We start from the raw sequence: 72,089 nt of genomic DNA, 5'->3' as shown, positions 1-72,089 counted from the left end.
CAGTTCGGAGTCGCGGACCTTCAGTAACAGTAATAAATCACACAGCAATAGTACATTCACGTTGTTGTAAAAAGCATGATAATATATTAAGTAATCCAAAGTATTCAGTCATTGAGTAACGTAACGGAATACGTTACAGAATACATTTTGGGGCATGTATTCTGTATTCTGTAATGGAATACATTTTAAAAGTAACCTTCCCAACACTGCATACCAGTAAGCCTTGGTGAGTTAAAAGCGACACAGTCCAATGGAAGAAGTTCGGTAAAAGGGATAAACTGCCCAGGACAAATCCAGGTTTCAGTCAGGAATAAAGCATCAAGCCCATTATTGGAGAGGAAGTCATTTAAGAGAAAAGTCTTATTGACCAGCGACCTGACATTAAGCAATGCCATCCGTATCCTAGGGGCTAAATCGCCACGTGTGGTGCGTCGTAGGACACTTAGGTTGCTTCGGCAAACGCCGCGTCGGAGCGATGTTATCCAAACCCGAGCAGGAAAACATGCCACAGGAAGGGCAGGGTAGACTTCGTGGTCAGCCGAGCAGATCCAACGGTGGGTGAGCAACTTAGCATCAGAGCACTCCTGGGAAGGAGGGAAAAAAGATAAAATATCCAGGCTGGCATGTGGGTAGCCTGTGGCTCTGGCTTTAAAGTAGACCCTGAGGCGAATGCAACGGCCACTCCTTCTACCGCGTTTCCTGTAGCGTTTCTTGTGTAGATTAGGAATAGGGTAGGTGGAAGAAGCCGGTCGGAGGGTCCAGTTGGGGCGGGGTGGCGTCGCCCAGGTTCCAGCAAGGATCAGCCTGAGAGGAATGGGAGAGTCTTAGATTTAAAAGTGTTTGCCTATCGTATGTAATCAGTGCACAGCCATTAGATGAGCATACAACTAAAAGGATAAAAAGATACAATGCCAAGGTCCATAAAAGAGCGTAGAGGGGGTAAAAAGCAGCAAAACAGATACAGCCGAGGACGGCAAGCCACATACACCGTTTGGTACAGTGAGGGAAACCTCACTGTACCAAACTGTAGGTAAAATCCACTGCACAGCACTCTTTTTGCGGAACTGTAAACACAACTCACTGCTTTACACTCAATTTCCAAATGATCAACACACTCCTAGCAAGACTATACACATTTATGGCTATTATTTACACTATTTTGCCAACTGTCTGGCACACTGTCACATGTGAAAACTGTTTTAGATAATTAGTTCAATTTGCAATCAGCCTAAGCACTATAAATAAGCTACAGGTAAGCTGTCCGTGTGGAGTACAATGGAGGGAGCAGGAAGAGTGAGAATTAGAGGAGGCCGAGGAAGAGGACGTGGAGGTGAAGAAGTAGGACGAAGAGGACAACACGGACAAGGAGGTGACGTTAGAGGAAGAGGACAAGGAGGAGCAAGAGGAGGACGAGGAGAGGGAGGAGGAAGGGTGTCATGGTCCTGGGTCGGTGACCCAGCGCTTTTAGTTATCATTTTCTAGTTTATGATGATGATGATTATTATTATTGTTTGAGTTCTGTGTGTTATATTTGGTCTGCCTTTGAGTCTGTCTCTGTCTATGGTGTCACCCCATCTGTTTGTGAATCTGTCTGTTTAGTTCAATGTCTTGTCTGGTTCCATGTGTCTGAGTTTCCTGTTTTATTGTGAAGGTTTGTGTCATATGTGAGTGTGCTCAGTCTCGTCAGCTGTGATTTCTCCCAGGTGTGTTCCCCTCCTGTCTCTCATCCCTTGATTACTGCCGTCTGTGTATTTAAGCCCTGTGTTTCTCTGTGTCAGTGTCGCGTCGTACCCTCAACTAGCTGTGTGTTCTGCTTCTATGTCCCTAGTGTTTGGTCTCCTGCTCCAGTTTAGTGTTTCTCTCCAGTGTTTCAGTCCTTGGTTCCTCTGTTCTGACTTTTGGTTTTCTTTTGGTGAGTTTAGTTTGTACGAGGTTTTTCCCAGCAATAAAGCTGCGCCTTAAGTTTCACTTCCGTGTCTGAGTTCTGCATTTTGGGTCCACCACTCCTGCTTGCCTGCCACACAGCGATTCATGACAAAGGGTAAGAAGAGTAAGAAATAGAATTACTGATGACATCAGAGCTACAATAGTGGATCATGTAATCAACCATGGAATGACCCTGAGGGAAGCTGGCCAACGGGTTCAGCCTAACTTGAGCCGCTACACTGTAGCAAGCATCATAAGGACATTTCGAAATCAGAGTCGGTTAGTACAGTCACTTTGCACTAAGATTTGTAGCACTGCCATATGCTACTGAAAAACACAACAATACCATAGATGTAAAAATACTGAAATTGTTACCAGATGCTGGGGGCAGAGGAAGAATGCTCACTGCAGACCAAGGAACCCATATAGTCAATATAGTGATTGCAAATAATTCCATAAGGCTACACGAAATTCATCAGCGCATAATTGTGGATGACACCACCTTCCAAAACACAAAATGTGAGCATTTCTGTATTAGGTCATGTACTTGCCCACAACAGAATCCGAATGAAACAAATCTACAGAGTACCTTTGGAAAGAAATAGTGAACGTGTACAACAGCTGCGATATGACTATGTGCAGGTAAGCTATAGTAGCATTGGTACTGAATCTGGAAGTGCATACTGTAGTGCTGTGCATGTGCCTGCTGTGCTGAATTTGTTTTGTCTTGTCTAGAGAGTGATGGAGCTAGAGGCAGATGCCATGGGTCATGAGCAGATTTTTGTGGATGAGGCTGGTTTCCACCTCACTAAGAAAAGGAGACGTGGCAGGAACATCATTGGACACCGTGCCATAATCAATGTCCCAGGACAACGTGATGGTAACATAACTATGTGTGCAGCTATAAGTCAAAATGGTGTTGTTCGCCATCATGCAACCCTGGGCCCATATAACACTGCACACATTATTACATTCCTGGACGCCTTACATGACATGCTCACTAATGTTCAGAGACCAGAGCAGACCAGATACGTCATCATATGGGACAATGTTAGTTTCCATAGGGCTGCTTGGGTCTGCAACTGGTTTACAGATCACCTACTCTTCACTGTACTCAACCTCCCCCCATACTCTCCATTCTTGAATCCAATTGAAGAGTTATTCTCTGCCTTGCGCTGGAAGGTCTATGACTGTCATCCCCATCAACGCATAGCCCTTTTACAGGCAATGGAGGAGGCATATGGGGATATTGACCAGCCATCATGTCAGGCCTGGATGCGCCATTCCAGAAGATATTTTCCCCGGTGCCTTGGACTAGAGGACTTTGCATGTGATGTAGACGAAATTTTGTGGCCGGAGAGATGACGCGATGTAGACTGATTGCTCTTTTTTCCTCAGGGAAAATACTATTTTGTTTTGACTTGGAAATAAGCACTTGTGTTTGTTTTGATGTGTGTGAATAAACACCAGTACTTGAAGTTTGGATCCCTCTATGTTTATGGACCTATGACCTCAAACTGACATAGCCTACCTTGTGCACAGAGAAAGCAAAAGCCAGATGTGTTTTTTTTATTCATACTATCAGTGTGTAGTTGGTGCATTGTGTGCTTATTAATGTGATGGCTTGTGTTAACTGTTTGATATGAAAATACTATTTTTACAAAGGTTTGGAGAGTTAAGCAAGAGTTATTAGCTTTTGCAAGAAAACTACAATGTTTTGCTGATTTGGTGAAGGGTTTTATTATTTGTGTGTAGAGTTTTGCAAAAATAGGCAATAGTTACAAAAAAATTGCTTAAGCCATCAGAAACAACTGTAACACACTACCACTCAAAATTGAAAACACATGTTGCAACCTCTTCTTCTGCGTTTTGCTAGATTGAATCCAGCTTCATCCACAAAGATATATTCATGAGGCCTAACCATTGAGTCAAGCTCAAAGATTCTAATTTTAGTTTTGTAAATGAAATAGTATAATGTATACATGTGCTGTATATACAAGTATACTTATAACTAAATGGTATTTTGTTTAGAATTGAAAGACGGCCACATGAGGGTGGAAGAACACACATGTGCTCACGTCACCAGGAGACACTTATTGTGGATATGGTCCATCAGAATAATGCAATTTGACTGCATGAACTGCAGCAAGGGAATATAGAAGACAAAATTTATTTTGAATCTCGGAAGAAGGAAAGGTTACAATGTCATAGCTCAACATGCCATTATTGAACTGCCTGGCCAGCGTGGTGGAAATGTAACTGTGCTGCCATCAGCAGCTATGGGGTTCTCCGCTGTCATGTTACTGTTGGGCCATACAACACCGAACTTCTAGCAACATTCCTGGATGGTCTACAGGATGCTTTGCTTGAGCAGAGACATCGCGAGCAAGCAGAGCATCCCATATCATTTGGGACAATGTGACCTTATTTTATGCAGTTAAGTGTTATATGTGCCTTGACTGCATAAAATAAGGTCCTGGATAAATTATGGTGCTTTAAGTGGATTCCATACCTATGGCCAATTTAGAATTAAGTTAACCTAATAAACATGACCTTGGACTGTAGAAGGAAACTGGAGCCAAGCAAAATCAAGCAGGTGTGGTCAACCATGCAGGGTTACGGCTTGTAAGCAGGGGTGGGGGGGGGGGGGTGGGGGTTCTGTATAATTATGAGCTGGGACTAGGATTTTGGCTGTGAATCCTTTAAAGCATGTGGATTGCAGGTAAATTGAGATAACTCAAATGGAGATCTGTGGAGTTTGAACACTATGATGACAGACAGACGAGGGATTACACTGCAATGGTAATCTCTCATTTTAATATGTTTTGCTGAATCTATCCAATGTAAGTTCTGTTGATTCAAGGTCATAATGCTGTGTGTCCAGGAAAAAAAACTGTCTAAATTATTTATTATAAATTATTATATATATATATATATACCAGACAAGTTAAAGTCTGCACCTCCTTGAAGACCTCACACCGATGGGCCTCTTTTCTTTTCTTCTACCCTCTATTCTTCATTATCTAATTCAAGTGTCAATTTTCAGCTGGCGCCTGCATTTACCCTTTCTTCTGCTATTGTCTCTGCTCAGCGGGGTGGGATGCCTCCCACTTAATCGTTGATCCAATTAATCTGAAAAACCTTTCTCTGCTTCTTTACAAGAATGATGGCCGATGAATAAAAATGTGCAACAAAAGAAGCAAGTTAAAACCGAGCAGTGTTAGTGATTGACACCGGAGCCAAAATGCCTGTTCATTGCCATTATGCCAGATCGAGTTATGGAACCTTAGTAGAGAAAGGTGGCCTTGATGAAAGAGATGAACATATCTAATTAACTTGGGTTAAATAAAAGTTTCCAGCTCCACACAAGTGAGTCAACCACCCCACAGCTTTTCATCATTTTGCCTCCTGGTAGGGCTTTGGAAATTGTGGGAGCTTATTAAACTGATGTCATTTTATCTTCATTCTGCAAAACACACCTGGCATTTCTATTTGCCATTTTCTCTTGGGTACACAAAGGGAACACTGGCTGCACTGCAGTACATTTCAGCAATCCAAGCAGGCCAGATGGGTTTGGGGTGCAGAAGTCTGCAGTTACATACTTGTCTACATGTACAAGCCCAGTCCCCAAAACACTGGGAGTTTGTGTAATGTGTTTTTTTTTTAAAAAAACAAACCCAAATGCAGTGCAGTGATTTCCAACTCATATTTTATTAACAGCAGAAGAACACAGAAAATGAAAAAAACAAAAAACAAAAAATCGAATTTTTAAACTAACAATATGTACTGTTTAAAGTGGGACTTTTGGTCATTTTGAATTTGATGGCACCAACTTGTCTCAAACATATCTGGGTACGTGAATGAATACCACTGTGTATCATCCCCTCTTCTTTGCAATATGTAAACATCTGGGAATTGAACAAGTGCTGCTGGGCTTTTGAGAACTGAATGTTGTCCAAATGTCCAATATTTGAACCAGCCCGAATCCACCATAGCACAATGTGTACCCCTTTGGCACTTTACCGACACGCTGTGCATCCCTCTCCGACCAAGGCAAGGCAAGCCACATGGATCACTTGTCCCAGTTCCAATTCAATTCAGTTTATTCCATTTTATTTAAACATGGACATATATAATAACATGGACTGAACCACCACTCACAACCACTAGCACTTGATATAGCCTCTGTAGAAATTATCCACATATCTCACTTATCTTAACTGCACTACTGTATAGTTCTGTGTAAATAATCATTGTGTACATACGATAATTTTTAATCCTACAACTGTTTATAACTTGAATAGTTCACATTTCTGTATAACTGTATATGAAGGAAACTGTTTCCAGGGCCTACTCCGTGGATCGGCTTCCTCCGAGGCGTGGACGTCTATCAGCAGAGAATGTACCTTCACCTATCAGCAGAGAATGTCCCTTAGTCTGTAACACAGTCAAATATATTCTCAAGTAATATTCAAGCATGCCATTCAGCGTGTTAGTACGAGCTCGGGAGCAGCTTGGGAGAACAAGAAAACAGAGACTGCTTTAGATTGTCTTCCCAAAGTGACTCAACTTTATTCACAAGTACAACAGTTTATATAGAGGGTAAAATTCATGAGACAGCAGATTATCAGTTTAAACCAGTACAGACCAAGATAAGGCAGCGTCTTCCTGCCCTTGGGTGAAGAAGCATCCTTTGTGTAGTTTATTAGTTCAGCTACAATTGTGATTATCTCAGCGACATATTTTCAAGGCACAAAACGAAGAGTTCTTACATTAGTGAAATCTGAAACAAACCATTTGGCCTTCAACAGGCGTCTAAAAGATTAAGAAACTAATGTAGCTGAGGGAGTGATCTCTGTGGTATTTCAACCTTGTACCAGCCTGTGATTCTCACACATCAATTCTTGGGTCAAAGAGAAAAACACTGAAACAAAGGGGCCTTATTGAATGACAGAGTTTTCCTGCATGATGTCACTATAAAACAATATCCAGTAAATGCTACCATGGTACTAAAATACCTAACAGTATATCTCAGATTTCTGTAGTTTTTTATTTCATATTTATATCCTGTTCATAGCCTGTACATAGCTTGTACTCACTACAGCCTGTACATACTTATAGTTATAGAATATTCATAACATACTTCATACCATGTACATTATAACATACCATAATAGACCCATTTCTGTAATATACTTACTAGGGGTGCAACGATATTCGTATCGATATTGAACCGTTCGATACAGTGCTTTCGGTTCGGTACGCATATGTATCGAACAATACAACATTTGTAATTTATTTTATCAACTTTCCTTCTGACGATGCTGTCTGTGTTGAGCGCTCAGTGAATCTGCGTTCGACTACTCCGCCTAGGCTGCACTGTCGAGCGCAGATCCACTGAGCGCTCCACACAGACAGCATAGTCAGAAAGAAGAGCGCAGGGCAAGCTAGCGAGACAGAAGTTAAGCTCTCCTTGCAACATGGACCTCCCCCACCCTCATTCAGATCTGGCGTTTGGAATTATTTTGGTTTTCATGTGACGTATGACCCTGAAGGTAAGCGAGTCATGGACTAAAGTAAAACAGTATGTTGGATGTGCCATGCAATGCTCAATTACATTGGTGGGAACTAGTGTGTTCGCGCAGTTAGCTCGTTAACGTGTTGGCCGTCTAGCCCCATGCACGGAGCGATCGGCGGTAGCTCGTTAACGGAGATTTGCCGTGTTGTGGCATTAAGGTCATTTCAACGAGATTAACCTGAAAGCACTAGTGGGAACACAACAAATATGACTGCACATTTACGCCGACATCATCCTAGTGCAAAGACAAAAACAACAAGCATGCTACTAACTTTAGCCGAGTCATTTAGACAGCTGTTAGCACAGGATTCTCCTTATGCTGCTGAGAATATAGCAGAGAAGAAGCGGATAGTATAGCTTTTATTTTGGAAAGAGACATTTCTCTGTAATAAACTCTCTTTTCCAAAGATGAGTGATTCCTCAATCAGATACAGGGCTTGCAATATCGCTGGCCCGACGTCCTGGGGCTAGCGATTTTTCCATTCGGGCTACCAAAATCTCTCTTCCCTGCCCGTCGGGCTATTGTAGGAAGGAGAAATATATGTCAATGCTTTTGCATTCTTTCAGAAATGTAGCTGGCTAATTATGTCATTGGCATCGGTGAGCCACTGTCAATGTGACATATTGAAATCGCGTTTGAATTTGCACTTGTTTTTTTTGCTTTCACTTTGCAATCGTGCGAACTGTGTATAGAGAGCGACAGTACTGATTGGTGAGTGATGATAATTTGTGCACCAATTCCTCTGACATCGTCTTATTAATCGTTAGCTTACTATGCAAACATGACAAGTGAAATCTCCCGCAGCAAGCTTAAACATGTGAGAGGTTGATCGCGCAGAGAATCGCTGAGCTTATGTGAGTGCGTGTGTAAAAGCAGCAGGATTTATATTTTATTTCTGCTAAGCCAAATAAGACAGGTCAGGGTGAAGAAGTGACAGCCAAAGAAAAGCTTACCACAAAACGGAGAAGTTATGACAAATCAGACTATAAGGCAAAAAGAAAGTGCAGCTTTATGGTTTCATGGACAAAATAATTTCTGTGGCTGCAATATGACGAGCTAAATAACCAGGGCTGCACATAAGTGGTCCGCAGGTGCGCATTCGCTGTCAAAATAAAAAACACGCACAAGGGTTAGGGTTAAATTTAAAAACTGTACTTTTGAGTTAAAATATATATTTATAATTTTAATAAATGACAAATTAAAAATGCATGAACATTTTTTTGTATCAAAAAAATATCGAACCGTGACACCAAAGTATCGAACCGAACCGAACCGTGGATTTTGTGTATCGTTGCACCCCTAATACTTACATATCTATATTATTGCTAATATATATTGTAATATATCTATATCATGGCTAAAGCACTTCTGGATGGATGCAAACTGCATTTCGTTGCCCTGTACCTGTGCATGTGCAATGAAAAAGTTGAATTCTATTGAATTCTATTCTATTTATTTATATACAGCCAATTCACAACAGTTGCTGTAAGCCACTTTATATTGTAAGATACAACAGAAAACAAAAACTAAAAGAGAGAAAACCTCAACAATTATTCCATTTGAACAAGCACTTTGGTGACAGTAGGAAGGAAAAACTCCCTTTTAACAAGAAGAAACTGCCTGTAAAACAAGGTTCAGGGAGGGGCGGCCACTTGACTCAAAAGGGTGGGGGTGAGGGGAGGAAGACAGGATAAAAGACATGCTGTGGAAGAGAGCCAGAGATTAATAATAACTAATGATTAAATGCAGAGAGGTCTATTAACACATGGTGAGCGAGAAAGGTGGCTGGAGAAGAAATAATACGTACAGCTAGGTCCATACAGGGAGTGCAGAATTATTAGGCAAATGAGTATTTTGTCCGCATCAACCTCTTCATGCATGTTGTCTTACTCCAAGCTGTATAGGCTCGAAAGCCTACTACCGATTAAGCATATTAGGTGATGTGCATCTCTGTAATGAGAAGGGGTGTGGTCTCAACACATCAACACCCTATATCAGGTGTGCATAATTATTAGGCAACTTCCTTTCCTTTGGCAAAATGGGTCAAAAGAAGGACTTGACATGCTCAGAAAAGTCAAAAATAGTGAGATATCTTGCAGAGGGATGCAGCAGTCTCAAAATTGCAAAGCTTCTGAAGCGTGATCATCGAACAATCAAGCGTTTCATTCAAAATAGTCAACAGGGTCGCAAGAAGCGTGTGGAAAAACCAAGGCGCAAAATAACTGCCCATGAACTGAGAAAAGTCAAGCGTGCAGCTGCCAAGATGCCACTTGCCACCAGTTTGGCCATATTTCAGAGCTGCAACATCACTGGAGTGCCCAAGAGCACAAGGTGTGCAATACTCAGAGACATGGCCAAGGTAAGAAAGGCTGAAAGACGACCACCACTGAACAAGACACACAAGCTGAAACGTCAAGACTGGGCCAAGAAATATCTCAAGACTGGTTTTTCTAAGGTTTTATGGACTGATGAAATGAGAGTGAGTCTTGATGGGCCAGATGGATGGGCCCGTGGCTGGATTGGTAAAGGGCAGAGAGCTCCAGTCCGACTCAGACGCCAGCAAGGTGAAGATGGTTTGGGCTGGTACCATCAAAGATGAGCTTGTGGGGCCTTTTTGGGTTGAGGATGGAGTCAAGCTCAACTCCCAGTCCTACTGCCAGTTTCTGGAAGACACCTTCTTCAAGCAGTGGTACAGGAAGAAGTCTGCATCCTTCAAGAAAAACATGATTTTCATGCAGGACAATGCTCCATCACACGCGTCCAAGTACTCCACAGCGTGGCTGGCAAGAAAGGGTATAAAAGAAGAAAAACTAATGACATGGCCACCTTGTTCACCTGATCTGAACCCCATTGAGAACCTGTGGTCCATCATCAAATGTGAGATTTACAAGGAGGGAAAACAGTACACCTCTCTGAACAGTGTCTGGGAGGCTGTGGTTGCTGCTGCACGCAATGTTGATGGTGAACAGATCAAAACACTGACAGAATCCATGGATGGCAGGCTTTTGAGTGTCCTTGCAAAGAAAGGTGGCTATATTGGTCGCTGATTTGTTTTTGTTTTGTTTTTGAATGTCAGAAATGTATATTTGTGAATGTGCAGATGTTATATTTTGGGGTTTTTTGGGTTCATTGAGAACATGGTTGTTGTTCAATAATAAAATTATTCCTCAAAAATACAACTTGCCTAATAATTCTGCACTCCCTATATATATTTAGACGCTGACACAAATTTTGTTTTTACATGTTTACTGAAACATATTCCAATTATAGTTATATTATGAACATGGTCATAATTTGTGGACTCTCAGCTTTCAAATGACGGCACCCATATTTAAATTGAACAAAGAGTTTAGGAGCTTCAACTCCTTAACATGTGCCACGCCCTTTTCGAAGGGACTAAGAGTAATTGGACAATTGGAAATCAAAGGCTCTTCGTGGACCTGTGTGCAGGGGCGGATCTAGAAGGGTGGCATGGGGTGGCAAGTGCAACCCTAAAATGATCCCTTGCCACCCAAGTGCCACCCCAGTTTTCATATGACAGTGTTGTTTATTAAAATAAGATAGCATGAACAGTTTGAGTGTAGTTACAGTCAACAGTGAATATAAATGCTAAAACTGAATATATTGCATAGTGTCCCCCCCACCATGTACAAATGGTTCAGCCCATAGCAGGACCAGCTTTTTTCTTGTTTTCAGTAGCAAGCATGCTTATGATTGTGCCAGAGCACATTTTGAACAACACCATGGGAATTTCGCTTTTACACAGGTGGTTGGATGTTACACTCTGGAAATGGAAGAAGGTGAGTGTTATTAACCCTCCACAGACACGCTGCACCCTGGTCCACAGACACGCTGCACCTCCAAATCACATGACTGATCTAAGCTGACATAGCAACAAGCTGCAGCCACTCTGACTCTGTAAATCCAAAGTTATGATAATATATATAAGCCACACTTTTTTCTAAATACTGTCATCACGTTTGTGTGTGTTTTAAGCGTTTTCTAAGGGTAGCGCAAAAACAGTAAAGGAAAAAAAAGGGGAAAAAAAACACCTCTTTCCTATCAGTGGAAAAATGTACCATGTCGACCAATTTTAAAAAAAGTCAACACGTAGGATTTGGTTTTTTAATTATGTGGGCTACAGACAATTATTAAGTTATAGACTGTATTTATATGAAAAACGTGTATACTTACTGCATTTGAATTATTTTAACCATATATAACCACCTGCATATGTGTTTGAAAAAAAAGGCTTTGATTTTGCCACCCCATTTGATTTCTTTGCCACCCTCATGCCACCCTAAGAACATTTCTCTAGATCCGCCCCTGCCTTTGTGGGCAATTTCTTTGTTATGCCATTATCAATTAACCAGATAAAAAGGTGTGGTGTGCTTGCATTTGAGAGATTTTGCTATGAACACACAACATGCGGTCCATGCAGGTGAAACAAGCCATCCTTAGGCTACGAAAACAGAAAAAAAACATCCAAGACATTGCTACAATATTAGGAGTGGCAAAATCTACAGTTTGGTACATCCTGAGAAAAAGACAAAACACTGGTGAACTGGTCCAAAAACACCTGGATGTCCACGGAAGAGAACAGTGGTGGATGATTGCAGAATCATTTCCATGCAGATTAAAAACCCCTTCACAACAATCAGCTAAGTGAATGAAGCTCCAGGAGGTAGGCATATCGATATCTTATATGTACCTTAAGGAGAAGACTGCATGAAAGTAAATACAGAGGGTTCACTGCAAGGTGCAAGTCACTCATAAGCCTCAAGAACGGAAAAGATAGATTGCCTCAAAATATCTAAAAAAGCCAGCACAGTTCTGGAAAAAAGCATTCAAAAAAGCACACAGCAAAGGCAGTGTGATGGCTTGGACAATGTACCAAAAAAATACAGCCAAAGCAACCCAGGAGTTTATTAAAGCAAAGCAGTGGAATTTTCTTGAATATCCAAGTCAGTCACCTGATCTTAACTCAACTGAGCGTGTATTTCACTTGCTGAAGACAACACATCGGACAGACAGGCTCACAAACAAACATCAACTGCAAAGCGCTGCGGTAAAGGCCTGGCAGAGCATTCAAAAGGAGGGAGCTTAGCAGCACTTTCAGAGACTCCCTTGCTCAGGCAAAAATTGGGCCTAGTGTCCTCATCATTGAAAAACCTGTTCAGGACTAGGATACTCAGGTTAATCCTGCAGTACAGGGGTCTGGTCTGGTGAAGGGAAATATGGAAAATGACAGGAATTGTTTTATTGTTGGCATCATTATGGATGTTCCTGTTGTTGTAGTTTAAAATATGACTTTACTTGTTTTCATTATTATACTTGAGGGAAATGTACTAAAATGTACTGGTTCACTGTAAAGGATGATGGCCCAAATACTCCTATGAGAAAATCATGTCTACAGTAGTAAATATTGGAGTTTTAAGCTAGTGAACCGTTTTCAAATACACGCTTCAAATGTCAGTATCAGTATGTATTTTTCACTGTACCTGAACGTGGTTTTGTTTTAGTCGCTCTTCAAGTAGCAGACAGACGAGAGTAGTGAGTACGTTTTCCTCATCCATTTCTCTGATCAGGAGAAGTGGTAAGGGCGTGTACAGCTGGTGACACAAATTTGAAGGCTAGACCATCCCATTTCACAAGCCTACAAGGCTTGCACTTCTGGCCTTTTCAGCTCATGAAGACCACATTCTCCAAGGCTCCAGACCCTGAATTGGGATACAGCCTGTATGTGTTGTACCTTATGTTCTAAAGGGGAACTCAATACCATTCCAGCAGAACTGTTCAAATGTTTCAGTGTTTTACAAAGCCTTGCTTTGCCCATCACAAGTGAAATGCAGACAAGACAATGACACTGATTAAAGGAGAAAACTATCAAGCATTTTACAAATAACAGAGCCTGATTACCACCAAAATAGTGAGGACAATCTGGCAGAGATATGCTGCTCACCCAGCCTTCAAATACTTCTGGGTTTGATTGTTCAAGATTCAGAGCAGGTGTGAGAAGGACAGACAAAGCAATACTCCCCAATGGTAGAGTTACAGCTTCATGTGAAAGATAGAGACTTATTAAAAAAAAAGGGAAACAAAGGCAAAATAACCCAGCCTGCCCCAATCATTAAAGCTATTTAAACTTGAGTGTAAAAATCTAATCCTTTGTTAGGATAAGATGACCTTTATTAGTCCCACATGTGGGAAATTTGTGTCACAGCAGAAAAGTGGACAGTGCAAAGTTACAGCAGCAAAAATTTAGAAAAACACAGGAATAGGATAAGATAATAAGAACAAGATACTATATACACAATACAATAAAACACCATATGCAATAGAATAAAATACAATGTTGTCAGAAAAAGAGAATTACACTAAGTGTTATTGCACATGTGTGGATGTGTGTGTTTGGTCAGCTGTGAAGTCCATATTGTAGAGTCTGACAGCAGTGGGGAGGAAAGAACTGTGAAATCTCTCCGTCCCACATCGTGGGTGCCGCAGCCTGCCACTGAAGGAGCTGCACTGAGTCTCCTGCATGGGGTGGGAGATGTTGTCCAACAGGGATGACAGCTTAGCCGTCATTCTCCTGTCACTCACCACCTCCACTGGGTCCAGACGGCATCCTAATACAGAGCTGGCCCTTCTGATCAGCCTGTTCAGTCTCTTCCTGTCTCCAGCAGAGATGCTGCAGCCCAAGCAGACCACACCGTAAAAGATGGCTGAGGCCACCAAAGAGTCATAGAAGACCTGAGCTGTCATGGTCCCTGTGTCTCTCTGGTTGACTCTCTGTTAGGCAACATGTTTGTTTTTGTTTTCGCTCTCTCCCTCCTCCCTCTCGCTTTCGCCGCAGTGATCCTCATTGCGGGCTCCCGCTGCTGGCCTACACACCTGCGCTCATCACCACACTGGTCGCCGATCCCAGCTGATTGCCGCACTATTTAAGATGGCGGATCTACACTAGTCTTCGCTGGATCATTGAGCTATCAGCATCAGTCAACCCGTGAACCTACAAATCAGAATCTGTGTGTGACTCTTTCTTTAATCGGACCTTTTTGTGTGTGTAGATTTTCCCTGGACGTGATTACCAGACTACTTGAGGTGCGGCAGTGGAGAGTTGGATTTGGACAGAAAGTGTGGAGCACTTCTTCCCGACCCCTGTTTCCCGACGGACCCTTCTGACTAAGGAAAACCCGGCTTGTGCCTGAGTCCCTTTAAGAAATCTTATCATGAGCTTCCACAGCAGGTACAGCCTGCTCTGCCCTTTCCTGTAGAGGACTGGAATTATGAGTCCAGTCCAGTTTATTGTTCAGATGAACACCAAGGTACCTGTAGCTGTCCACGGCCTCAATGTCCATACCTTGGATATTTAGTAGTTGCAGAGGGTGTCTGTGCCTGTGGAAGTCTATCATCAGCTCCTTGGTTTTCCTAGTGCTGATCTGGCAGTAGTTCTGCTGGTACCAGTCCACAAAGCCTTGGGTCAGTTCTCTGTCCTCCCTGTACAGACATTTCATATTCTATTCTTTACAAACTTCTTCCCCCAAGGCAATCCGACTGTTTTTCTTAGTAAGGTTAACTAATTAAAATTTTCAGTATGGCAGCAGACTCTGCAGTCCCTTATCCTTTGCATTCATTGTTATGTGGCGTTTTCCAATACATTTGTGTCACGGTCTGAGGGGACAGACCGTGCAGGGGTGTGTGTGGTGGACCCAGATGCAAACACAAGAGAGTGGAGCGGAGTAAACTTCAACTGAAAGCGAGCCTTTATTGTGGCTGATGACAGGTCTCAACACAAAGCAGAAACATCGTGACTAAAACTGAACCTAAACTAAACTGGGAAACAGGTACTGATAAACTAAGGAGACTCAGAAAACCATGACAATGTTGTACAGACTGACCGGGAGGACATGGAGGGTAGGAACACAGACGACGTGACGCAGACTACATGAAACACAGAGACTAAATACACATGAGGGATGATCAGGGGAAGTGGCCACACATGGGATCACAGCTGACACACATGAACCTAACGACAGGACAGGAGGGTGCAACTGAATACACTGACATGAATACAGATTTACAAAGTAAAACAGGAAACATGGAAATTAGACATGACAAGAACTAAACATAACCACGCAGACAGGACTCATGACCCAGGGAAACTTAGTACAGGGGAGATGACATAACTGACAGCATGAACTTGACGTGCGGTGCTCTGAACGGATAATTGGAGGTGAGCTTCCCTCCCTCCAAGACATCTACAGGAAGCGGTGCCTGAGGAAAGCGGGGAGGATCATCAAGGACTCCAGTCACCCCAGCCATAAACTGTTCAGACTGCTTCCATCAGGAAGGAGGTTCTACAGCATCCGGTCCCGTACCAGCAGACTGAGAGACAGCTTTTTCCATCAGGCCATCAGACTGCTGAACACGTCATAGACACCTCAGCTTCACTACTGGAACTTCAACATTATGCACTCCACACTGTATATAAATGCCACTTGTTTTGCACATATTCAACTCTGTATATTTTATATATTTTATTATTATTATTATTATTTTATTTTATTTTTTTACTATTTAATTTGTAAAAATGTGTATACACACACACACACGTAGGAAAATATTTAGTATACACATCCAGAAATGCATACACTATTATATATTGTACATATATTTATTAGTTTCAGGTTGGCCATTCTTGTATTTTGCTCGTTTGTGTTGTTGTGTTTGCACATCTCTGTTGCTTGTGGGGCTCGCACACAAGAATTTCACTCGCATGTGCTGTGCCAGTGTGCCTGCACATGTGATGTGACAATAAAAAGTGATTTGTGATTTAAACACACGAAGGGCAAGGGAGGCTTGATACGAGGGTAACACATACAACTGGCTGGACTACCTAGTGAACCTAAACAAACAATAAACGATAATCATCAAAATAAGTTAAACACAAAACACTGGGTCGCACGACCCAGGACCATGACAATTTGACCTGATAACAGCTTTGCAAATGACCTAACAGCATTGTAGGTCTTCATGCATATCCTCATAAATTGCATTTTTAAATAGCCTGAATAATGGATAAAATTTAAAACCACCCTGAGAGAAAAAGGTTATATGAAATGCATGGTCAAATATGTGGTTAAAGTTAAACAGTCTTCCAAGTTAGCTGAAAAGTATATTAAATGTTGTCTTTTTAAAAATTAGTATTTTAGAAATAATACCATAGTTACCATTGACTACTTAGAAATTCAAATACCACACTTTTCAGATTGTCTGATGCACCTTGGTATTGATTCTCCTTTTGATGGTTTTTAGGGTACACCTATGTTGAGGGATTTCATTTTTAAGTATATGAAGTATATTTTAAGTATAATCACAGGAACATTCGGAAAGGTGGTTTTTTCCCCACTCTCAGTAAGATTAGGAGACAGTGTGTTGATTGCCAAAAACAATGCTTGCTTGGCTCAAGATTTTTGATGCCTGTCTGACTTTATATGCATTTATAGAAAGAGCAAACAAATAACAAGACTGCAGTGCCCGACAGCTAATTACCATACAGTACATAAGCTTCAATCACAGTTGATTAGTCCCAGAACTTGAAACATACAGTGAATATTCCCCTTTCACCAGCATTAAAAGATTTTCATGACAAATAAAAGCTCAATTAAAAAAATGAGAGTATCCAAGGCTGATTTAAAGAGTGGGTTTCTTTGATGGGGATTTCTAGTGGCAGCAGCATCAATTTCATGTGCCAGTCTTTAAAATACCATTTCACGATCAAAGCAGCCAAACGTGAGTACAGGGACAGGGTGGAGCAACAGTTTGACAACCCTCGGAGTATGTGGCAGGGACTAAACACGATCACAGACTTTAGAGGGAAAACCAGCACACCGCAGACCACGGCCTCTCTGTGTGAGGATCTAAACGTATTCTACGCTAGATTCGACGCAGCGAACACCATGAGACCGGACAGTGTGCGCACCGCGGATGACATCAGTGCGCATACTGTGTCTGAGGAGGATGTGCGGAAGTGCTTCAGGAAGGTGAACATGCGCAAAGCTACTGGTCCGGATGGGATTCCCGGCCGCGTCCTCAAGTCATGCGCAGCTCAGCTGGCTGGAGTGTTCACACACATCTTCAACCTTTCCCTCTCTCTGTCTGTAGTCCCAGCCTGCTTCAAAATGGCCACCATCGTCCCTGTACCCAAATCCTCCACCATCTCCTCATTGAACGACTGGCGACCTGTAGCCCTGACCCCCATCGTAAGCAAATGCTTCGAGAAGCTGGTCAGGGACTTCATCTGCTCTGCACTACCCGACTCACTGGACCCTCTACAGTTTGCATACCGCCACAACAGGTCCACTGATGATGCCATAGCCCTGACACTACACACTGCCCTGTCACACCTGGAGAAGAGAGACACGTATGTGAGAATGCTGTTTGTAGATTACAGCTCAGCATTCAATACCATCGTTCCCTCGAAGCTGGACAGGAAACTGCAGGATCTAGGACTGAGCAGCTCCCTCTGCAGCTGGATCCTTAGCTTCCTGTCTGACAGACGCCAGGTGGTCAGACTGGGCAGCATCACCTCATCCCCCATCACACTGAACACTGGTGCTCCACAGGGGTGTGTACTGAGCCCTCTCCTGTACTCACTCTACACCTACGACTGCACAGCCACTAACAGCTCCAACATCATTGTGAAGTTTGCAGACGACACTACAGTGGTGGGTCTTATCACCAACGGTGATGAGACGGCTTACAGGGAGGAGGTCAGCGCCCTGACCCACTGGTGTCAAGACAACCATCTCACCCTCAACGTCGCAAAGACAAAGGAGTTGATAGTGGACTTCCGGAGGTGCAGAGAAGTACACACCCCCATCACCATCAACGGCGCTGCTGTGGAGATAGTGAGCAGCTTCCGGTTCCTTGGAGTACATCTGGCTGAGGATCTTACGTGGTCAGTACACACAAACAAAACAGTGAAGAAGGCCCAGCAGCGCCTCTTCTTTCTCAGGAGACTGAAAAGATTCGGCATGAGCCCCCGCATCCTCAGGACCTTCTATCACTGTGCCATTGAGAGCATCCTCACTGGATGCATCACCACCTGGTATGGCAACAGCACCGCCTACAACTGCAAAGCTCTCCAGCGAGTAGTGCGGTGCTCTGAACGGATAATTGGAGGTGAGCTTCCCTCCCTCCAAGACATCTACAGGAAGCGCTGCCTGAGGAAAGCGGGGAGGATCATCAAGGACTCCAGTCACCCCAGCCATAAACTGTTCAGACTGCTTCCATCAGGAAGGAGGTTCTGCAGCATCCGGTCCCGTACCAGCAGACTGAGAGACAGCTTTTTCCACCAGGCCATCAGACTGCTGAACACGTCATAGACACCTCAGCTTCACTACTGGAACTTCAACATTATGCACTCCACACTGTATATAAATGCCACTTGTTTTGCACATATTCAACTCTGTATATTTTATATATTTTATTATTATTATTATTATTATTATTGTTATTATTATTATTTTTTTTTTTTACTATTTAATTTGTAAAAATGTGTACACACACACACACACACACACACACACACACACACACACACACACACACACACGTAGGAAAATATTTAGTATACACATCCAGAAATGCATACACTATTATATATTGTACATATATTTATTAGTTTCAGGTTGGCCATTCTCGTATTTTGCTCGTTTGTGTTGTTGTGTTTGCACATCTCTGTTGCTTGTGGGGCTCGCACACAAGAATTTCACTCGCATGTGCTGTGCCAGTGTGCCTGCACATGTGATGTGACAATAAAAGTGATTTGATTTGATTTGATTTCTTAGATATCTCATTATCATTTTGTATCTCAGAAATTAGTCTCGGATTTAAAGAACCTGAAAAAGGTATTTATGATTCTGTAACACACACACACACACACACACAAAGATTCTAGGTCCGACCAACCGTCTCCGCCGTGGGCAAAATGATGACGGGTCATAAGGTAATTACAAGGTAATTTATTAATACAATGCTCCAAAAACAAAAAATAAAACAGTCCAGTGTCCCATTTGCGTACAAAGTAAAAACACACAGTCCAAGGCCAGAGCCACCTATGCCAGAAAGCCAGATGCATTCCACATCACTTTAACAGGGGTAGCAGTTGTCCTCTGAGACCCACCACCCTGTAAGTAGATAGCCAGTGATCACTCCGGCCTCTGCAACTCAACTGCCTGAAGCTGCGGCGTGTAATAGGTCCTGGCCTGCACAGAGAGACAAAGTAACACAGCAGTGTTTGTAGTGTGGGCTGTAAGTAGACCAGTGTATCAGTGCAATTAATTACACCTGCCTCTAATTAGTCCAACCCCATTACAGCCATTAGCTCACCACAAATGTGACACACACACACACACACACACACACACAACCACTCCCAAACCAGAGCAACGTCACACAAAAATATGGACATGAATTAATACAGGCACATTAGTCTACCATGTTACAATTCCATAAGATACATTTTAAATTCTACACAGAGCCTTTTAGCTTATTTATAAACACTGCAAACCCTTTTCATGTGTCTATACTGAGCATATATAATCCCAACATTGTTCAAGTTCTTTGTTATGTTAACATGACGTCTGTGTGCATCATGTTGTGTTTGCCCTTTTCCCCGTCTCATTATTATTATTAGTAGTATTAGCTGTGTTCCCGGTGTGCTCCTACGTCCCTCGTTAGCCTTCTGTGTATTCATGTCGTTCTTATTTTACACTGTGTGTTCCGTGTGCTAGCTCGCCTGCCTGTTTAATTCATTTTGCATTCTCAGTTTAGTTTTCTGTTCCGTTGCAATCCAGCAATAGGTGTTTACACATACCTTTAAGGGATAGAATTAGTTCCACTCTGGAGTCCCCACTTACCTGTTTGATCAAAGGATCAATGATCTTGAGTTACTAGACTTTACGACACTGACGCATTGGGCTACGATTTTAGGTTTAGTTTGTGGATGATACAGCCATCATGGGGTGTATTTGGGATGTTCAGGAAGAGGAGTACAGGAGTCTAGTCGTCACGGGTTTGAAACTGACTCAGGCGCAGACCCAAAATCCTTGGCAAGGAAGACAGTGTGTTTATTTACACTGGAAACACCAGGTGACGATACATACACAGTGTGGCATGGGACAAGGGTCCGAGGCTCCAGGGTCCAGGAAAAAGGGAAATTAGTCCAACACAAGCTCCTCTCCTCAGGAGTTTCTTTACACACACGCTCGCTTGGTTGGTTTCGCAGGAAACAGATCCAGGGTGGATCTACAGACACGCACAGAAAAGTCTAATTAGAAAACGATCTCAAGAAACTCACAGACTCTGACTTGCAGATTACAGAGGGACTGACACTGATGGCACAATGATCCAGCGAAGAATAACACAGGTCCATCTTCAATCTGCTGGAATCAGCCGCAGGTGTGACGGTGAGCACAGGTGCGTTGGCTAGTGGCGGGAGCCCATAATGAGCACCGCCCCGGCAGAGAGGAAAGAGAGAGAGGGAGAGAGAGCAAAAACAAAACATGTCGCCTACACAGAGTCAGCCAACAAGGCACGGGGACCATGACAGCAGTGAGGAATTTTGTTACATGGAGTCACACCTACCACCTGCAACTCAACACCTCAAAGACCAAGGAACTGGTTGTGGACTTCGGGAGGTTCAGACCAGGTCCACTATCAGTTAAGATAAAGGATGAGGAGGTGGAGGTGGTCAACACCTCGGGCTGTGGGTGGACGACAAACTGAACTGGTCATACAACACACAGCACCTGTATAAGAAAAAGGCCAAAGCAGACTGTGTTTCCTCAGGAGGCTGAGGTCTTTCAACATCTGCAGGAACCTTCTGAGGATATTTTACTAGTCGGTGGTTGCTGGAGTACTGTTCTATGCTGTTTTGTGCTGGGGGAGCAGCACAGCAAAAAATGACTCACACAGGCTGGAAAAAACTAATCAGGAAGGGTGGCTCTGTGGTCGGCATGAAGCTGGACACTCTGGTTATTCATGATCATATGCAGAGCATATCGAACATTGTCCATAATGTATGGCAGGTTTTTTTGTGTGTCCTCCTCTGCCACTGTCACCAGGCGAGTTCACTCAGCAACAGCTTGCTTCTGCCCAAGACTAGGACCAATAGATTTAAAAACTAACTTGTCCCACATGCCATCAAACTGTTTAACTCCTCGCTGTAGGGGAGGGGGAGGGGGAGGACAAAGGAGGGCAGGGACTAAGCAGTAGCATTTTGGCTGCTGCACTGTGTATTCATAGATGTTTAGATATGCTATATTTATGCTTATATTCATATTTTCCCCTTTATTCTTTATTTCAACTTTTATTACTATGCAAATTTTTGTTGGTGTTCTGCTACTGGAAACTGAATTTCCCAGAGGAACCTACCTGAGGGATTAATGAAGTTCAGTCTAGCTATCTATAATGTGAGGTGGTATAACTTGGAGCAACAGCCTGCCATTGGGCTCTTTTCTTGGTCACTCACTCAGCTCAACAACTTAAAAATGCCCATTAAGTTGTTCACTGCTCCCCTGTCTGTGTCAGCATTCAATAGTGAGATGTTAAACTCACCATTGAGGGTTAGGAGACTGTTGAACCAGTTCAACTCATCAAAGATGGACTACAGCAGTGATCTGAAAAACTCACTACTAGTTATCACAAATGCTTGTGTAGCGGGTTGTGGTCTGTGGTTTGGCTACAGGTGGTTCAGTGGGTTCAGAGGGCAGTGCCAGGGGGAGGCACTGAGAGCAGACAGCTGTGCAGCATTCATTGGTGACAGAGGAACATTTAACATTTAAACATTTAACAGCTGTGTCTGTTTCTTCCTGGGCAAATTAACACTAACACATGTTACACTGATATTCTACCATTACACATTACATGATTGTTATCAGCGGACAAAATTTGATTGACAGATAAGACTGGTACAGATAAGTGGATGGGTCAAAAAAAAACCCCAAGAAGTACAAACTTTCACTGTTCACACTGACTGGGTTAATCCACACAGCAGGGAAGATACAACAGGATAATACCTTGCAATTTCTGGACAGTGCTGTGCACATTGAAGAGAATGGAAACCTCAACATTGCAGTTTACCTGAAGCCCACACATACAGTCCTACCTACTCTTTGACTCCCACCACCCTCTGAAACACAAACTTGGAGAAATCAGGACCATAAAACATTCCCTCTAATGCAGAAGGCAAAGAAAAGGAACACACACATATAAAGGAACGTCTTGATACATGCTCAGTCATCCAGGTAAGCAAATCCCCAAAAGTTTTCAGTGGGGGAAACGTTTCTCCCACTAAGATTTCTAAGCTTCCCTTTATCTCAAAGATCCTGGAAAAAGTGGTCTGTAAACAACTTCAGACCTGCTTAGATACCAATGGTATTACTGAAAAATTCCAGTCAGGCTTCAAGCCTCGACATGAGAGAGCTTTGTTAAGAGTTTTTAATGATCTCCTTTTAACCACTGATTCAGATTGCTCTGTGGTTCTAGTCTTACGGGATCTGAATTCTGCGTTTGACACAGTAGATCATAACATTCTATTATCAAGGTTGGATCAAGTAGTTGGTCTTAAGGGCACAGCCTTATCATGGTTTAAATCTTATCTTTCAGAGAGGTCATTCTCTATCGCTATGGGGCAATATTCTGCCTCCTCTGCTCCCTTTTTCTGTTGTGTGCTCCCGGGGTCTGTTTTGGGCCCTACAGTGGGGCAAAAAAGTATTTAGTCAGCCACCGATTGTGCAAGTTCCCCCACTTAAAATGATGACAGAGGTCAGTAATTTGTACCAGAGGTACACTTCAACTGTGAGAGACAGAATGTGAAAAAAAAATCCATGAATCCACATGGTAGGATTTGTAAAGAATTTATTCGTAAATTAGGGTGGAAAATAAGTATTTGGTCACCTCAAACAAGGAAAATCTCTGGCTCTCACAAGACCTGTAACGTCTTCTGTAAGAAGCTTTTCTGTCCCCCACTCGTTACCTGTATGAATGGCACCTGTTTGAACTCATCATCTGTATAAAAGACACCTGTCCACAGCCTCAAACAGTCAGACTCCAAACTCCGCCATGGCCAAGACCAAAGAGCTTTCGAAGGACACCAGGAAAAGTATTGTAGACCTGCACCAGACTGGGAAGAGTGAATCTACAATAGGCAAGCAGCTTGGTGTGAAAAAATCAACTGTGGGAGCAATCATCAGAAAATGGAAGACATACAAGACCACTGATAATCTCCCTCCATCTGGGGCTCCACGCAAGATCTCATCCCGTGGGGTCAAAATGATCATGAGAACAGTGAGCAAAGATCCCAGAACCACACGGGGGGACCTGGTGAATGACCTGCAGAGAGCTGGGACCAAAGTAACAAAGGTCACCATCAGTAACACACTACAACGGCAGGGAATCAAATCCCGCAGTGCCAGACGTGTTCCGCTGCTGAAGCCAGTGCATGTCCAGGCCCGTCTGAAGTTTGCCAGAGAGCACATGGATGATACAGCAGAGGATTGGGAGAATGTCATGTGGTCAGATGAAACCAAAGTAGAACTTTTTGGTATAAACTCAACTCGTCGTAAATATTAAACATTATTGTAAAATCTTAAATAACACTGCCCCTAGCTATTTAACAGAACTTCTTCATTTGTATAATCCTAAAAATCCTAAGATCTTCTAACCAGATGCTCTTAATGCAACCTAAGTCTAGGTTGAAAACCAGAGGTGATCGTGCCTTTGCTATTGCAGCTCCTAGACTGTGGAAAAACCTCCCTATTGCCTTTCGCTCTTCTGAGACTGTTCAGTCTTTTAAATCTCGTTTAAAGACCCATCTTTTTACTCTGGCTCTGACTTTACTGACTTAGTTTGATTATCATTTGGTTGGCTTCTAAGTTAGTCTCGTCTTGTGTCGTTGTTTGTTAAACTTGTCTTATTTTATTTATTTCCTAACTTGTGAAGCACTTTGATCAAAACTGTTGTTTTTAAATGTGCTATATAAATAAATTTTGATTGATTTTATTGTCATTTCATCCATGTACAGTGGTACAGTACAGAGTGAAATGAGACAGCATTCCTCTGAGACCCTGATTAGGTAGAGGATCATTAAGGGGTCCATTGTCCCTCTTGGTGGGTTACTCCCACAGAGCTTAAATCTGGGACTCTCCACCATTGGACCCTAGAACTGAAGAAGCTTCTCAGATGAGAGGTGAAACATCTTCAAGCACTTAAGAAGTCCAGACGCTTTTTGTTCCAAGCTCCTTAGACTTTAAACTAAGTTGTTTCAGCTATTTTGACTATTAGTAGCTTCTCTGTTCTTCTGTTTATGCACATATGTTTTCAAACTAATTATACCACATTTAAAAGTAAGATTGTTTTGGCTTTTTATTATCAGAGTTGGTGCTGGAAAAACTCTGGACACGATTTTAATCACTTAAAAAATATGCAAAAATAAATTTTCAATTGCATATTTTGATATTATATAAGGTATTGACTTAAATATTTAGTGACGAGAACCATGATGTTTAATTTTACATTACTTAGAGCAAAATTGAGTATTTTGGTCTAAATAAACAAAAATGTGATGTCCACATATGTGGACGCCAGGTCCTAGGAGGTTAAATTAATACATATGTATTAAAAAAAATGCAAAATCATACTTTTTTTGTATAAACATTGCCCTGGATTGTCTTTTAGTCAGTTGGGTTAACACTTGTATTCATATTTTTAACCCCAAAATTGGGTTTTATCTGGCAGACATGTTTTGCCCCTTATCTCAAGAATCACTGATTATCATATATCATATGGTCCGCCATTCATCTCTGGTTGATTCTAATAAGTCCATTTTCTTTCTCTTGCTTCTTTGTTTTTTCTCACTCTTCTCTTTTCTATATCTGTGCTTGTTTATTTCTGTTTTTTGTGTGTGGGACTCTATCTCTGGTTCCCGCCACTGCCCGAACACACCTGTGACAATCAACCAGCTGTTCCTGCTGATCTCATCAGCGAACGTCATTCTTCACCTGATCATTAAGCTACCTAGTTAGTGAAACCCTCACTCTTCCTGCTTTTGTGTATTCCGATCATGTCTCTGCCCTGTGCAGGTTCCCAGACTTCCTTCCCAGTGAGAGAGAGTGTTGCCTGTAGTTGTATTTGGGTGTTTGAATGCCCTTTTCCCCTGTACCACTACACCCCTTTTTTGCATTGTGTCATTGTGTAAATATTTCCACTTTAAATAAACACATCAGAACCTGTGCTTGAGTCCACCCTGCCTGCTGGCCTTGCTAATGTCAAAAGACATGAAGAAACGCCTTAACCCCTTCATATTTATTTTACACATTCCCAACATGAATACAGCACACTATGTGATGTATGCATGTGAGGATTTCAGGAATGGTATCAAATTATTTTGAAGCTTATGCGTAAGTTCAATAAGGAAGATCCAAATAAGATCATAATCACTCATCTGCCTGCTTTCCTGGGTGTCCAGCTGTTTTTCTGTTCTTTAGATGACTGCCACTTTCCCACATTGTCAATCTCAATACTGAAATCATCATTTTAGTCCAATCATCTTCTTGGCCACCTTCTTTGAGCCAATCAGCCTCCACTTCATATGGTTTCAATCTGTGCTCTCCATCATTCCCCCTTTCAGACTCTCTTTTGTGCAACCCACCTCCTCATCATCCCCACCTGAGACACCTCAGCCAGAGCTCCATTCAAGGCTCAGTCTTCATCTTTACCACCATCAGCGGTGGGATTGTGTCCTAAATCCTATAATCACTGAGATTCTTTTCTACCATGATGGGTCATCGGGGTCTAATTGCCAAATACATCACCTTCTCTAATTCAATAAATCATGAACAATTCTTTCAGGTGATCTCTCCTCATTGAAGTTCTTTTAAATGCGTTTGGACATACATTAAACTGTCCCAGGTTAATAATACTGAAAGAAGGCTATAGAAAGAGCCTATAGTCAGAGTTTACTCTATATCTTTTCTTTCTCATATCTTTAATGCAATACTCATTATAATTTAAAAAAGGTTACAAAATATTAACAACATTAGCACTGCTGTGATTATGTTGCTAGCAGTGTAATGTGCTCTAATGTGACCCTGACCAACACAAAACATTGATGCATGATTGGCAGACCTAAGTAACAGAGTGCTTCTCTTGTAAGAATGTAAAACTTACTTTTATCAGTGCATGAATTTCAACATTCATTTCTTTATTTGATAGAGACAGTAAAGCATGGAGAGAGAGAGGAAGACATGCAGCAATAGGCCTTGGGTCAGACTCAAACCCAAACCTGCTACTCAAGAGACACTCGCTAGACTAGTTCCGCCAGCTCCAGCTCCCGCACCAGTGCCCTCTCGGTTTATCCCGCAGACTCTAGGTTGTGTTCTCTGCCGCCCTTCATGAGGGAATTGGGCTGCTGTGGGAGTTTTCTGGCAGGACTCAAATGCAGGACTCAGAGTTGTGCAAGCAGAACAGGGTTTCTTTTTACAGCACCAGGTGAGATATGTACGTATATACAGTCAATGAAGGTTGAGGGTTCCAGGGGTCCAGAGGGAAGGTCCAGGGCTGGGCGGGAAAGCACTTGCTCACACTCTTCTTCAACCAATCCGTGCTAACTACTACACTCAGTCCAGAAATCCATGCTGTGCCTCACTCACACACCTCATGCATCCAGGCAGGGTCCAGGGAAACAGGTGGGAGAACAACAATTAGTAAACCATCCAGATCATCACGGGAAAGAAGCACCAGAAAAGAGCCGGGGCTACACTAACTGAAGTGAGTACAACAATCAAGCAAGGACCAACACTCCACTGAGACCTTAAATACTGCCAGGAGTAATCAGCTGGGATGAACAGCAGGTGTGCATGGTGTGGGCGTTGAATCCAGGATGGCACAGAACCCCAGGTGTCGCCCTGGCGGAGAAGGCGAGCACAACCACCAGAGCAGCATATGGCAGACCGTGACAGTTTCCTGCTATTCCAACATTTTCCCCAGGATTTCTGACAATGCTGCAAAGATTTCTAAAGTAACTGGCTGCCTTTGTGACTGTGCCCTGTGCTGAGTCCATCCATCATCCACAACTCAGTATTCTTCTTCCTCCAAACACGACGAGTTGAGTTTATACCAAAAAGTTCTACTTTGGTTTCATCTGACCACATGACATTCTCCCAATCCTCTGCTGTATCATCCATGTGCTCTCTGGCAAACTTCAGACGGGCCTGGACATGCACTGGCTTCAGCAGCAGAACACGTCTGGCACTGCGGGATTTGATTCCCTGCCGTTGTAGTGTGTTACTGATGGTGACCTTTGTTACTTTGGTCCCAGCTCTCTGCAGGTCATTCACCAGGTCCCCCCGTGTGGTTCTGGGATCTTTGCTCACCGTTCTCATGATCATTTTGACCCCACGGGATGAGATCTTGCGTGGAGCCCCAGATGGAGGGAGATTATCAGTGGTCTTGTATGTCTTCCATTTTCTGATGATTGCTCCCACAGTTGATTTTTTCACACCAAGCTGCTTGCCTATTGTAGATTCACTCTTCCCAGTCTGGTGCAGGTCTACAATACTTTTCCTGGTGTCCTCCGAAAGCTCTTTGGTCTTGGCCATGGCGGAGTTTGGAGTCTGACTGTTTGAGGCTGTGGACAGGTGTCTTTTATACAGATGATGAGTTCAAACAGGTGCTATTCATACAGGTAACGAGTGGGGGACAGAAAAGCTTCTTACAGAAGACGTTACAGGTCTGTGAGAGCCAGAGATTTTCCTTGTTTGAGGTGACCAAATACTTATTTTCCACCCTAATTTACGAATAAATTCTTTACAAATCCTACCATGTGGATTCATGGATTTTTTTTTTTCACATTCTGTCTCTCACAGTTGAAGTGTACCTCTGGTGCAAATTACTGACCTCTGTCATCATTTTAAGTGGGGGAACTTGCACAATCGGTGGCTGACTAAATACTTTTTTGCCCCACTGTATACTGAGAAAAAGGTTTAAGGTTTCGCGGTTTATGAAATACTACAACCAGATTACATTCCCACTTACCAAACTCACTTCTCCCACTCGAATTTTCCCGTGCTCACCTGAGGCTGATCAGGTGTTTCCTAGATTAAAAGAGCTATTTAGCACCACACCCATCCCTACCCATCCCAACACCTCCAAGCAGTGTACTGTGCAGGTGGACTCTGCTGACACCAGTGCAGGAGCAGTCCCATGCTCTCAATGTGACATTGTTTACACTCCTTACCAGTTCCCAGTCATCCCTGGTCACACATAGCGTTAGATGTTGTCACTGGTGTGCCATGCTCCTCAAATTATTCATTCCAACCATAGTTGATAGGTTTTCTAAAGCGCCCACTTCATACCTCTTACTACGCTTCCTTCAGCCCCACAAACTGCCACTCTACTTGTCAATCATGTTTTCAGACTACATGGGGTCCCCCAGGATATTGTCTCTGACAGAGGGCCACAGTTTGTCTCTCATGTGTGGAAAGCATTCTGCACAGCCTTGGGAGTAGAGTTGAGTCCTCAGGCTATCACCCTGAGTCTAACAAACAAACAAAACGGGCAAACCAACAACTGGAAGCTACCCTTCGTTGTGTAGCCACCTCAAACCCAACTTCTTAGAGCTCACATCTAGCCTGCATTTGATATGCACATAATTTTCTCACCTCACAAATACTGGGTTTTCCTTTTTGAAATCTGTCTCGGTGACCAGCCACCACTGCTCCCTTCTTAGGAAACAAAGATCGCAGTATGTGCAGGAAGAACTACGCTGCAGTTGGAGGATTTGGCGACATGCCAGAGCGGTGCTCTGCATAACCGTCGACTCACAGATCGGAGGAAGACCCCAGCTCCTCACTACACCATTTGCTAAAAGGTTTGGTTATCATCAATGCACATTCCTCTTTAATGTATGTGTAAAAAGCTGGCCCAGTGCTTTCTAGGTCCTTTTGATATCCAGTGCATCATAAACCCGGTAAGGAGCAGCGCAGCTGATGTCTGGTGTCAGAGTACTGTCTCACACACAAGTGGTAATGTGTTAGTTGTGCTTAGTGTCCGATTCTATGATCGCCAAAGTATTTACAGGATCCCTTATACCTGTATTCCTTCCTCCAGCTTGCCTCATTTTTTTCCCAGCCACCAAACTACCTGCCTTTCTGAGTTCATCTCCCCCTGGATATACATCACCCCATCTGCCTGCACCACCATCAACCCACACTCACCTCACCTCAGCCACCAGTGTGTGTCAAGTAAGCTTGCCAACTCTCTTCTTCACATTACTCGTCTTCCGCTCACCATGCCCGTGCACTAACGACTTCTCTCTTTCGTTCCTCCGTAAAATGCTCGAGTATCTCCTCCAGCTGTACTTCCCAGTATTGAATTGTTACAATATTCTTTCACTGTAAATAAATCTGTTTCACTGCTGCTAAACTTGTCTGTGTGATCTGCTACCTGGGTCCACCCGAGTTACTCCTCACAACAGTTCTAAAATCAGTAACACACTTCCCCACCCACATCAGATATTCTCATTGTTTCTACACACTCTTTACTACTAAAGATATTTGCTCATATATATTTTCTCATTTCAGACCATCCATTTTCATCCGCTTTGTCCGGGGCCGGGTCGCGGGGGCAGCAGCCTAAGCAAAGAGGCCCAGACCTCCCTCTCCCCAGCCACCTCCTCCAGCTTATCCGGGGGAATACCAAGGCGTTCCCAGGCCAGCCGAGAGATATAATCTCTCGAGCGTGTCCTGGGTCTGCCCCGGGGCCTCCTCCTGGTGGGACATGCCTGGAACACCTCACCCAGGAGGCGCCCAGGGGGCATCCTTGTCAGATGCCCGAACCACCTCAGCTGGCTCCTTTCGATGTGGAGCAGCAGCTGCTCTACTCTGAGCCCCTCCCGGATGGCCGAACTTCTCACCCTATCTCTAAGGGAGAGGCCAGCCACCCTTCAGAGGAAGCTCATTTCTGCCGCTTGTGTCCGCGATCTCGTTCTTTCGGTCACTACCCACAGCTCGTGGCCATAGGTGAGGGTAGGGACATAGATCGACTGGTAAATTGAGAGCTTCGCTTTTACACTCAGCTCCCTCTTCACCATGACGGACCGGTGCAGCGTCCGCATTACTGCAGCCGCAGCCCCAATCCGTCTGTCGATCTCCGGCTCCCTTCTCCCATCACTCGCGAACAAGACCCCGAGATACTTGAACTCCTCCACTTGGGGCAGGAACTCATCCCCGACCCGGAGTGGGCACTCCACCCTTTTCCGGCTGAGAACCATGGCCTCAGATTTGGAGGTGCTGATCCTCATTCCCGCTGCTTCACACTCGGCTGCGAACCGCTCCAGTGCGAGCTGGAGGCCCTCACCCGATGAAGCCAACAGAACCACATCATCTGCAAAAATCAGAGATGAGATTCTGAGGCCACCAAAGCGAAAGCCCTCCGCCACTTGGCTGCGCCTAGAAATCCTGTCCATAAAAATTATGAACAGAACCGGAGACAAAGGGCAGCCCTGGCGGAGCCCATCACCCACCGGGAACGAGTCCGACTTATTGCCGGCAATGCGAACCAAGCTCTTGCAACGGTTGTATAGGGATCGAATGGCCCGTAGCAATGGACCAGACACCCCATATTCCCGCAACACCTCCCACAGGACACCCCGAGGGACACGGTCGAATGCCTTCTCCAAGTCCACAAAACACATGTAGACTGGTTGGGCAAACTCCCATGCACCCTCAAGTATCCTGGAGAGGATAAAGAGCTGGTCCAGTGTTCCGCGACCAGGACGAAAACCGCATTGTTCCTCCTGTATCCGAGGTTCGACTAACGGACGAACTCTCCTTTCCAGCACCCTGGCATAGACTTTCCCAGGGAGGCTGAGGAGTGTGATCCCCCTGTAGTTGGAACACACCCTCCGGTCCCCTTTCTTGAAGATGGGGACCACCACCCCGGTCTGCCAGTCCACAGGTACTGCCCCTGATCTCCACGCAACATTGCAGAGGCGTGTCAACCAGGACAGCCCTACAACGTCCAGAGCCTTCAGGAACTCGGGGCGGACCTCATCAACACCAGGGGCTCTGCCACCAAGGAGTTGTTTAACTGCCTCAGTGACCTCGCCCCCGGAAATTGGCGGGTCATTCCCCTCATCCCCAGACTCTGCTTCCTCCTCGGAAGACGTGTCAGTGGGATTAAGGAGGTCCTCGAAGTATTCCTTCCACCGCCTGACAATTTTCTCAGTCGACGTCAGCAGCGCTCCGCCAGCACTATACACAGTGCAGGTAGAGCACCGCTTTCCCCTCCTGAGACGGTTTGCCAGAATCTCTTCGAGGCAGCCCGAAAGTCTTTTTCCATGGCCTCTCCGAACTCCTCCCACACCCGAGTTTTTGCTTCAGCCACTGCCCGAGCCGCATTCCGCTTGGCCTGTCGATACCTGTCGGCTGCCTCCGGAGTCCCACAGGCTAACCAAGCCCGATAGGACTCCTTCTTCAGCCTGGTGGCTCCCTTCACCTCTGGTGTCCACCATTTGGTTCGGGGATTACCACCACGGCAGGCACCAACCACCTTGCGGCCGCAGCTCAATGCAGCAGCTTCGGCAATGGAGACGCTGAACATGGTCCATTCGGACTCAATGTCCCCAGTCTCCCTCGGAATGCTGTTGAAGCTCTGCCGGAGGTGTGCATTGAAGATCTCGCGGACTGGGGCCTCTGCTAGACGTTCCCAGCACACCCTCACTACGCATTTAGGTGCACCAGGTCTGTCCAGCGTCTTCCCCCGCCACCTGATCCAACTCACCACCAGGTGGGGATCAGTTGACAGCTCAGCCCCTCTCTTTACCCGAGTGTCCAGAACATATGGTCGCAGGTCTGCTGATACGATTACAAAATCGATCATCGACCTACGGCCTAGAGCATCCTGGTGCCACGTGCACTTATGGACACTCTTATGTTCGAACAGGGTGTTCGTTATGGCCAAACTGTGATTAGCACAGAAGTCCAATAACAGAGCACCGCTCGGGTTCAGATCAGGGAGGCCATTCCTCCCAATCACGCCCCTCCAGGTCTCGCTGTCGTTACCCACGTGAGCATTGAAGTCTCCCAGCAGGACAACAGACATTTCAGACCATTCTTTTTAAACCCTAGATGTGGCTGAGCTGGTCGATCAGACATCAACAACCACGTTCAATCATACTTTGTCCTAATGCTTGGCTTGACCTGTCTTAACCATTAATGCTTTATGTTTCTGCTGAAGCAAAAAGCTGATTAAACACTTTTTTTCCTGTCACAAGCAGTGAAGCCGGCATACCTAATAAAGTGATTGGTGACTGTATGTAGTGTGACTTTACTGGACTTTAAGGGGTGGTGAAAGGTTTTTATTCACTTATCACAGGGTTGAAGCAATTGACTACAAATAACAGCTTTGACTGTTATAGTGTCTTTTGCACAGGTGAAAACTGTTCTGAGAACAGCATTAAGAGTGGTCAGAATGACTTTTCTGCTATGAGAAAAGTGCCAAAGTACTTGAGAAAAACTGTATACAAACACCTTGATGAAGGGCACTTAAAATAATTAGGGAGATGTAATTTTAATGCAGTGCATTCACACAGAGTGTGAATTTTAAATAGAAGCACTTACATACACTCAAAAAAATGAAACGTTGACTTTAATTAAAATTATTTTGTCAACAGGTTCCACGAAATTGCATTATTTTAGTTTAAAGCAAAAATCTTTAGTTCATCTAATTTAAAAAAAACTACTTAAGATTAACAAGACATATTTAAGACTAACTAAATCAAGTTATGTTGTATGAACATAGATGATATTTTTTAGGTTAGTTTAGATTAGTTACTTCAACACATTTCTTATTTGTGGCAGTAAAATGTTAAATTTAAGTTAGATTAATTCAAATATTATATTTTCAGCCACCTTGTGCTTTACTAATTAGTTTTACATAAATCTATTTTGTCAACAGGTTCCACACAAATGAATTAAGTACATCAAACTTATTTTTTAAAATTTCTTTTATTGCCAACACATTCAGTGAGCATTTGTGTAAACCCAGTCCAAAATAAAACACAACAGCTCATTAGGGTTAGTAATTAACAGTATGTAGACAGATGCAACATCAAGATTTTAAATTAAATGTCTGTATCTGCCAGAAATAGAAGAAAAAAAAACATTGAAGACCACATAACACATTGATAAGATGACACAAGTTATGCACATGTAATGCTAGTAAGGTCTGTGGAGTGTTTTTTCTTTTAGTGTCTAAAATGAATAGCAAAGTTGCTATTTGCAATGATTGCTTAGGGTCAGTCCAGTAACACAACGCCAATGAAGTGCTTTCCTTTAACAATGCAAAGTGAAGTGTCCACCTCAACAGCCACAATTAAAAAAAAATTAATGTAATAATAATAACAATAATAATAATAAATAGTCCACTGATATTAGCAACCAAAGAAAATTACATCACCATCCCAAATAAAACTTTAATAAAACATGCCAACATTATGGTCTAACAATAAAACAGCTTGTCAGCGTTCAGTTTTTTGCAACAGCACAGCAGTAACCATTTAACACTTGCCACTGTCAACGTTTATTTTACCAGTGTTTGGGCAAAAAAACTTCAGTTGTAAAGATTTTAACATGGAAACAATTGTTCGTCTTTAAAAGTCTGCAAAATATACATTCATCCTGTATTCCTAACTTACCCTTATTCTTAATATGTATTGCAATTACCTTTACAATGCACACAACGTAACACAAACTGAATATGAACATATTTCCACCTCATAACAATATGTCTATGTCTAATATACATACCAACCTTCAACATTTCTGGTGCAGTATCATCTCTCAATTAAATCCTTTAAATCTCAATACTTTTGATGGTCTCTTACTAGCCCCCCACAAGAGTAAAATCTCTCAAATTGTAGTAGTTTACAAACTTTTCAAAATGTTTTAAATTTCTCTTAAATGTAATTTTCCCTTTATCTGTCATTTACAAATTACCATTTTATTCCCATTCAGCCTCCGAAAAACTTCTGTCCATCTGACAGAACATTCATCATCCAAATTAAGGGTTGGCTTATTCATTCAGTGTATTCTTGAGCAACTGTACCTTGGTCAAGAGTCTGCTGACATACAGATGAAGGAAGAGCTTCTGAAGTACTTCAAAGAAAGCTGTCAGTCTCGAGGTTAACTGAGATTCAGTGCATATATCCCACCCATTAAGAGTGCACATGCAGAGGCCAGGTCTTCCAGGTCATGCAGGACACACACTGTGGTTATACCCACCTCGGCTGGAGGAGTGCTGGCATCAGCTCTTTCGATGGTAAAGATAGCAAGGGTAATTTGTTCCAGCTCCCTCTGAACAGCTGTAGCTTAGACACAAAAACATAGAAAAATGGCGTCCAGTTTAATGAAGTAAACACAATATTAGGAACATGCACCCCAGTGAGCCACTATTTTAGACTACAGATTCAACAATAAATATAAATAGTTTGGGTATACAAGAAGATTCCCCAAAACATTTAAACAGATTCCATGCAAATTACAACAACAACAACATTAAAACATGCAACAACATAAGTTATTCAAAATTTGGTTTAATACAGATAAAAAAACTAAACTAAAATTACCAACCAATTATTCTTTGAAGAGGATGCTTGGGTCTTCATTCAGGTCAAAAGGTAGTGCCCTGAGGACACACTCCCTCCCCTTTTCAATAGTTTCCTTCTGTAGAGAGTGGCAGAGATACAGGAAGAGAGAACAGAAATACTTTAGGATGACACAAACTCACATTATACGCAAAATGAATGACATATCCACTGCACAGATAGGCATGAACACAAGACCAACTAATCATCACATGGACATGAATAGCTAACCTGTTGGGCAGGGTTCCCACCACATTATATATGTCCATAATGGAGGTAAAGACAAACTAATACATCATCTTTTTTTGCATTCAAAACATAACATAAAAACATTCCCTTATGGTTTAACCTAAATCGAGGGATCAGATTTTACATATGTTTAGGTAATTTAAATTTTCCAACGTTTTGAGTACCAAACTTTGTCTTGCTTAATATAAATGTAAGTGCACTGTGCAGCTACCATACACTAGCTGTTTAAATTTGAAAATGATCTTATTAGCCATAATATTTTGCTACCAACAGAATAACGCACCTGTGTGGCAGGGGCCAAAGTTTGTCTAATTTTCTTCACTGCAGCGCCTCCTTTTTTCTTGATGACTTTTATGAGCTGGTCAGTGTATTGGTCACGTCGTGTAAAAAGCCTTGGAACAAGTGCAGCAGTAGTAACCCTCACATATTCTGCTTCCACCTGAAAACATATCAACAAACACAACATACTGTACTGTAAATATACATACTATATGTACACATATACATAGTTTATAACTAAAACTAAAGTAGAAAGACCTCATTAAAGCTATAATTTTAACACAAACATTTACACAAAATGCTAATGGAGCCATTACAGTTTTTATTGTTATTTATCAAGTTCCAAAAAATATTGATCACAGCTGATCTGAAAAGAATTTCATGCCTCAGGCCCTTGAACTGCAACCTTTACCATGGTTCAGATCTGGAGTAGAAATAACAGGGGCATGGGATGGGTCACTAAAGAAAACTTAACTTATAAAACAGTTTTGTTTTTAAAAGTATAACAGTTCACATACCACATACAAGCTCAGCAGTACCACATACACCACATCAGTATAGGAGGGAGGCCTGGATCTGAAATTTATAAAGTAAAACAAGAAATTCATTACTTAATTTCAAGAAGCAAATTATTGTTTGAATTACAACTAAATAAAATACTACTCAGAAGAAAAGCAAGAGATTGACACTGCCATGTGCAAACTTTCTATAGAAGCAATTATCACCAGGTCTGTCGACCTCCATTGTCTGTCCACTCATATGTCTTGAATAATTTTATTTAAAAAATTAAGTGTGTGATTTAACAAACTGTAATTTATAACTCTTTTGATATGTATAACTCCGCTAGGAAACATGCTGTATTTACAGACGATTTTTACATAATATCGATTACTGATAGAGCATAACAATGGTGTCACAGTGGCTTTCGCCCTTGACTTTATGGATTTTAAATGTCACTTTATGCTATCCTTGCTATCCTATTCGATATTTCCGACTCTCGGATTACAGTAAAGGAATCCCAAGAAAGCAAATGGAAAAATAACCCCATGAACCCCTGTAGCTTATCCCTCAATAAAACAAAAAACAATAAAAATGTTTCTTACACAGTCCACAAAATAAGCATGTCCAGGACCCAGTAAAACTAATGTAGAACAAGCGCACGCAAACAATATAACATGTCTTGTAAGACAAACGCAAAATATAACCATGCTCGACATATAGATACTACACAACATAGTCAAAGAAAAAAAATGGTCTTACCTCTCAAAGAAACAGCAGCTTGGCGCCAAAACAACGTTTTTAAGTTAAATTTGAAGTCTTGCGCATGAGCAGGCCCAAGCCGTGAAACCTTCTTGTTCTTCGCGGTTTCATTACAACTGTTTTTGCATTACTGCCACCTTGTGGATATACAAGGTATATCGATCCTAATTGACTTAACTTAAATGTTATGCCATCAAGCATTAGTATTATGTACGTTGAATAAAAGACACAATTACGTAGACTTGATTAGAAAAACATATGTTAACTTAACAAAAACATATTTTAAGTAAAATGAAAATAAATAATTAATATACACTGAACAATCCACCTCATTCATTTTTTTGAGTGTAGAAAGAGAAAAGTGTTTGTGTGAGTTGGTCAGTTGGGGGTGTAAAGCGCTTTGAGTGCTCAGTTAGAGTAGAAAAGTGCTATATAAGAACCTGTCAGGGTGAGTTGTGCAGCAAGCAGGGGTTGGACCCAAACGCAGGACTCTGAGACAGACAACCTAACATACAGTGGCAACTTTTATTTGCTGGCAAAAATGAACTGAGAAACAAAATACATAAACACTAAAAATAAAATAAAAACTCAAACTAGGACTAATGATCTAAACTTGGAGTACATGACATAACCTGACCTGACAAGACAGAGAAGGACCCACAGCTAACATGGAGAAAGTGACTACAACAGAGAGAGACTGAGGACTTAAATGTACAGGCAGGATAACAAGAGGGTGGAGAACAGATGGAAACACAGCAGGGAACTGTGGCTTGGCAGGACATGGATGTGCAGGCAGGCCCTGATGGCATGCAGACCTCCAGCTCAGGCAGCGCAATGATCTCTGGCTGGCTGGGTCTGCGCAGATCTTGCAGCAGGCTCTGGTGGCCCTGACCGAAACAAGGTCTCACAGCTGGTTTCAGTGCTTGGTTCTACTTGGGCTGCAGGAGGCAGGGCAGGCTTGTCTGAGCCCCGGCTGGCGAAGCAGGATGATGGATGGGCTCACCAACTTACAGGTGATGTGGCCAGATGCTGGATGGGCTCACCTTTGCCTCCAACTGACAAAAAAGTATGCCCCAGTTTAATTACTCCCAGGGGTCCAGAGTTTACTGAGGCCTCCAGCTGAGCCTCTGAGAAGGCCCTGGGCAGAGTTTTAATCTCTGGAGGAGCCCGTTCGGCAAAATAAAAAACACGTTTCCCACACATGCATTAAAGAAAACATTATTTATGTGCCCACAATAAGTAATGTGTTACTGTAATCTGATTACTTTTTTCAAGTAACGAGTAAAGTAAGAGATTACTATTGAAAAAAAGTAAATTGATTACTGTTACTTTCCCATAAGCCTGCTGCGTTACTGCGTTACTAAACTGTGATTTTGTTTGTAAGAGTGTCTCATGACAAAGATGTACGAGCGTGCGATGTCCATGGCAGCAACAGACGTGTGCAGATCAGCAATGGATAATACAGTGTGCAGGAGAGAGTACGACCATGCAGTGTTTAAAGCGTGGAAGTACTCACATTACTTTGAGTTTGAATCTGTGAAAAGTGACACAAACATTAGCGTCTGCTGTACACTCTGCGTGGCAAGAAAACTTTCTAAAGTGAAAAATTAAACTTCAAATCTGCTACGGGAATGTGAAACTCACAGAGAATTGTGTTTTACTTGCATCTATTTGAAAGAGTGAGTGTAAACACAAAACATGATTTTATTTTATATGCTGGAATATGCAAAACATAGGTTTAAATGTTAAACAAATTTCTTCAATAATTTCATATAATAAAATTTTTGCTTGATGCAAGTGCACAAAGTTAAAAGATTAAAACTAATAAAACAATTTTTAGAGACTTTTTCATTTGATTCAATTTTATATGATGGATTATGCTGAAAAAATAGAATTGGGCTGAAAGGTCTACGGCTTTATAACGTATTCAGGTTGTATATTTTTAAAAGTAACTAAGTAATAAGTAACTAAGTACTCATTACTTTACAGTAATCTGTAAAGTGCACCACCTCGTCACTAACATGATAACAGTATTTATAGGCAAAGGACCCATTGGTTCAGGGATGCTCTGTGTAGATATCACTTTATCATTAGCTGTTTTTGAACAGCCAGGCAAAACCTTACTGTCAGTTCCCGAAATATAACAATCCATTTTACCATTGGTCGACTCGGAAAAAACAGACTCATGACATCTTTCTGGATTTTTCCACCTCAGCCTTAGAACTTAAAACAGGGTTAAACACAAAACATGCACTTGTCTTTATTTCTTTTGACTTGGGAGAAGCATGAGGAAGAAAGTCTCTGTCACTGACCCCCGCAGTTAGCTCTGGATTCTGATGGCTGTGATAAGTGCCGGTGGAGTGTAAGCCAATTCCTCTGGGGGGGTGGGTGCAGTGTTGACAGAGGTGGCTGAGGAGACTGTGGAGGCTGGCTCCTCATCCTCTGACCATATTCCATCCAGGAAAGGGGAAGGTGAAGATTGGCTAGGTCGAGGTAACATGGGCGATGTGGATTTGCTTGCCTGCTCTTCGAGTGACAGCATGGATGGCACAGGGAGTGCTAGTTCCCGGGCCTGCAATGCCTCCTTTATCTCCCTAAAGACACTGGTGATTGCAGGTGAGTCTGGGGACTGGTGGAGGCGGCAATTCCTTCTCAGAAGTGCCTCAGCCATGTTGATTATTATTCCCATGCTACATAGATCAGGAGCCTTGACACGAGTCATTTCCTCACAACACTCGAACAGGTTTGAGTCTGCTGGGTCCAAAGTATGGTCACATTCTTCTGTCATGGTAAGCTGTGTGGCGGGCAGGGGTTGGACCAAAACGCAGGACTCTGAAATGAAGAACTGAACTTATAGCGACAGCTTTTAATTGCTGGCAAAAATGAACTCAGACTGAACTAAAGAGATGGAGAAGGAACATGAAATACGGAGACACTAGAAATTTTAAACACAGGGATCACACTGAGACAGAACCCTAAAGACAAAAACACTATACATAAGCACAAAACCCATAAAGAGAACAAAAACCATGACTGATACTGAAATATTAATAAAAACTCAAATACACCTGAACCCTGGGTCACCAGACCAAGGGCCATAACAGAACCAGTCCATTTATTTCAAGCAGACTGTCATGTGAAGTTTGCATGTTTTTAGTCTTTCTGAACACTGATCCATAAAAGGATTGATGTTGAGGGGATCGTGGAAGAGGATGTCTGTAACAATATTGTTTGCCCGGCCGATACCTGATTTCAAAGTGAAAGTCGGTGAGTTGCCTCACCCAATGATAACCCACAGCGTTGAGCTTGGCTGTCCTCATAACATGAGTCGGGGGTTGTCATCTCTGAAAACACTGAAAGGGGGCACATAGTGCTGGTAATTTGTCACATTCTGCTCATTTCAGGGCCAGAAACTCCAGGAAAAAGGAACACGAGAAGCTGGAAAAGGTCCAAGGGCTCAGAGAAGAGCTGGAGAAGATGTGGCGGGTGAAGGTAACAGTGGTCCCAGTGAGCACTCGGTGCAGTGACTCAAGCTAGGCGAGTGGCTCCAGCAGATCCCGGGAGCAACATCGGAGATCTCTGTGCAGAGGAGCGCAGTCCAAGAACAGATAAGATACTGCGCAGGACCCTCAAGCTCCCAGGCCTGTGGCAGAGGACCCGAGCTTGAAGGATAGACCGCCGGCAGGGGCGAGCGGGGAATTGAAATTTTTTTTTACAAAACTGTGCCAGCTTGTTAAAGACATTTTCTGACAGGTATAATGTTATCTTGCTTTAACAATGCCACAGATTCTTGCTTTGGCTCTGATGTGTTAGTGTCATGGTCCTGGGTCGGTGACCCAGTGTTTTTGGTTGTGTACTTTTACTTTTGATAGTTTTTGTATTATGACTGTTGTTTTGGGTTTCCTAGGGTTTAGTTGTGTTCCCTCTGTTTGGTGTCTTCCCTGCTTGTGTATCCCCTTAGTGTAGTAGGTCTCTGTGTTTAGTCCGTGTCTCTGAGTTTTTGTCATTACGCGTATGTGTTTCCTGTTTTACTTTGAAGGTCTCTGTCTTATGTCAGTGTGTTCTGTTTACGTTTTCCCCTGCCTCGTAAGCTGTGATGTCTTCCAGGTGTGTTCCCCTCCTGTTTCCCATCCCTTGATTCCTGGTGTGTGTATTTATAGTGTGTGTTACCTTGTCCTCGTTGCTGGTTCGTCTCGCCGTCCCTCCCTGCATCTTGGTTTCTGGTTAGTTCTGTTAGTTTTTCCAGTTTAGGTTTTCTTAGTTTCATGTTTCACCTGCGTCATCCCTGTTGTATCCACTGCTGTTAAATAAACTCACTTGCACCAGAGCTGCCACATCTTGGGTCCTATCTACTACTCCACACGTCTGCCACGCCAGACGGGACAGTGACAGTTAGTTGTCTCTGGTAGACTTATTTCGAATTTTCAGTCTATCCATGGCGTTCTTTACTTATACTAATGTCTTTCAGCTTTGTTTGGATAGCTATTTTTCCCTTTGTAAATGTAATCATCATTTATATTTTTACATGTTTTATTCACTGAAACATGTAAATGTGATAAATATGCAAAACAAAAAGAAAAGAAAATCAGGAAAGGGTTAAATAAATTTCTCCAAAAATATTAGGGAACACTGAGAAAACACATGCAAGCTCAATGGGGGGAAAAAAACCTATGTTGGATATATATCTGTGTAGGTTCTCAATCATCTAGGGCACAGTAGTCTAAGGAGGTTGAAAAGAAGGTGACTTGACTTCTTTAAGTTTTTTAAAGATGTCTCACCTCCCATCCAAGAGGTTTCCTCAGTTCTATAAGCAAAAGGTGGAGAGTCCCAGGCATTTAAACCCTAGTGGAAGTTGATCACTGACCCTCTATTAATCATGTTCCTCATCACATGGGCCAAAGTGTGAAAAAAGGCATGGGTCATTACCACCAGAGGTTTTGGGTGAAACCACTGTGAGACCTTGCCCACCCTATCATGTCATCTATTGAGGTCGCCTGACAGGATATGTTGTGGAGGTTGAGGCGCCTGGAAATGGATGTCAAAGTTTGTTTGTTTGTTTGTTTGTTTGTGTGCAACAAAAGAGATTTCAATTAAATACAGTACAACTTTGTTTTAATTACCAATTTACACAAACATTTACACACACTGTAATGCCACTCATTTTGACTTCACATTATAATGTAGAAGTAAATCTTTTGTTTAGCTAGAGTAAATTATTTATATTGTTGCTTTCACTTCATGAATACTAACGGACTAGGCTTTGTTAATTGGAAACATGCACGAGATGTCCTGGTGTACAATTATAAATCATCTCAGACAATCTGAAAGAAGTGACTTGACTCCTGTAGAGCTAGTTTGACCTTGTGGAAGATTTATAATGCAAGGTCAAATAAATTGAACTTGACTACAACACAGAAACAAAAATCATGCAGCATACATTTATGTCCACTGAATCCCAGCTGCAGACAATGAAAGGGCAGATGCTGATTCACTTGTCACAGCTTTGAGTACAACGAGATGATGAGTTATTTTCCTGGGGGTTGGCACAGCATGACGCATTCAGTTCCCCAGATGGTCCTCGCCATGATTCAGTTGTCTGTTGCTGGGCAGCATGCGTGGGCCAATAAAACGTCATACACACTTCAGAGTTTATTTTCGTATGGCAAAAACCAGCAGTCACCACACTGGACATGATTCTTTTTTCTTCCAAATGATTTTTGTGATTTTGTTTCCATTTTTGTTCTCACCAATCAAAGACAAAACTCCTATGTGGTGGGGACTGGACTACTAGAGTTGGTTTCACCCAGCATGAAGCATCAGTTTAATCAGAAATACTGTAAGAAACAGAAATAAATTCCAGGATCTCCCTGATTCTTCACATCAGTTGGGACTCTCTTGTGTTCTTTCTTTAGTTCGCTCTGGTGTGCACACCAAACATGCATATGTATATGCAGTTCTCTGTCGCATCAAGACTGTCTCCACTCTGTTATATATTCCATATGTACGGGGAATGGCCGCACTCCCAATAGTCAGGGTGTGTGTAAACAGGGCTATGGGCCAAGCACCATAGCTTAGCTATAAAAAAAAAGCTCTGCAGACATGAAATCACTGATTGTTTGATCTCATCCTAGCACTCAGGTGCAGCATGTGTTGTGAAATTTGTTTATGATTGAGTTTGGATTACAGCATTAGTCCCATTACCTGTGTGGCTGGAAGCTTGCCTGTTGGCAGCCTTCCTAGATTGCCATTTCCCTTAAGTAAGAACCCCTTTCCTGGCCAAACCTTGTGGGTTTGGAAAAAATGTATCTGAGAACAACTTTTTCCTGTGCTGCAGCCTGACACCAGGGGGCTTCATTTTGGGGGAGCTGTTAAGTTGTCCATGTTTTCAACAGTCACTGGTAATGCTGGTTGACTTACTACAGACTGAGACCATTAAAAAAAATTTGAATCAGTCATATCAGAGACGGTCAAAAAAGTGCTTCAACTGCTTGAAAACCAGAAAGAAGAAGAAAAAGAAGAAAAGTACAACGTGGGACTATTCTTACCTTTGCTTTAATGATGAACCTATCACACGGCAGTATTATTTACCCATCCAGATTGAAAATACATATGTAAACACAGTGTAAGGTGAGCACTTCTATAAAAGATGCATGTAGACGTTACCAAACTGGAGCTGTGTGAGAGCAGTCTTCACTTTCAGGAATTTTAATAAAGCTGTCGGGATTGAATATGGATCACAAGTAGTTTCTCTTCATATCTGGATCTATCATGGATAGATGATCCGAGTAGGCTTTAAAAAAAAAAAAAAACAACCTTTTTGTCCCGCAGCTTGGCGGCTGTACCTCGGGAGGTAGAGCAGGTTTTCTACTAAACAGAAGGTTGGTGACTTGTTTCCTAGCTGCTCCAGTCTCCATGCCAGGTATCCTTGTGCAAGATACTAATCCCAAGTATGAATGTGTGTGGATGTTAAATATAAAGCACTTACATATAAGTTTAGAAAAAAGCCCTTGTGTGAATGTGAGAATGCTCAGGTAGAGTGGAGAGGTGCTATGCAAGAACCAGTCCATTTCCTTTTTTCTACTGACTGTCCACTATTGGACATCATGATGAAGCAATGTTCTGCCCAGTAGCCACATGACTGAACATTTTGGATTGGCCTTTGAGTCCTGGCAAACGAAAAGGACCCATATTTGAAGTGGAACTGATCCAGGAAACCTGGGATAAAACACTTTCTGATAGTTTGAGAAAATTTTTTCAAACTATTTAAATTGTCAGGCTTTTTTTAACACTTTATTTTTATTGGTAGTTTTGTTTCTGTTTTGTACAAAACATTCAGACCCTTAACAAGTACAGAGCATCTAGGCTAGCAGAGACACATTAAAAAAAAAGATACATCCATTTAAGGTACAATCAAATCAAATAGGTGAATTAAGGCAATGATACATTTGGTACCAGAATTTATAATATTTTTCCATTCAGGTAAAGGTCCCATTCTTTCCAGGATTTCTCAAATTTATCAGCAGCAAGTCTTAATGAAAAAGTTAGTCTCTCCATTGTGTAAATTTCCTTGATAGTGCCTGTCCAGTCCAAAAATGACAGTGGATCCACATTTAGCCATTTGCGATTTATGGCTTTCTTTGCACCAGCCAATAGTATTAATAAAAGACATTAACCAAGCCCGTTTCCTCCTCTTCTAGGAATTTTATGTTTCTTTCGTAATGGTGTCTCAGCTGGAGGTATCTAAAGAAATCCTGTCTTTCCAAATAAAAACTTCTCTGGAGTTGCTGGTAGTCTTTTAGTACATTTTTGTCTGCGATCTTCCAGTAGCCTGTTATACCCAGTGTAGGGACTAACGCGTTATTAAGTAACGCTTTACAGTAACTTTGTTATTATTGTGGTAACTGTTTCGTTTGTCTCCTTATTTATGAAGAAAGAGTCCTTTTGTGATCTGCGACATACTTTTATTAACCATCCTTGGTTAGCCGGAACAACCACCACCTCTTAGCTCTCATGCCCGTGTTTACTGAGATAGTGCCACCTTGTGGTATGGCATGAAACTACGTTAACTTACAGCAACAGCTCCTTTTTCATTTTCCTTTTCTTTTATGAAAAAAAAAACAAAACACATCACCAAACATATGTGAGTTAAACAACAAACATTAAAGAATATGGCAGATGGCACAAGCATAACCTTTGCTTTGTCTGATTTGGAATGTTATTAGTTTGTTGATTTTGTTTTTTTACAAGTCCAGTCTCTCAGGTTTCCTGATCTCTCGTGCAGACCTCCTGAGCACAGGCTTGCTTGAATTGTCCATTCCTGTGCCACTCTGGTCATGTGGAGATGTGGTTTCATCCTTACTTCGGATCTCAGTGACTTCTGAAGAAGCTTCTGGTATTTTCAAAAGGCTTCGCCGATTGCGATGAATGATTTGTCCATCTTCAGTCCTTACATTGAATGACCTTGGAGCCACTTCTTCGAGAACGGTAGCCTTGGTGTTCCAACCATTTTGATCCTCAATCCTGACTGTGTCCTCAACTGCTAATGGTCAAAGTTGCTTGGCTCTTCTGTCATAAAATAACTTTTGCTTCATCTTTAAGTGTCAAAGCCTCTGACATACTTTTGAATGCGTTGTGGGCTTGACGCAGCTTGACGCAGCTTGGCGTGCAGCTTTCTGTTCATCAGTAGCTCAGCAGGCGATAAACCATACTCAACTGGTGATGCTCTGTAGCTGAGTAAGGCGAGGTATGGATCTGAGTCCCTATCAGCGGCTTTCTTTAATAGCTGCTTGAGAATGTGAACTCCTTTCTCTGCCTTACCATTTGACTGTGGATACAGAGGGCTAGATGTCATATGCTTGAAGTCATACTGCTCTGCAAACTCCTGCCACTCCTTGCTGCTGAAACATGGCCCATTGTCACTCATCACCAGTGTTGGTCAAGTTACTTGAAAAAAGTAATCAGTAACTAATTACTGATTACTTCCCCAAAAAAGTAATCCCGTTACTTTACTGATTACTTATTTTCAAAAGTAATTAATTACTTAGTTACTTTTTAAAAGCACGATTTGCAACCTGAATAGGTGATAAAGCGATAGATCTTTCAGCCCAATTCTACTTTTTCTACATAATCCATCATACAAAATGTAATCAAATGGAAAAGTCTCTTTTTTTTAACTTGTTTTATCAGTTTTAATCTTTTAACTTTATGCATCAAGCAAAAATTTAATTATATGCAACATTCTCTGACTTGAATAAATTAGTTTAACATTTAAACCTATTTTCTGCACATTCCAGCACATAAAATAAAATATTTTTTGTGTTTACACTCACTCTTTCAAATAGATGCAAGTAAAACACAGCAGAAAATAAATAAAGTCAAAGACTCAGCGGTCCTGTTGCTCTATTTTCACCTGCAAAGCAGGAGCAGGGTAGGCGGAGGTTTACCCTGGTGCAGGTGTGCCGAGGTCAGTTGAAGAATCTGCGAGTTTCTCTGTGAGTTTCCCATTACGTCGTAGCGCACTCGGTGCTTGCTTGGAAGTTTAGGGGTTTTTTTCGCTGTAAAAAGAAGTTTTCTTCCCACGCACGATGGACGCTAATGTTTTTGTCACTTTTTATGGAATCAAACTCAAAGTAAGGTCAGTACTTCCACGCTTTAAACGCTGCACGCTCATACTCTCTCCCACAATCGATATGTGATCCACTGTTGATCTGCACACAGCTGTTGTCACTAACGGCACACTCGCTTACGTCACTGTCGTGAGACATTCTCGCAAAAAAATCACGGTTTTAGTAACGCAGTAACGCAGCGTTCCTACGGGAAAGTAACGGTAATCTAATTACCGATTTTGCAATAGTAGTCCCTTACTTTACTCGTTACTTGAAAAAAGTAATCAGATTACAGTAACGCGTTACAAGTAACGCGTTACAAGTAACGCGTTACTGCCCATCTCTGCTCATCACTATGTACGGGATACCGTGTCTGGCAAAAATGGATTTTACATGTGTTATGACACACGCCGATGACAAGTTTGAAAGCAGTGCCATTTCAAGTTACAGTGGTAGTCAATGACCACTAAATAGTCTTTGCCTTTAACATGAAATAAATCCATCCCTACTTTGTACCATGGCGCTGTTGGTGTTTCATCAACAACCATAGATTCTTTGGTCTGTTTGTTGCAATACTTCTGACATGTCTCACACCTTCTTATCATGTTCTCAATGTCTTTTGTTCATCCCAGGCCAAAAGACTCTGTCTCTAGCCCTCCTTTTGCATTTCTCAATTCCGAGATGCCCTTCATGTATTCTGGTAAGCATCTCTGGCCTCATTTTCTGTGGGATGACGATTTAGTCCCGTTTAAATAGCATGCCCCTGACTACACTCAGTTCCCCTCTAATGTGGTAGAAAAGTGGACACAAACCAACACACTATCCTCTTGACATGCTTTTTATAACATGTTGTAGTTCTATGTCTTGTGCAGTCTCATCAGCTATTTGCTTGGATTTCATGTTTGACACAGGCCGTGCGGTAAAGACCATGTTTATGTGAGTTTGAATGTCTTCTTCTGTTGTACTCACCATGCCCCCTGTGGGTGCTCTTGAGAGCGCATCTGCAATTATCAGGTGTTTTCCTGGTGTGTAAACTAACTGACAGTCATATCTCTGCATTCTCATCATCAGACGCTGAATTCTGGGCGTCATTTCATTTAGGTTCTTCTTGATGATGGAAACTAGTGGGCAATGATCTGTTTCTGCAGTGAAAGAGGGTAAGCCATACACAAAGCTGTGGAACCTCTCTAGGCCAAAAACCAATTCCAGGCATTCTTTCTCAATTTGAGCATAGCGACACTCACTCTCCGTCATGGACCTGGATGTGGTAGGCTATAGGTTTCCAGTGCTCACCTTCAGCTTGCAGAAGTACTGCACCAATTCCATCTTTGACAGTTTGATCCTCTTTGAAGAGTCATAGAATGCCAATACAGGTGCAGTTGTCAGCGTTCTTTTGTGCCCATTCACTGTCATGGTTGGCTGTCCACTCGAACTTGTGCTCTTTATGGAGGAGTTCACAAATACAGGATGTGTTTGCTGCCAGGTTAGGAATGAATTTGCCGGTGAAGTTCACCATTCCCATTGATGATCTCATTGAACCTGGGGGCGTGCTATTATAGCAAAAGAGCACATGCGGTAAGCATGCAGCCCAGTCGCGTTTCCGAGATGATGGCAGGGTCCGGAGGAGGTTATGGAGGGTTCGGTTAAACCGTTCGCACTGCCCATTACCCGCTGGGTGGTAAGGGGTTGTACGGGACTTGGCTACCCGATACAACTCGCATAGCTGTTGCATCACCAAACTCTCAAAGTTTCTACCCTGGTCAGAGTGGAGGCGGCTAGGAACGCCAAACTTAAAAAAACCACTCTGTTAACAGGGCCTGGGCCACAGTAGAGGCCCGCTGGTCCCGGGTAGAGACTGCAACAGTGTATTTGCTAAAAACGTCAGTCATAACCAAGGTATTTTCAACTCCACTACGGGAAGGTTCCAACACTGTGAAGTCTATGGCCAGGATTTCATTTGGCCTAGACGCCCAATAGGTGACCCATATAACTATGAGACCCCAACTCTGAGTCCTTTGCGACCTGACAGCGTTCACAACGCTGAACCCATTGCTTGATGTCAGAGGACATCCCGGGCCAATAGCAACGCTGCCTGACCAGTTCAGTGGTACGCTCAATACCTTGGTGCCCATGGTCCTGGTGCAGCTGCCTCAAGGTCTCAGGCTTCAGAGCCTCTGGGAGAACAAGTTGGAGGGCTTCCTCACCTCCACCTGGACGCAAAATACGGCGATAAAGGATGCCATCCTTCTCCACCAGACGATCCCACTGACGCAGCAGAACCATGACTGGTTTGGGGACCTGACTCCTTTCCTCCGAAGAGGGCGGGGTGTGCCTCCTCCAGTATACCAAGAAATCCTTGAGGAGGGGGTCAGCCTCCTGCAAAGCACGAATATCCTCCAGGGAGTGAGATGGAAAGGCCCCAATCTCCAACTGAGTAACAGAGAGCAAAACGGCTGGACACTGAGCCTGCTGAAGTGAAGTTGGGACAGGAGTCCCAGGCAACACACCCTCGTTCAAGCTGGAGCTCGTCTCATACTGTCGAGAGAGAGCATCAGCGTTCCTATTACTGCGGCCTGAGCGATACTTAATCTCAAAATCGAATGCCGCCAGCTGGGAGGCCCACCCCTGCTCGGTGGCACCCAGCTTAGCTGAAGAGAGGTAACTGAGTGGATTGTTATCAGTGTAAACCACACACTTCTGCTCCAGCAGGTACTCCCAGAACTTCTCGGCCATGGCCCACTTGAGAGCAAGAAACTCCAGCTTCATGGAGCTATAATTGTCCATGTTGCGCTCATGTGGCCGAAGACCTCCACTGGCCTAACAACACCTTCTACATCTTGGGAGAGAACTGCACCCAAACCACTGTGGCTGGCGTCAATCTCCAAGGTAAATGGGCCCGTAAAGTCAGCATATGCTAGCACAGGTGCAGACACAAGCTTTGCTTTCAGGGTCTCAAAGCTCTCCTCACACTGAGGGGTCCAAATAGCACTCAAACTCTGTCCCGAGCCCTTCTTTGTCTTTGTGCCAGCCGATTTAGCCACCACTTGATGCAGGGGAGCCGCAACGTGGCAAACCCCTCCACAAAGCGCCAGTAATAGCTGGCGAAACCCAAAAAGGATCGCAACTCTGACACGGAACGAGGACACTGCCACTTGGCTACTGCGTCAACCTTGGCTGGATCGGTGGAGACACCCTCACAGGAGATTACATGGCCCAAGTAGTTAACCTTCTGCTGGAAAAAGGCACACTTTTCTAACTTAGCCTTGAGCCCCTCTTGCTGTAGCCTTGCCATCACCATCTCTAGCCGTTGCAGGTGCTGAGAGACAGACAAGGAGAACACAATGATGTCGTCTAGGTACAGCAGTAGCGACTGGCACTGCTGATCCCCGAACATCCTCTGCATTAGGCGCTGGAAGGTACCAGGAGCATTGCACAGCCCGAACGGCATACGATTCCACTCGAACAGGCCAAACAGCGTGCAAAAAGTGGTCTTGGGCTTATCCTGCTCAGAAACTGGCACCTGGTTGTACCTGCTGGCCAGGTCGATGGTAGAAAACCAGAGTGCGCCAGCAAGGGCATCCAGACTTTCCTCGATGCGAGGTAAGGGGAAGGCGTCCTTCCTTGTTCTGCTATTCAGCAAACGATAGTCAACGCACAGACGGAGGCTTCCATCCTTCTTGCGGACCAACACGATGGGAGAGGCATAAGGACTGCTACTCTCCCTAATTACCTGGGCCTCCAGTAGCTGGTTAATATGGGAGGAATTCGCCTGTACCTCTGCCGGACGGGTGCGTCATCGAGCAGTGGTATGTCATGCGAAATGAGGTTTGTGCAGCCCAAGTCTCCCTCATAAGTGGAGAAAACAGAGCGGAACTTCCGCAAAAGTAACCGTACCTCATGTTGCTCTGACTCAGCGAGAGCAGACAGGTCAATCGTATCCACCATCTCTTGAGCAGGGCTGCTGGTTGTATGGGAGGAAACGGTAACGGGAAAAGAGTGTTCCTCGCTAACACCAACAGGGAGGCTAACAACAGTAGCTTTGCTTATCACTCCCAAACGGGTTCGTGGGTGGAGGACAGCTTCAGCTGTTCCCACATTAGTGACTGGGATATAGGCAACGCCCTTATCCACCTGGACCAAACAGGGAGAGGCCAGCAACCCAACTGGCAGCCCGGACTCAGGTGGCTCAAAAAGCACAGACTGACCTGACAACTGCTGAGAACAGGTGGTGGCCACCAGCTGCATGACACCACCAGGTATCCGCACGGCCCGCGGGCCCTGTACCTTGATGGTACCGACAGGGTCCTCTGGGGCTTGGGCTGCAGACTGGTGACACTGATGTAAGGCCTCCAAAACTGGTCTCGGTGCCTGTGACACAGAAGGAGAATTAAACAAGGAGCCACCGAGAGCCCCAAACAGTTCTTGATAACAGCGGCGGATTACATTCATTCCTAAAATGCCAGGAACAGAGGGCGTAGCCCCAGGAGGGTCCTTCACTATAAGGATCCCACAAGAGGGTATTTCCTTGCCACACAGGAGTACACTGAGCTCCAAATAGCCAATGTAATGGGTTGGCAAGCCCATTGGCAGCCCGAAGCTGTAGCCAATGGCATGACTGAAGGCGTTCTTGTCCCCAAGGGGCAAAATGTGCCAAAAAGAAACTTTCTGTGATGGTGGAAACCATGGACCCAGTATCCACCAAACAAGGGACAGTTACCCCACTAATCAGCACATCCATCTTTGGACACGATGAAATTAGCCTGCCAATCCTATCTTTCTGTGAGCCAGTGAACTCCCCACCTGAACTGTGACTCTGCAGCTCAGAGGGCTTTAGTTTTCCGACTGGGTAGCGGGAAGATGATTGCCAACTGCGGTATAGGGAGGGCCTGAATCAGAACCTGCTCTGGTGCGGCGTAAAGCCCGCTCCCCAGTGCACTCCCTAGCAAAGTGTCCTGGCTGCTGACACCGGCGACAAATCACCGAGCCAGCCCGTGAAGGCCGAACACTTCTTCGGGGGTTCTGTAAAGAAACCACTGTCTCAGTGAGCTGATTTAACTGCTCTTGTTGGGGCTTTAGGAGTTCCTTTAGCTCACGCCACTCTGACTCAGGTGTACCAACAGGAGCGAACCTAGGGCTGGTGTTCACTCCACACTGGAAACCATATGCTGATGGGTGAGAATAGCCACGGTCGCGAACACCGCCTGAAAACCCTTCTCTTTCCCATCTAATTGCTTCCCCGCGCACCTCTAACAAGGTGGCAGTAGGCACAAGGCGAACGTATTGTTTAAGCTCTCTGCGGAGAGCACTGTCAACAACATGTTCTACAAACTGGTCTCGGAGCAACACCTCTGCATTACGCATGCCATCAGGTGCACTTTGTTTTACTTGCTCCACCAGAGCCATTAGCGCTAAGGAAAACTCCTGCAAAGTCTCTCCCTCCCGCTGTCTCCTCGAAAAGAAAACCTGCTGCAGAGTGACATAGGACTGCGCATTACCATACAGTTCCTTTAGAATGGTCAACACCCAAGCAGGATCCCCTCGCTCTAAATTAGGGCGAAATTTGATCTCCTCCCTTGCTTCTCCCTCTAAATGGTCAAAAATAAAGAACGCTTGATCAGCAACAGACAGGTGCCGGGCACGCATGCACGCTTGAACCTTTTCGACCCATTCAGCTATATTGATGCCCGTTCTGCCATTGAACATGGGACATTTACGGTCCCTAGGCACCACCACCAAACGCTCTGTAACGGCGGCCTGGCTACCAATGTTTGGTATGCAACCAGCTGGTGCGAAGGAGGCCGACGCGGCACCACCACCAGACTCTAGCACAGCGCCCCTATCCCGGAGCAATTGCTCATTATCTGCCTTTAACTGCGCTACCAAGTCTCTAAGTTGCTGCAATTCTTCCTCCATAATAAATTTAGACCAAAAAAAAAAAAGTTAAATTAAATCAGCAAGGTGCTAGAATCCTATTACTCTTCCTCCTAAACCTGGATACTGCTGTCTTGTCTATAATCACACTCTAAAACAAATAGAGCCTTCAAACAGGTGAACTGTGATCTTTGCAAAAAAAATAAAACAATTTACAAGACCAAATGTCTACCTCAAATCCTGTCGACCAACGCCAAGTATGTGACCAAGTGGTCAGCGGGGTTAGATAAAAGGAAATAATAAAATGACAAGGCCACCTAGGGGAATTTCACCCCCAGGAAATATATTTAAGAAAAATAGATAAAAGGAATAAAAAGAGGCCGCACAGATTCAAGGATGCACACTGAGGCAGGTTGGCTCCAATATTAAAACAGTTTTATTTATAGTAAAAATAAATAAAATATTAAAAACCAAGATGTAGCGTCATTGTTGACAGTGTCTTAAAGTGAAAATAAAACAACCATGGAACTTGGACTTACCAGCAGCTGTGGAACCAAAAGAAAATCACACAAAAAGAATCACTGCAGCCCACCCGGTGCTGTACAAAAGTGTGAAAAGGACCCACCACCTGAGGTCCCAGGGCCACTGGCACGTCCTCCGTTCACTGAAATAAAACACAGAAAAATATGTTAAAAGAATAAGAGGACACTGAGCGTCAGGCTCGCTACAGATCATAAAAAACTAAAACACACTTTTATAAAAGAAATCACACACACACACACACACGAAGGCTTATACCCCACGGGTCAAACTACCACTCGTGCTGGTAGTAATTATTCTCAATCGCAAGCCGGTCTGGCTCCCCACCGGCTGAGACCGGCAACCAAGGCGATTTAAAGTCCTAGCACGACACTCGGGCAGAGGGTCGCTTCAGCCCGATCACAGAAGCGTGGGTACGAGCAACAGTCCAGAATAAAATTGAATAAAACCAGGCGAACCAGAAAAAGGTAAGCCTATGTAACAAGTGTCACCTGGCAGTTTGTTGCTCTCTGCCAGGTGATTGGCTGAAGAGCTGTGAAAAGGTAGTGGGTGTGTGGGGTGAAGTCAGCGCTCTTCTGTGGAAAAAAACAGAGGCAATTAATTCACTCATGTGCGAGTGGGTATACTGTCGGTAAGAGACTTTTGCCATTTTTGTTTGGATCGTTTGCTATTGCATGTGCCTATTTTTAATGTGTCATTGGACTTTTTTTAGTGTGACCACGAATTTTAATAGAAGAATTGATCAAGCCCTAGATCGACTGCGCGGAGGGAAACTGATCAATATTGTAGGTATATTGAGTGTTTGTTTTAGCTTCATGATTTTGAATGGTTTCATAAAATTGATATTTTATTGGGTAATAATTTAATTGATAATGTTGTTTGTTTTTCAGCTGTGCTGTCTCTGCTGTCCTTTTTTCGTTCTTTTGATTGATTTGTAATTTTGTTTTGGTTAGTCCGTCCAGCCGCAAAGGCGGTTATTGATTGAGAGTAAGTTGTGTAAGGGCGGACTAACCTCCCTTTTGTTTTTTTTGTTTAATTGTTTGTGCCACTTCCCTTTATCTCCCAATCGCAGGCCATCCATAGTACTGATTCCCAGCTGCGCTGAGACCCGAATTGTTTGCAGTGTGTGCCACGATTGCAGTGTCGCTAAGCGGGGTGTGACGGGTTGCAGTGTTGTTATTTTCGCACAGCTTGTGTGGTAAGTCTCATGTGCAGCTGGCATATCAGCAGGATGTGTTGTAAGTCCTGTCTGGAAATGACATGATGGGAATTTGTATGTCTAACTCATGTAATAAATAAATGATCAATTTATTTCTTTGCCCCGTTTACTCATCTCTTGTCCTCTGTTACACCTACTTAATAAAAACAAGATAAGACAAACTAAAACAAGACAAGACGAGACAAGAAAAGACAGCAGGCTCCACCGAGGAGGAGTCCTCATAACAGCGGCTGGGAAGGCGTTCCACTCTTCCGATTTAGGTTGGGCAATTTGCCACGGAGAGGTGAATACAGCAGTCAAACCCTAAAACAGATAAATGTAACCTTAGACTCTTATAGCTATGAATGCTAATAAAAGTAGTTTTAATGGCTTACCCCAGGACCGGAGGTGCTATACTCTCAGCTGGTGGGGATAACACGAGCACCTCTTTCCGCAACGTCGGAATAAAACAAACTGCCGTGCTACAACAGGCCGCAAAAACTATATTAAGACAGATTCCAGTACTCGGAGGGAATCTAAGGTTAAGCGAGAGCATACCTGTAGCTGTCATATGATCCGCTCTTGCTGATCAGTCCGTCGCAGTGTGCCAGCATTTACTGCTGCTTTGCGCTGAATGCACAGGAGGAATGATCCAACAAAAACACCGGCTTAGCTTTATACGGGCTAACGCCACCCTGCAATCAATATGCAGGTGGGTTCCCAATTAACCTAGTTGTGCAGCGAAGAGAACGAGCGCAGGAGAGAGAGAGAAAAAGAAGGGCGAGTAGCCCATCTGGCTACACATATATACCACCAAAGCAGTGTACATCACTGTCACAACAGCGCTTCTTTTCATTCAAAGGCTTTATGATTTTTCCTATAATGGCGGGCCGGTCTCTAGTCAAAATGCCCGGGCCGATTTTTTGTTCCAGTCCAGCCCTGTATGCAGCTCATCTGCAGTCTGGTGTTGCCTACATCTTCCTATTTGGAAGGCAGAATTTCTGAGTTCTGAGTATAATCGAAAGAACCACGACTGCAGTTTTCATGTTGGATGTAAAAAGCGCACGTGATGCTGTGACGTAGGCCAGAATCATGGCGGCGGTCAACGCTGGTCCAGGTGTGGGATTTCTCTCGTGGAAATATGCACATTATTTTTTCCTTTCTGTTGGTAGGTGGCACAGTGCACTTGTGGCTAGTTAGCAAGCTAGAAGACTGGCAATCTTGCTGGGCATCCATTTACAGAAGCAACACATTAACAAGAGAATTTTGAGTAAAACCCAAAGTTACTTTCCCTAGTAACTAGTTACTTTGAAAGTAATTAGTAACTTGAAGTAACTGAGTTACTTTTGATAGAACTAGTAATGTAACCAAGTTACTAATTTAAAGTAACTTACCCAACACTGGTTATACCCTTATGTGACTACTGTATAAATTTCTTATCTATGTTTGCAGATGTAAAATCCAATTTTTTTTCAGTTTTCTCATATTTGAATATCCTATGCCATATCTCTATGGGCACTTTTATTAGCACAGGGAACAGGTCTGCATCTATATGTCTTTTAATAAGTGGTTGATCTCCAAGCAGTGATTGAAGCGGTGTCTCACAGTAGGATTGACCCATCTCCTTCCATTTAGCCTCACACATTGGATCACACCACCCAATCATCACTCGTAACTGTGCAGCCCTGTAATAGTCCTCCAGACATGGCAGAGAGAATCCACCCTTGTCCTTTTGCAGTTGTAGTGGGTTCTAATGTTGTAATGAGGGTACATGTATAGGCAGCGGCTGAAACAAATAGAGAAGCTTTGACAAAAGATTCATTTTTATTATATCTGATTGTGCATATTCATTGGCAATAATGACCAGCGCTGTAGGTCTGCCTTAATTTCTGACGTCAGTGGGACATAATTGCATTCATAGAGATGGGATAAATCCGTGGGTATATGGATTCCTAGATATTTTATAGAGGTGTTTCTCCAGTTAAACTTGGCTATCTTTTGAATGTCTTGTGGTGGTTGGTAATTATATAAGAGAATCTGAGTCTTCTGTAAATTTAATTTATATCCGGATTATATGCCAAATGTTTTCAATAATGAAAGAAGATTAGGCAGACTGATTTCAGGGTTAGTTAGCGCTATGAGAACATCGTCAGCATACAGACTAACTTTATACATTATATCATTAATTATTACACCTGCCTTTAGATTCCCTGATAGCTTGCGCCAGAGGCTCAATGAATAGCGCAAAGAGAGTGGGACTGAGAGGGCATCCCTGGCGGGAGCCTCTCTCTAGTTGTTGTGTATCTGTTAAATCACCATTAATTTTAATCCTGGCGGTGGGCGAGTTGTATAGCGACTGTAAGCATCTGATGATTTGGCTGTTAAAACCAAATCTCTCTAAAACCAAATAAAGATAATTCCAGCAGACAGAGTCAAACGCCTTTTCAGCATCAAGACTGACAGCTACTGATTTGAAATTTTTCCATTTTGTTTACTAGATGGAGAGCCCGCCTCACATTATCGTGAGTTTGCCTATTTCGAACAAAGCTTGTTTGATCCTTGTCCGTTAGTTCCGAAGTTGTAAATTCCAACCGTTTAGCTAATATTGGTCTGTAGGAACCACAATTCCTTTTTTATTTTTACCCCGTTTGGGAATTACTGAAATATCTGCTCGTTTCCAGGATTGTGGTATCTCCCCCCGTAAGCACATGGTTAAAGCAATCCCTAAGCAGAGGGGTTACTAGATCTCTGAAGTGTTTGTACCCCTCTGCTGGGTAGCCATCCTCACCTGGCCATCTTATTACCTTTCAATTTTGAAATGGCCTTGTTAATCTCCTCCACAGTTACTGTTTGTGTTAATCTTTTATTTTGTTTTGTTGCTATCGATAGTAAATCAAGGGAGGAAAGAAATGCATTAACAGAGGGCACATCTATCGTGGTTGGTTCTGCGTACAGTCGGGTATAATAGGTCACAAAAAATTCTTTTATGCTTTTCATGTCATGACATCTTATCATTTGCTGGGTTTTTAATTTTCTAAATAAATCTGACAGCGTGCTGTTTCTGTATCCTCCAAGCAAGTACCGTATTTCCCGGACTACAAAGCGCACCTGAATATTAGCCGCACAAGCTAAAATCAGGGGAAAATCCTGTTTTGTACATACATTAGCCGCACCTGACTAAAAGCCGCAGGTGTTTCAATGTTGACTTATCATATGTAAGAGAATATGCACAAAGGGAATTGTCAGGAAAGAGATGGCCGTTTGGAGACACACCCCTTTTATTAATATTTTGAAAAACAAGTTACGGGTACATATTTGCATAACTTTTTAGGTATATGTAGAAGTACCAGTAATTACAAGTACGAAACATGTACTGTGCTTCATAAACGTGTAACAAATGTAGTACATAACAATAACCTACAGCACACCAGAAAAATAGATTCGGCCTACCTTTTAGGCTCAGGTGCAGTGACACGGCTTTAACAAGAAGAAAAGTCATTCACCACCATCTTTCTCTTCTTCCTGCACACTAAAAACCACCAAAGTCCTCTTCTCCAGTGTCGGATAGGAACAGGCTCAGGATGGCTTCGTCATCCACTCTCCGCTTCTCTCCTTTGTTGTCACTTTCAAAACCAAAGAAATCCTCGTTGTCAGTGTCAGAGTCGAACACCCTCTGAAGGGCCGTGGCGGTGTCCTCCTCTCCATCATGCAGCAGTCCAGCCCTCGAAATCTGTTGGTGATCGTGGATGTTTTTCACACTTTTCCACGCTGTCAGAATCCACTGACAGACTTGAGCATAACTTGCTTTTCGCAAGTTTATCGCCGCTCGTCATCCACGTCTCCCGCTGAACGCGTAGCGCTACTTTGAAGTTTGTTTTTCGCGCTACTTGGTACGGCACTACGTAGCCTGGCGGACAGACATGTGACAAACATACCACTCTTGAACCCCAATACTGTTTGTCTGATCACATGCCCTTCCGCCAGGCAACGTAGTGCCGTACAACAGCGGAACAAACAAAACAAATAGTCTTACGATATGACAAAAATCATGGACAATCCATAGAAAAGCCGCACCTGACTAAAAGCTGCAGGGTTCAAAGCTTGTGCAAATAGTAGCGGCTTATAGCCCGACAATTACGGTAGTTTCTTAGATTTTGTCACGGTGCGGCTGTGTGGCAGGCAGGATGTAGACCCAAATGCAGGACTCGAACTCAAAGTGTTAACTGAGAGAGGCTACTTTATTGCAGTAGAAAGATTTCCACAAAAACATAAACTTGCCAAGAACAAAACCACACTAGAAACTAAGAACTAATAACAAAAACTCCAGGAGCATGGAAGGAGGCACACAGCATGGTGAGGGGACGACACAACAGAGAACAAAGGAGAACACAGGGCTTATATACACAAGGGAGTAATCAGGGAATGGGAAACAGGAGGGAGACACAGGTGGGAGAAATTAGACTAACAAGACAGGGGAGAAATAAAACTGAACACACTGACATCAGACTGGGACTATCAAAATAAAACAGAAAACACGAAACAAATCACAAAGACGCAGACTTGACACTGACAGGCAGACTGAAAGAATATAATACATGGAACACGTGAGTGTGAATCCCTCCATAAGTCAACCAACACTAATTCCTTAAGCATTTCTTTTACATATACTGCTTCTGTTTGTGACAATTTAGTTTTGCTGGACGTGTCCAAAAACGGATTCAAGTTAATATTCCAATCTCCACCACATATTAATACGCCTGATGTTTCTGTTGCAATTAATTCAAAAAGGGTCCTGATCAAATGTTTATCAGTCCCTGGAGGTCTGTACACATTAAACAATGAAGTTCCTTGTGATCTATGTACCCTTTAACCAGTATATAACGCCCCTTCTTATCTCTGATTTGTGAGGAGAGTTGGAAATGTACTTTGTCAGACAATAAGAATGTTTTTTTATATGTGAGGATTAACACACATTTTTAAACCCCATTTTACACTGGGACAGAAAGATGTTTATCTTGCCAGAAAATTATATCTTGTTTTTCTTGTTTAATTTTAGCAAGAGCTTTGTTTGTGTAAGTGTAATTACCTTATCTAATCCAATCCAACTTTATTTATATAGCACTTAAAAACAACAAAGTTGACCAGAGTGCTTTCCAATAATAAAACAGATAAAAGTTAAAAACAAACTAAGCAGACAAAGAAATAAATATAAATAACAGTAAAATAAATATATAAATGAAAATGATAAAAAAAATCAGTATATATATTAAATCTTAAAACATGAGTAAAATAGACAATAAAATATACAATGAATAAAATTAACAAAATAAAAAAATTAAGAGCAACAACTGATTAAAAACTGACTACAAACTGACTCTGGTACTACTCCTAAAAAGCCTTTGAAAAACAGTGCGTTTTTAAAAGCGATTTAAACATTTAAAGTGTTGGGGCCAATCTAATATGGGAGGGCAGTTTATTCCATATTTTAGGGGCAACAACAGCAAAAGCTCAGTCTCCCCGGTGTTTCAGTCTCGACATGGGGACAGCAAGGAGTGACTGGCCAATTGACCTGAGAGACCTTCATGGAGTGTATCGGTGTAGAAGGTCTGACAGGTAAGAAGGAGCCAGGCCATTTAAAACTTTAAAAGCAAACAATAAAATTTTGAAATGAATTCTAAAATGGACAGGCAACCAGTGTAAAGAGGCAAAAACAGGGGTAATGTGCTCACGTTTGCGTGAGCAGCAGCATTCTGGACCATTTGCAAGCGTGATAGTGAAGCCTGATCAATACCAATATAAAGTGCATTACAATAATCAAGGCGAGTGGTCACAAATGCGTGTAAAATTCTCTCCAAGTCATAAAAAGAAATAAAAGGTTTGACTTTAGAACGCTGCCTCAACAGAAAAAAAGCTATTTCTCACCACTGTATTTATTTGTTTATCCATTTTAAGAGCTGTGACAATTTTTACTCCAAGGTTGGAAACAATTGGTTTGACACAGGAAGTGAGAGGACCCAAATAAGATGGAGGGACACCAGGGCCACTCGGCCTAAATATAATGACCTCTGTCTTCTTTTCATTAAAATTTAAAAAATTCAGAGCCAGCCATGCTCTGATATCTTTAAGACATTCTAAAATAGGCCTGAGGGGGTCATTGTGTTTCAAGGGTAAATAAATTTGACAGTCGTCCGCATAAAAATGAAATGGAACTTTATTTTTTTAATAATATGGAAGTAAATAAATGCTAAAAAAGAAGGGGCCCAAGGATGGATCCTTGGGGTACACATGGGAGGGCGGCGGAAGATGAATAAAATTTACCAAGTGAGACAGAGAAACTTCTGTCAGATAGGTATGACTTTAACCAGTGCCTCTAATTCCAACATGTTCTAAGCGAGAAAGCAAAATGTTGTGATCTACTGTATCAAAAGCTGCTGTGAGATCCAAAAGCACAAGTAAAACATAAACAGAGTCAGCAGTTAGTAAGATATCGTTAAAAACTCTCAAAAGTGCAGACTCTGTGCTGTGAAGTGCTTTAAAACCTGATTGAAATACCTCAAAAATGTTTTGACTCTTTAAAAAAGTCTGCATCTGTGAGGACACTACTTTTTCCAAAATTTTAGAAACAAAGGGAAGCTTTGAAATAGGTCTGGAATTACACAACAGAGGCATCCAGGCCAGGGTGTTTTAGCAGAGGCTGGACCACTGCCTGTTTAAAAGTTACAGGTACATTGCCTAAAGTCAGGCTGCTTTTTATAAGCCTTTGAATATAAGGTCCAATAGTGCCCCAAACTTCTTTTAAAAATCGAGGAGGAAGGACATCACTGGGAGAGCCAGACTTGATTTGGGTGACAATTTTACCCAGATAAGACAGAGTCACGGGTTCAAAGTGGCTAAAAACTGGTGTAAAAATAACAGAAGGGTCATAAGAAGGGGGTGAGATATGTACTCTAATAGTTAAAATCTTATCAACAAAGAAATTTAAAAAAAGCTTCACAAGTTTCAACAAAAGCTTCTGTACAGTTGGATTGGGGAGGGTTAATAACAGAGTTTAAAATACTAAATAAGACACAGGCAGTTGTCGTTAATATCACCTGCAAAATGGGCAGACTTCTGGTTCTTAACAGTTTTCTGATATTTATGCCAGCTATCCCTTAGAATATCGTAAGAAACTTGTAGCTTGTCTTTTTTCCATTTACGTTCTGCTTTTCTGCACTCTTTTCGAGCTGCCCGATGTCATTCAGCCATTGCTCAGGCTTTGATTTAGGCCATCTGACCTTCAGGGGAGCAACAGTGTCCAGAATGTTTTGACAAGTAGAGAAAAATTATGCAGTCAGCTCCTCAGTGTCAGCACAAGCTGAGAGCTCTGAATCAACATTAAGGGCCTTATTAAAGGCGGTAGAAAACTGAGCTGCACTTGATGGTTTAAACATGCGAGAAGCAGTAGGAGGACCACAAGTAGTGATATTGCAGGGAAGAGAAGTTTCAAACAATACAGGCATATGATCAGAAAAAACAGCGTCATAAATCTGAAGGTTAAAAACAGGTAAACCATATGACAAAACCAGATCCAGAGTGTGTCCATGTTTATGTGTGGGACCAGTGACAGACTGCAAAACATTAAAAGCATCAAGTAGGTTTAAAAAGTCCTTTGCCAGCGTAATAGTTCTGAGAAAGTGCTTAACTCACCGTCACTTAGCCAGGTTTCTGTCACACAGAGGAAATCCAGATTATGAGAAGTGAAGAAGAGAAGTGAAGAGAGCCATGCACTCCGGCACCATCTTGGATATTCTAGAGTTATATTGTTCTCTTATATCCATCAGCAAAATGAAAATACACAATAATGTAAACCTCTAGGTGCTCTGAAAAGAAAATTTGGGTCTGCGGAACAACGGAACAACATAACTGAACAAATAACATGTATGACTTCCAATTATGAAGTGTACGTCCAACTTCGAAACAAAGAGGAGAGTCCCTAGAGTCCCCGAGAGCCCCTCGTAGTGCTGCTTGGTAATCTCCGCTCATCATAGCAGCGCTCTTGGAAAAAGCCAGTAACATCCCATAACTGCGGTCAAACCTATTACATCAGAGATGTGGTCATTTTAACTAATGATTTTAATTTTATTTTAAATTATTGTCTATTAATTGTAATTGTATTTATGATGTAATTTGGTTTTCTGAAAATGTATGTTTTATTGTAAAATGTACATATTTTTATTGTAACAAGGGACAATTGTTGAAAAATAAGCAATAGCTATAAACTTATGTGCGTTACATCAGTTTCATGTTTTGTACTTGAACTACAGTATGTTAAACTGCACTGTCCCTTTTAAATAAATAAATCCAAATAATTTTACAGATGAAAACTGCAGTTTCAGGTGCGGAAAAAAAATGAGGTGTTACTATCCATACACTTGAATCCCTGGAGCTTTTCCTGGATGTATTTCATCCATTCCTTACGGATCCGCCGCGGCACCCCACTCGCTCTTTCCTAGAGGGGTGTCCTCGGCTTGGGTGCGGGGATGTGTGGTATTGGATCATCCGCTCCCTTTTCCATCAACTTCCTCTTCTCCAGGTCATCGGAAGCGTCTTCCGCATTGTTGTAAACCACGGGCCCGTTTTCATAAAACACATGCAGTCTCGACGAATACAATGCTTGGAAGCGGAGCCCCTTCTCTTTTAAAATCTTCCTGATCGAGTTGTATGCTTTGCGTTTAGCTAAAATGTCACTGGGGTAGTAGTCTTGGTCAAAATACACCCGTCTCCCTTTCAGCAGTATTTCTTTTTTGGTCCACGCAGAGCGGAGCACCAAGTCCTTGGTCTTGTATTCCAAAAAATGAATCACGATAGACCTGGGGTGGGAGCCCGGTCGTGACCTGGGGCCAAGCGAGCGGCGGCACCGCTGTATGCCCAGATTAGTGTCCAAGAGGGACAGTTTCTTCTTTATAAAATTCTCCATGAATTCGAGCATGTTGTCCCCTTCTTCGCCCTCTGGTATCCCGTGAACACGTATGTTATTCCTGCAAGAGCGGGCTTCCAAGTCGGACAGACGTGTCTGGAGTAGGGCTGGGCGATATGACCCAAAATTCATATCTCGATATTTTTTAGCTGGATGGCGATATAAGATATATATCTCGATTTTTTTTTTTAAAGCCATAAGTTAAGAACAAAAAGAGAGTTCTTAGTCACACTGTGTCCCAGATGTCACACGGGCACTTTTATTTACATACAGCGTAGATGTACATGAAGAAATTACTCAAAAATAAATTATCAGCATTTATTAAATAATCATGGTCCATAAATAAAAGAAAACAATGTTGTTTTTGTGCATAACAAAAAGCTCATAATTGTGCAGTCAAAATGTAAACTAATAGACGCTGAGCATAATAACAAAGAGACAGATTTCAAAGCTGCACCACGTCTCTGAACAGGTGCCCTTTGTGGTCCTTATACACACACAGTACGGTAATATTACGTTGAAGCACAGTACGTATCACTCCGCGAGGCTCCTCCCCGGTAGCCGTAATCCTCCGACAATCCATCAAGCGGTGCAGCTCCGTAGCTTAGCAAAGTCATAATAAAACATTTTTGACAGATTGCTGAGCGCTGTGTACCACATAAAATCGGTTCGCGGTCAGTAAGCACAACCAGAATTCATACATAAGGCGCAATGTCGAGTTTTGAGAAAATGAAAGGATTTTAGGCCGTGCAGCCCCTCCCGGCTGCATGTCGTTAGCACGGTTAGCTTGTTAGCGCGGTTAGCTCGCTAACACGTTGACGCCGTCCAGCCCCACGCACGGGGCGATCCGCGGTAACTCGCTAACGGAGATTTTCCGCTTTCATCTTGTCATTGCCTGCAGGTGAAGCTATGGGGGAGGCGGAGTTGTGTTCAGTGAAGGAGAGGCGAGGCCGAGTAACGTTGCGTAGAGACAAAAGTGGACGAAAGAGAGGCAAACCTGCGGCTCCACAAGTATAATTATAATGTAACATAGACTATATCGATATAAACGATATTGTCACATCTTATATCTCGTATGAAAATATATCGATATTTTTAAAAAACTCGATATATCGCCCAGCCCTAGTCTGGAGGTCCTCTTGTAACTGGAGAGTATGGCTGAGCACGTCTTTAAGATCGACTGTGACCTCCTCTACCTCGGTTACTCTCTGCTCAACCTCCTCGATTCTGCTTGTTACCTCTTTCACGTCCGTGACAATTTCGTCAAGCCATTGCCCCACTTCTTTCCTAAACTCCGACATTTCTGTTTTCACAAGTCCAGTCTTTTCCATTATTTCTCTTTTCAAATTAGCCTGGACTTCTTTCAGCTCAGCAAGAATGTTAGCTTCAATTGCCTTCATAGCTCTGTGTAGCTTTAGCTTGCTAGCACCGTCAATTTCTTTTGGTGAAAAAACTCCTTCCTCCGCACTTTCTTGCCGAATTCCTCTTGTCTTTCTCTTGTTACCCCCTGGTATACTATTATGAATATTCTTAGTTGTGTTATAACATGTCAATTGTCAAGGGGTAACCAGACCGAGCTGAAACATTATACTGCAACCAGTTTCCTCACATTCTGGAAGTCCTCAGCACTAGGGATGGGTACCGGTGTCCGGTGCCATGATCTGACATAAACGGTAGTAACCAGACTGAAAAGCAGCGCACATTTCGTTGCTTTATTTCGGTGCTTTTTTTTCCTGAGCTGTGATACACTTCTAGCCAATCATTTTACGTTTCCGAGGATAGTAGGCGGGGCCAGGTACGTACGTTCTTTTATGCAGAGCTACAGATTAAAAATGCCCAAGGCGAAGCGGTCAAAAGTCTGGCTGTACTTCACAGCAAAATATGCAAACTCAGCAGCCTGCAACAAGTGCTTTAAGCTGATACTGTGATACTGTCAAAGGAAGTAACACCTCGAATCCGATGAAACACCTGGCGACGCATAGCGGGGTTTTTTTAAAAGCCGAGAAATGCGCCGTATTTGATGGCAGCAGCAGCCGTTCTTCTCTGCGTGAGTAGCTTAATGTTGTTCGTGTGTAATTTACGTTGAGTAGGCTAACCACGTTATTACATTAATGCATGTAAGGTGAACTAGCAAACATCATCATAGCTACATGCGGCTGTCTTCTTGTTTGATGGCAGATACTCCCTTCACCCTGGCCAAAAAGGCTAAAATGACCAAAGAAAAAGAGGGAAAAAGCTAAACATGAGAGGTTTTTGGACAAAGTTTGTATTTTTTCCATTGTTTAAGCACTGCTTCCAGCTAAGAGTGATACCATATATGCCCCATAGCTGCAGAAAAGGCTAACATTGTTATCTTTTTACAAAAAACCAGCTGAATATGAGAGGTTTTTGGACCAATTTTGTGTTCTCCATTCTTTAAGCACCGGTTTGAGCACCGTTTGAGCACCGGCACCGTTTCAAAAGTACCGATTTGGCACCGGTATCAGATAAAACCTAAACGATACCCATCCCTACTCAGCACTCAGGCTTTTTGAGGAATATGTGTGTCTCAGACAAATACTTCTACCTTCCACAGAATCCTCACATTGGTGGCTGGATTGGAAAGCCATAATAGAAGTGACAAGCAACAGAAGCAAAAGGAGCTATGGCACTGTGGAAGGAAATCATGAGTGACCTTCCACTGTAGCAGACAAAGTGTCATGGTCCGTGGCTCAGTATCCGGGGAGTGTTCGGGTCGCTCTGGTGGCCTCGGGCTGGCCCATCACCATCGCACCTGCATTCCATTCCAGGCAATTACCGGAGGACTACTTCTCCTAGCGCAGACGGCTGCTCCACACCAGTCCAGTAGTCACTCCTTAGTGGTAACTTGGCTCCTTGAAGGTCTGTGCTTATTCTAGTATTCTAGTATACATACAAATTCTAGTTTGTATAATACCTTCAGTATCCGCCTCTGCCACGGACACACTCCCCTTCAAGTCCTACGGTCTGACTCTGATTGTAAGCCTTAACCTCTTAAGCCCCAACGCCCCCTGATACGGGGGCAAAAGGCAGGAGATCAGTTAGGCTTGGGGCTTAAGAGGTTAATATTCTAACCCTTGGCTAGTTGTGACTCTCCGTTCTCCTGCACACTAGTAATTGTTTCCCCTTTCTTTTACAGCGTCCCACACCCCCTATTACAGCTTCAAAGGGCATTTCTGTTCCCGATTTCCTCGGCTTTAAGTTGGATTTTTGTCTCCCCTGGTTGTTCCTGATATTTTATGTTAAACCAATAAACCTGTACGTAGTTCCAGAAGATTTGTATTGAGTCTGCTTTTGCGTCTCCACTGTGTGCGTGAACCTCGGTTCATGAAACAAAGATAGCCAGATCATTTGAACCCACATGATTAGATCTCTTTGGGCCATATGAAGTAAATGTGTATGTTTCATATATATGAAGTAAGGCTTTCCTTTCAAAGACAGCATAAAAAGCGTTCAATACATGAAAAATCTAATGCAAGTTCTTCAGCTTGTGATGGGATTTGAAAGAAATTATTATTGCAACCAGATGGCTTTTGTATACGAATTCCAATATTTGTGATCATGTGTACTCCTGAATGTGTGCCTTCCCATGTTGCATTGCTAGAGGAAACAACAAGTCCTGGGGGTCACTTTAAAATCCCCCATGGCACGTTCAGTCTCCAGGTTACTAGAGCACCACCTCTAATTTAATTACTCCCCTTGGTCTGTCAGGCCTACTGTCTGCTGCCCTGTAGTACATTACACATTCACAGAGATCCACTGGGGGAAAAGGCACGCACGAAAAATACTTGTGAGAAATAAAGCAGACAAGCATGAGTATGTGCGCACACACACCACCACGCAAACAGAAGCACAGTGCCTTGTGAGCAGGTGAGAGCTGTGCAGATGCTCTTTAGTTGACAGGAAAAATAAACCCTTAATTACCACCCAGTCTGGCCCTCTTTTCCTCTCCGTCCCCCTTATCCTCCACTCCTCTGTCCCACTGCAGTGCGGTTGCGGCGCTTGCCTCAAGGCTGGTTATTGCGGTGCTGAGCTCCTCTGAGAGTCTTCCCTTGTTATTATCCTTAAACAAGCAATTACAGCTGAGTTCCAGAGTGGAGCAAAATAGAGTGGCACACCCACAGAAAATCTCTGGGTTTCTCAGAGAAATGAATAGCAAAGCTCTCCTGGGCAATTTTGTTTCTGGAATAGTGCTGTGATGATAGAAGAAATGTTATAGTGAGCATGAAAAACCAGCAAGTGGGAGAAAAGAAAGCAAAGTTTAAATAGCAGCAACAAAAACATACAAGCACAGTGGTTATGTTTGACACCAGAAAGTTCTGAAATATGTTTTACTGTTTTTGCACAGGCATTGCAGTGTTTTTCATTTTCTCTGGCTTATTAGCAAGGCTTCAGGAGGGCCAGCTACATTTCAAATATTCGTTTACTTCTGGGTACATTTGGGGTCTACAACAGGGGTGTCAAACTTGTGGCTCACCAGATGTGGCCCATGATACAATTATATCTGGCCTGCGAGATAATTTCATCAATTATTAATGGCCTGTCGATATGTGGGAGCCGAATCTTCAGCCATGCTTAGAATCCATTGTGTGAAAGAAGGAAGGAGGGCAAACGCTCCAAAGAAGGCAAGTATAGTGGTACAGGCCAGGTACAGAGAGAGACAGAAAGATCAATATATAAATGTCATGGCTGGGAGGCCAGACCAGGTACGAGGACTCAAATGCAGACACAGACGGAGGCACAGATTGACGTGAAAGCAGTACCTACCTCTGTGGAGGTTTTAAAACAAAGTTGAAGACACATTTGTTCACCCTATCCTACTTGTCTTAATTCTATGCCTTCTAATTTTTAAATTCTTACTGTTTTTAACTTGTATTGTGGTTTTTACTTGTATTGCTATGTATTGGTTCTATTTATTTATCTTTTTAAATAGTTCTGCAGCACTTTGTTTGAAACAGCTTTATAAATAAAGTTATTATTATTATTATTTATTTATTTACAAAGTGGACAAAACTTTAAGGTGTGGACTATGAACTGTGAACTATGAGACAAAACCTGAAAAGTCCAAACGTGAAGTATTTAGTATTTAGTATTTATTTATTTATTGTCATTGTCAAGAACAATGAAATTGCGTTTGGGGCTTCCATACAACCCAAAAAAAAGAAGAAAATAATAAATACCCTTTAAAACCCAAGTGTACATATTTAACCCAGTGTGACTCCAATGCAATAAGACAATCCTTAGCAATAATGTTCGTAGAAATTCAGACAAAGACCTGAGAAACATGACAAAATACAACAATGCAACCCATTCAATATTATTGTACTGTGAGATATGATATCAGATATGATAGTTATCTATTTAAGAAAGAGGGGGGGGGGGCAGGAGGGGGAAGAGAATAAAGATATGATGCACCAATGCAGACCAGTTCATTGCTATTAAGAAGTTGGATATGGTTATTGTCCGTGAGAGGGGGGCAGAGAGTTCAGGAGCCTCACAGCCTGTGGATACAGGCTGTTGGCCAGTCTGGATGTTCTGGCCTGTATAGACCTGTACCTTCTCCCTGAGGGCAGCAGATGGAAAAGGTGGCGCGCAGGGTGATGTTGGTCCCGCAGGATACTGTGCACCCTCCTCAGACAGCGAGTGGGGAAGCTATTACTGATCTCTGGCAGACTTGTTCCAATAATTCTGCCAGCTTCTTTCACCACCCGCTGGAGTGCTTGCTGATCGGCCTTGGTGCAGCTGGGGAACCACACTAGAAATCCATACGTCAGAACGCTGCTGATGGCACAGTTGTAGAAGTTCAACATCAGAGATCTGGGAATGTGTGCGCTCCGCAGTCTCCTCAGGTAGTAGAGGCGCTGTTGGGCCTTCCGTACAACTGAGGTGATATGGTTGCCCCAGGACAGGTCCTCGGTCACAGTTACCCCCAAGAATTTAAAACTGCTCACCCTCTCCACCGCCTCACTGCCAATGAAGAGAGGCAGATGGTTGTTATGACCCCTCTTCCGGAAATCTACAATGATCTCCTTGGTCTTTTTGGTGTTTAAGACCAAGTTATTGTCGTGGCACCATGACTCTAGTTGTTGCACCTCTGTCCTATAGTTTGTCTCATCATTGTTGGATATAAGTCCGAGCACTGTAGTGTCATCTGCAAACTTAACAATGAGATTGGACGCGCAGGAGGAAATACAGTCATGGGTGAAGAGAGTGTATAGCAGAGGGCTCAGAACACACCCCTGAGGGGCACCGGTGTTGACCACAAGGGTGGAAGAGGTGTTCTTACCCACTCTGACACTCTGTCTACGGTTAGTGAGGAAGTCCACAATCCAGTTGCACAGAGAGGAGTTAAGTCCCAGTTGGTGGAGTTTGGGACGGAGTTTGTATGGCCGGATGGTATTAAAAGCCGAGCCGTGCATAGGTGTTCCTGTGTTCCAAGTGCTTCAGTAATGTGTGCAGCACTGTGGCGATCGCATCCTCGGTTGACCGGTTCTCCCTGTATGCAAACTGGTGCGAGTCCAGGGATGGTGGAAAAGCAGCTCTGATGTGTTTAATGACCAGTCTCTCCAGGCATTTGGCGGGAATGGGGGTGAGTGCCACAGGTCTGAAATCGTTCAGACATGTGACATTTGACTGTTTTGGGATGGGAACGATGGTTGCTGCTTTGAAACAGGATGGTACCAGTGAACAGGACAACGAGGTGTTATATATAGAGGTGAAGACGTCCGCCAGGTCCGCAGCACAGTCTTTTAGCACCCGGCCCAGCACTCCATCCGGCCCAGCCGCCTTCCTGGTGTTAATGCTCCGGAACACACGCCTCAGCTCATGAGTGCTCAGGACCGGAGCAGGGTCAGTTGAGGGGAGAGGGGACAGGACAGGGTCGGTGTTCTCCCTGTCAAAACGGGCATAAAAGAGATTTAGATCCTCAGCCAGAGTAGAACTGTCGGCTGAGGGTGATGGTGTTCTTCTTTTGTAGTCCGTGATAGCCCTGATGCCCTCCCAGACCTGCCTTGGGTTTGTGTTGTTCTCAAACCTGGCCTCGATACGCCTCCTGTGCTGCTGCTTGGCAGTCTTGATGCCTCTTCTCAGGTTGGCCCTGGCAGCACTGTATGCCTCCTGGTCCCCGGATTTGAAAGCGTTGTTCCTTGTTCGAATAAGTTGTTGAACTCCGTGTGTCATCCAGGGTGGATTATTAGGGAACACACGGAATCGTTTCCAAGTTGTTACATTGTCCACACAGAAACAGATGTAGTCCAAGACAGTGGAGGTGTAACTGTCCAATGCGACACGATTGTCAGTGTCCTGCACCTTGAATACATCCCAGTCTGTGCAGTGGAAACAGTCCTGAAGCATCGGAATAGCATCCTGCGGCCATGTTCTCACGGTTTTGGTTGTAATCCCAGTGCTCTTGATCTTTTGTGTGTATATTGGGTGTAGCAGAAGGGAGAGATGGTCTGACAGACCCAGGTGGGGATAAGCCTGGGCTCTGTACGCATTCGCCATGTTGGTGTACACCTGGTCCAACGTTCTATCTCCTCTGGTAGCACACTTCACATTACGGTGGAAATTGTGAAGTACAGATTTCAGGTCCGCGTGGTTAAAATCCCCAGCCGCAATAAAGACACTGTCCGGGTGTGCTACCAGGCTGTTATTGATGCTGCTGCTCAATTGTGCTAACGCTAGCTTAGCATTAGCATCTGGTGGAATGTAAACAGCGCAGATGTAAACGGCAGAAAATTCCCGAGGGAGATAGAATGGACGGCACTTTAACACCAACAGTTCTACCTCTGTACTGCACAGTTTTTCCATTACCGTGACGTTCGTGCACCAAAGGTTGTTAATATAGATGCACAGCCCCCCGCCAGTCTTCTTACCCGAGTCCGCAGACCTGTCGGCTCGATAGGCGGTGCGGCCTGCTAGATCGATAGCCGCATCGGGAATGGCGCTGTCCAGCCAGGTTTCAGTGAAAATCATGCACGAACAGTTATTAAAAGTCCGTCGAGTGGCGATCTGCAGTCGTATTTCATCCAGTTTGTAACGGATTGAACGGGCGTTGGAGAGGAATATGATCGGGAGTGGTGGTTTAAACGGACTAGTCTTTAGCCGTGCCCACAGGCCTCCCCGCTTGCCTCTCTTCTGCCTCCGCTCGCAACGTCTCCTCCTGCGGCTTGCTGTTGCGGGTAGCCCCGGGGGTTGCTTAACGATCTCCGGGGGGATGAGATACTCGGATGTTAGTTGAAGATCTCCACGGCTTAGTTGTAGTAGATCATCTCTGTTGTATTGAAGTAACCCCAGACTGTGTGAAATAATACACAGTACCACCAAAAGTGCAAAAGTGTAGGAGCTCCGGGCCGCTGCGTCTGTGCGCGCCGCCATGCTGGAATGAGCTTAATCTGTGAACTAGAATTCAAAAGTCCATGAAACAGGTCCAAGGGGAAAGAAGGGGCTGTGGCACGGGCGGAGGTGTGTAGAGTTGCTGTATTAAAAAAAAAAGGAGTCAGCTGGTTTCCACTGATTGACGGTAAGATTGGAAATGTTGCTCACACGTTGCAGCGGAGAACGTCGTGGAAGGAGGGCAGTCCAAAAGGTCTGGGTGAGCTTCCAATTCAGGGTGAGTCCAAAATGTACTGATCCAGAATCCGTGGCAGGGAGGCAAAAGGAGACAAATCGATGGTTTTTGACAGTAACTGGAGGGAGAGCACTTGTAAGTGGCAATTTGTCCACAATTTATTTTACAATGTACCAACTATGCATGTATCCACTTCAAGAAGTACATGTGGGGCAAAAAAGTATTTAGTCAGCCACCGATTGTGCAAGTTCCCCCACTTAAAATGATGACAGAGGTCAGTAATTTGCACCAGAGGTACACTTCAACTGTGAGAGACAGAATGTGAAAAAA

General features: G+C 43.2%; 1 long non-coding RNA gene across 1 annotated transcript; it reads right to left on the bottom strand.

Annotated features, from left to right (window-relative positions):
* Positions 1-34,860: 34,860 nt before the first annotated feature.
* Positions 34,861-36,300, bottom strand: LOC113013207 (uncharacterized). The gene is made up of 4 exons (XR_003270800.1): positions 36,261-36,300; positions 35,747-35,902; positions 35,201-35,293; positions 34,861-34,938 (listed from the first exon to the last, which is right to left on the bottom strand). It is a non-coding gene; the product is annotated as an uncharacterized LOC113013207 (long non-coding RNA).
* Positions 36,301-72,089: the final 35,789 nt, after the last annotated feature.

This window comes from Astatotilapia calliptera, chromosome 20 (genome assembly GCF_900246225.1).
Source record: "Astatotilapia calliptera chromosome 20, fAstCal1.2, whole genome shotgun sequence".
Lineage (NCBI taxonomy): Eukaryota > Metazoa > Chordata > Actinopteri > Cichliformes > Cichlidae > Astatotilapia > Astatotilapia calliptera.
This window is presented reverse-complemented; position numbering and strand designations above follow the sequence as displayed.